Raw genomic sequence first — 71,333 nt, 5'->3', positions numbered from 1 at the left:
ATAAAAAATAATATATTTTCATATATGACCCAAATAAGATATTTGTCTCACAAAATACGACCCATAAGACCATCTCACACAAATTTTTGTCTTCCAACTTTTCTCTTTTTTACCTTTGATTGCTTTTTATTTATGGAATACTGCTTTTGTAAAATTGACGTACGTTTCTTGTCATTTGGTTACTTAAGAAATAGTCAGTTCAGTTTCCAAAATTATAATATAAAATTTATTAATTTTTATAATTATGATATAATTAATTAAAAAAATATAATTTGGGCTTATAGTAAATTGGGCCCAGTTATAGGCCTCGAAATTTGAGCCAATTAAAACTATTCTCTTAAGCCCATCAAGTTTTCTTCCTTCCCTGGTGGAGGGAGTATAGGTCAAGCTTCGCAGCTGCCGGGAAACTAGAATGGAGACGGAGACAGAGAAGGAGAAGGAGAAGGAGAAGGAGACTGCGGAGAAGGTGCTTTTTCAAGTAGAGGAACTGCCGAAGACTATCGTGCGCCGTTTGGTGAAGAATAAACTATCACAGCTCTCCGCAGATTCCGAAATCTCAGTGCTTCGTGATTCTCTTCAAGCGTTCTCCGAAAGCGCTCGTATTTTTATACACTACCTCTCTGCTACGTAAGAGCTCGAGCGCTACAGATGATGATTAAATTTTTTGGGGGAAATATTTGTGATGTTAGCTAGGGCTTAATGTGGAAGATGTGTGTCTTCTTGTTTGGAATTTTAGAAGATGGTGTTTATTTGTAGATTTTTTTATTTGGATTTTTTTTGGTGATCACGAATGAGGTGTTAATCATCTAAGTATTGTGTTTTCGGAATTTTTGGGTCAAATTTTCTGTTTCAATTTCGGAGGATTTTTTTGATTTCGTGTCTTGAATAATTTCTGATTTTAATGATGCCCTTTTTTGATTATGCATTATTTCTTGATATATGAAGCGCCAATGACATATGTAAGGAATCAAAGAGACAAATAATTAGTGCGGAAGATGTTTTCAAGGCACTAGAAGAGATAGAGTTCACTGAATTCATTGCCCCTCTCCGAGCTTCTCTTGAAGGTTAGCACTTCATCATTCAACTTGTTTTTGCATGTTCTCATATTCGAAATGCATGTTCATGCTACTTGCGTGCTAGTCAATGAAGTTTGAGCAAAGCTGAGAACATTATCACCTTTGATCAGCTTCATTTGTTGAATTACTTCATTATCTGATTGAACTCCGTGTCTCTCGGGCCTATACATGCTTTAAGCCTTACTTTGTGAGGTAAGGGACTATGTGCTGCCGTGGGTTTCAAAAGACTCGACTTCGCACATCAGAAAGATTGATATTTATATTTATAGTCTAGTGGCATAGGAGCCACCCAGTCATGGATATTATAGTGCCTGGTGAGTTAGAACAGTGTTTGATGGAAGACATTTTGTGTTTTTGATACTCAAGATTTCTTCAAAATAAGATGGCAGCAACAGGTGGTTACCGCATTTCATTCACGTGTGCTTCTGAAACAGTGCTTCTTTTTATTTATTGTGTGGCTTCTTTAGATGCAATTTTTACCATTTAGTGCTGGTTAGTGACATTCATATAGTTCCCGTTCCTTCCCCACGGATGTTCCAGTTACCCACTATGTCTTCTGCAACTGACTGATTTCATCTTTGTATCTTCTTTTATAGCATAATACATCCTTCTTCTTAGAAAATGTTTGTTTGCTGATTCAGTAGAACTGGAGTAAAACAGACCATCAGTAGAAAATAAGGAAAGGATGATCAAGGGATCAACTGTAGTAAGATGGCACCAAATGCATCATATAATTCTTGAATTTCTATTTTAAAAAACTAAGAGCATTGATGAGTTTCTCTTACTTTTCTGTTTACCATCTGATAAGCTGATAAGTGACAATCATCTTGGTACTGTCATTATGTTGTGACAGAGTTCCGCCAAAAAAACAGTGGACGAAAATCCGCATCATCAAAGGCAAAGGATACTAACAAGAAGGCAAAAAAGAATGAGCAATCTGCGCAGAACGGAGATGGAAGCAAACAACAGGAAGACCACAACAATGACGATGAGAATAATTCAGATTGACCCAGTATGCTGCGAATTCTGATCACTTTCTATACTATGTTTCAGAAAGTATGTAGTCTTGGATTACTTATTCTCCGCCCAGTTGATGACTTTGTTGGATAGTATAATATCGTGTGCCATTCCTGTTAGCGATAGGCTGCTAACTGCTGATATTGTGTGGCATTGCTTATTATTGTGTTATTTACAAGACAAATAAATAGAGTTTTTCATATTCCTAAACAATTTTCATGATATAGAACAAAAAGTTGTGTATGAAGATAATGGCAGCACCTTTGTTTGTAAAATTTTGTAATGAAACCTGGTAAGTTGCTTTGGTTTGTTTAATTACGTAGAATCTATAGCAATGGATGGGTTAATCCATTGTACAATACTCCTATTTTAAAATTAATATTTGAATTGTTGGACAAATATATTCAACCAGCAAAAAATGCTGTTTTGCGTACGATAAAGTAATGTTAATCGAAACGTAAAACAAAATAAATTGTAAATTCCGATAAGTCGAGCCTATGCTCCTCCAACTTGATATTCTAACTGTCCCAGGCAGAATGATCTAATAAAACAATCTACAGCTATTCAACAAAATGATCTGAATCTTTTATCTATAATATCCAAATGCAAGTAAATATGGAACTTTCGTTTCAGATACTCTCGTCCATTTCTGAATCCAACCACTATTCCCACAAAATTCTGAGAGAAACATCGACTACAAATGATGTAAAGAAAGCAATGGGAACGAAGAGAGCTTCAATCAAAGAAACCACCTGAAAACCAAGAAAATATTGTCGTCAAATGTGGTAAACGGAACGTGCAATTAATAAACGAAACAACAGCAGTTGCCTTACATTTTTCGTAGAAGATGAATAATCCATTCTTGGGAGATAACCTTGAAACCCAAAATTATACACAGGATTTCCATCGGGATAATACAGTCCATAGTTCCTCTCAGATGCTGGACCAGGCTTCAAATCCTCGTTGAAGAGCGCAAAGAAGTAAACATCTACTGGTTCTGATGGATTAGCTGGTGTTCCCTGATTTTGTTCCATTCGTTCAAGCAAGTTACCATTGTACAATCTAGCATTTTCTGGTGTCGCGCCAGACTCGTTTGGATCACCTTTAGATGGCCAACCTGTCTCTGAGACTTTAACTTGTATATTTGTATAGCCAGCTGCATTGATTGCTGCATAAACAGCGTCAATTTGAGCGTACAACATGTTATCATAGCGCAAATTTGTGCCAGGATCTGTCGTCCCAGGATTAGACTCGAAAAGCACATAGTCAAGTGAAACTTCGCTAGGATTATCTTTATAAGCGAAGAAAGGATAAGCATTTATAAAAAACGGTGACCCAGTCTGTGAATGGAAATTGAGGATACTATGTATATATTCGACGAGATCTTGACGAAATGAACCAGCTGAAGGTGGGTAAGAAGTCTCCAAAACCCCAAAAGAATGAGCCGTTGTCACGTATATTTCCTCCTCTAATCCAAGATTCGCAAGAGCGTTGTTCACAGTCTGCATTGCAGGCAGAAGATATGACATTAACTGTGTATCATTGCCGGTAAGAACTTCGTTTCCCACATTGATGCACTTGATCTTGGTTTGTGAAATGTATGGTTGCAAATTCTGTTGAATCCAAGTTTGAGCCTGCATTGGATCGGACACCATTTGCAGATACTCGTTTCCTAGTCCGATGACAAATTCAACATTGGAGTTCGCAAACGTTGATAGTACATTTGGAGCAGAATCATATAGTTTCACTCGGGTTACATTCAAATATTTGATTAGATAAGCAACATGTGATGGGGATGGCAGATTGTTGGCTATTTGGCCATAGTTGATTCCTACTCCGAGGCAGTGGCTTCCAAGAAATGAATCTGAACATAGAAAGAAGAGATTCAAGCACAGAGTTTAAGCAAACAAGATTTACAGAACCTATCAATAACACTAAAAAAGCAATATCTTTAATCTTGAATTCAAAGTTCAAATATCCAAGAGTTTGTATTAAACTGTAGTAAACCTGAGCTTCCACAGAAAACTTGCACCGTTATCAGTAGCTATAAATTATCGCATATCCGCATGATATCAGTTCAATGTAATGTACAGAATCTTATGTCTCATAATCCGATCAATTCCTTATCAAGCCCGCATCCTACATATCATTGTGTTGGCTCAGAACGTTGGATATTCAGAAATATCGTTTTCTTTTTTCATCGTTAAAGTAGAACATCGCATGAATTATTCGAAACTAACAAAGAGATACCATTCAAGGGAAGCATAAACGATTCAAATACACGAAACAAAAATTCATCAGTGCTCAAAAAATTTGTGAAAATGTCCAACCCACTTATTTTTCTTCAATATATATCATGCACAGAAGCAACAAGTGAATGTCCGGATTACACACAAAAGAACGAACATCGAATAATGATAAAGGCTTTTCTTTTTCTTGAAAGCTGAGATGAAAAGAACCTGAAAAGATTAGGAGACGAAGGAGAACCCAGAAAAGAGTGGCGGTGGACATTGCAATCTGCTAACTCCGCCAAAATCTCAGCCTGTACGCTCTTATCGTATGCATACGCGTTAAGTACAAAACAAATTGTGAAAATTACTATAAGGGACGTGGGGAGCGAGTGATCAACCCAAAAAAAATCAAGAAATCTATGGAAGACTTGGAAGAAAAGAATTTACAACTCAGCACTCATTTGGGTCGGTTTCGCTGCCATTGTTTTGTAGTGTGTGTATATATATATTATAACTATTTTGCATCTGTACGTAATGGCTTGGTTTCTCTGTATTTACGTTGGAATTTGGAAACTAACCAAATGAATGAACCTTAGCCGGAACGAAGAAATAATACACTTAGCTGGAAATATTAGCCAACTTCTATTTCTGCTGCAGCCCCCCCTCAGGATAATAATAATAATAATAATAATACACGTAAGTATGATTTGTTGTCTGAAAATTATTATTATAATAAATTATAGTATTATATGTATATATTGTTATAAGTGGAGAGAAGAGGTAAATATCGAACTCGAATTTGAATTTGAAGTATCTTCGTTATATTTGAGACACAACATGTCATTATTACATATATATTATATATTTGAAATCAAATCGTCTACGCTATTTTGTTGTGATTTGTGAATCCTCGTCATTGTTGGAATCGAGTTTATGACCATATTTTTGTGTAAAATAATTAATTAATGTTTTTTTAAAAAAAATTAAATTTATTTCTTAAAAATTATTATTAAAGAAAAAAGCGGTAAAATAGAGCATCGAGTCATAGGTTGCTGAGTCTAAAGCACGAATTCTCACGTGGCATTATTTGGTGTAAAAGTCGGCGTACACATCATGTTACGTTTTTTGGGGTATTGCTGTTGTCCGAAACAATGACGTGTTTCTTTAATTAATAAAAAATTTAAAAAATATGTAAATAGTGAGCAAATTTGGACAGACTGACTACTTAGCTTGAAAGAAATCGTGGTACAAAGACATCTAAAAGTATTTCTTCTTTATCTCAAATTTTTTTATAATCAATTTCTTTGTATTTGGTTCAATCAATACTACAATTAGCCAACTCATTAATCCTGTGGTTTCACTTTCTTTTCCTTCTTAGTTCATTTCCTTTCTTCTTGGCCGGTACTCTTGCTCTTCCTGAATCGAAGAAAAGCCAATAAGAAGGTTTCCATTTTTTCGAAAGAACAATTTGAAGACCTGTTGATTCTAACAACTGATTGCAGAGTTGATCATTCGGACATTTCAATTCATAAATAAGGATCTCGGACATATGAATGAGGTCCTCAAACTCACATAGAAAAAAAAAAAAGAACAGAAAAAAAGAAAAGACACTTGGACAAAAAAAGAAGTGGCTTAGAAAGCACGTACATTAGACGAGAGACATGAGACGACCACCTCAAGGGGGACTCAAAAAAATTTGTTTAGATGATCGAATTTCAACATTATAGTTTATTATCGATGATTAAATTTGGTAGTGAGAATTCATGTGGGTATGTAGTGTTCTAGATAATGACAAATAACTATTTTTTACATTTTTTGTTCTTGTTTAATGAGACAATCAATTGTTATTTTTAGATTGGAAAACCTGATATATATATATATATATATGGTTTTGATATCCTGCACACCTACCGTGCATACCTATGTGAGTACCGATGAGGTGTCACTCACCCATTGGATGCATAATTTTTCTATATTTCATCACATCCATTGGATGAGTGACACCTCATCGGTGCTCATATAGGTGTGTACGGTAGGTGTGCAGGATATCAAAACCGTATATATATATATATATATATATATATATATATATATATATATATATATTGTTCAAACGATTCAATAATTGGTTATTTTTACTATCAATTTATCTAATTTTTTAATGAAATGAATGTTAATATCTTATAACCTAAACAACTTATCAAAATATTAATTTATTTTCAAAATTTTCCCAATTTTTCAATTAATACAATTTATCTTCCCGATTCACTGATTGATTTTGTATATATATATAAGCAAGCCTTTTTACTTGTTTGGCAACTCCCAGTGTGCAGTTTGGCTGTCTACAACGATGTGTAGGTGTTTCTTTTCGATCGGTTTAGTTATCAGCTTTTCATTAATTGTGGAAAGCTTTGGAAAAATGATCAAGAGATTATTTGTATATGATTATGTCCACCTCATTATGGTTTAGTAGGGTTTTTCTTGATGGATCGATTCTAATGTTGGACATGTCTTGTGTCACATGATTGCTTTACTTTTCTTAATAGCAATGAAACCAGCAATTGTTAGCTTTTAATGTACACTATAAATTTTCGAGCTAACGTAGTAACCGGCAAACCACAGTAGCCGAGTAAATTTTATTGGACAAACCGTGTACGACATACATAACCGAGAAACTGTTGATGCGAAATCAAACTTCTGACAATCTATCAATTGCTCACCTACAACACTAATTCGGACACGATCTCAGGGCCACATGATTGCTACACTTAATGATAAAACAAACATCTCTAGTTTTTATTTAAATGTTTGTGGATACCTTGTTTATCCAACCTAACCTGGATCCGACCCGGACTGTTCAATACCCGAGCCATTTACAAAAATGATGGGTTTAGACATAATATATTTGAGCCAAAGTAAAAGTCCAAAACCTTACACGGAAGCCGAACTGGTCACAGCTTTGGAGGAGCCCCTCAAAAAATGAAGGACCGACTAGCTAAGCTCATAGCATTGACCGTCAAGCCAAGCCGAAATAGATATTATGGTAAAAACAGATATAGTCTCATCAAAATAAAACACTTGAACAAATCTAGTGCGATAAGGATAAAGCCTAAGTATATTGGGACACATTCAAAATTCATAATTTGTCATAGATAATATCATATTAGTACAAATCTTGTCATAAATCTAAAGTTATTTTCATACAATGTATCTCACTCATCTTAACTCTATAAATACTATTTATCTCTCATGACTTTACATATTCACTTATTTTTATCTTTAGTACTATTTTTATCACACACTTAAGTTATGTCCAAGTACTGACTTAGCAATGGAGGGGTTACACCAAAAACATCTATGACGCTCTCTAACTTTTTTTCGTTCGTGGAGATCCATACTATTGTTTGCTCGACCCACATCCACACTAAAGTTATGCTCAGTCCATCTCGTATCATCAAGGAGTATTTGGCTCACCAAACTAAATCCAAGGTACATTTTATTGATAATGGTCAAAGGAAAAAGAAGATGCGCAGGATGCGGAGGAGGCCGTGGATAAAATCGAGAGAACCAGAATCAGGTAGACTCTAATCAATAGAATAATCAACCCCCACTGTCTCCTCCAGGTTTCAATATCTCATAATTCACCCAACGGTGGAACAAATGTTGGCTCAAAGGGAAGGGAAAAATCTACGCCTACCACCTCCAATGAATTAAAATGTGTTAAAAGTACCTCTCTCGATTTGAGAATGCTTCTTTGATACATCAATGTGATCCCATAAAATTCTGGGTCTTACTCTACATCCTAGCAAGGGCGGCACAACAATGGTTCAATTTGATTAATCTAGGAACATCTGGACATTCCAAGATTTTAGCAGGATCCTCTTGCACATATTCGCAAGCAACAAGAAGTTACCACTAACCACGCCGAGCCTCTTTGGTATGTGTGAGAACCCGAATTTCTAGCATTACAGCAGCTATGCAAAACTTCAGCATAAGTTAATATTCCAGCAGCTAGCAATATTCAGTAGCAAGGGAAAATTCCAGCAGAAGCTAACAATTCTAGTATCATCTGATATTCAGAAGTTGATATTTTCCAGCAGATAGAATTCCAGCAGGTATAATCCAGCAGCAGAAGAACGAGATTTCAGCAGACAGTTACTAATCCAACTTATGACTTGTAACTGAAGCATTTAAAATGAAATCAAGGCTGTTAAATGCAGATTATGGCCATTAATAGGGAGCCTAACAATCAGATTTCGGCTTATAAATAACAGCCTCAAGTCCCTGAATTGGTGTTACACAAATCTTGAGATTATTGCTGAAATTTTCGAGCTAAGAGAGTGTCTTGTTCGAGCTGTAAAATCTAGTAACGAGAGCAAACCAGATTTCCAGCAGACTTCAACCGAAACTCTAGCAAATTACGGTAAGTGGGCTTATATATAAATATCTTGAAATACGTTTGATAATTCTGTTTTAAAGTTCAGTTCTGCATGTTTGATTTCTGCTATATGATTTTGAAGCACTGAAACTCCCTAGTGAACTAATGGTAGGAATATATATATTCTGAACATTTCTGAATTCTGATTCTGATTTTGGCCTCACCCCTTAGAGGAGATAACATATAGGGGACTGATATTAGTTTAGCCATGAAATTCACTAACGTGCTCAGTGCTTTCTAATTCTGATTTCTGTTCTGAAACCTGTAAATTCTGAATTCTGATTTCTGTTATGGAAATACGAGTTTTCTGTATATTATTGTATTATTGTTTCTGTTGAACACGATTTCGAAAACTGAGAGTTACTCCCGCCCCTGCTCACTGAGTGACAATCATATCACTCTCCCACCAAACCCATCTCAGATAAGAACGCAGAAGAAATACTAGAAGAAGAAGAAGAGCAGATCCAGTTCTGGGGCTGGTGAAGAAGATTATTGTTCTTAGTTTATGCTTATGTTAATTTCGCTGTATCTGTTAGGACACTGTTATGTCTGGTTTTACATTTCCGCTATAAAACATCAATATTCGAGTTGTAACAGACAATTGATTTAATTCGTATTATGAATAAAAGAATGGTTTCTGAATTCTGTACTCTGAGGCTGGTTTTTTTCGAATGAATATTTGAGAGCAACACCGATGTCAACCAACCCCCGTCCCGGGGCGTGATAGTATGAGACAACAAAATCTAGAAAGCCCGCAAGCTTATATTCACAAATTTAATGCAAAGGTGGTGGAAGTTCCCTTCGCAACCCCTAGTTTATTAATAAACACTTTTATTCAAGACTTAAAGTTTAGGGATCATAAGGAGGAGCATAGAAAACTCATGTGGAAGAGCACATACCAGAAACCCGAGCACAACGAGAGGCTCGGCCAGAGAGTAATATGGTTCATTCGGCCTGAGCCAATCCCATGGAGTTATTTGGACAGTTTACCACATATTCCCTACTGAAGTTTAACAAATTCCGAGCAATGGAAATTTGAGAGAAAAGACATCTCATTCAAAGAACATGAAAAAGCGATAAAAGACCTCGAAGATTGTATTCTGATAGGTATTGTGACTTTAATAGAGATTATGTTCATAATTGAAGGTCATCTTGTCTCGATCAAAGGACAATAACATGCCTCCTAAACGAGCTCGAGAAGAAATAAATCAAGGCAGTTGTAGAATAAGGACGCCTGAGCCATGGAGAAAAGGACTTCTAGGTCCTGGACCCAAAAAACTTGGGACTGCCCCTTGGGATCATCCATTACAAAATTGGTTATTAACATTGTCTCTGGAGGACCTACTGATGAAGAATCCAACAAAGAAAGGAAATCAAGCAGTCCGAGGATGAAAAATGCAGAATTCAATGATAGAAAGATATGAATCAAGCCGAAAATATCATTTGGACCTGAAGATATGTGGGGATTGTCTGACCCACAAAATGATGCATTGGTTATCCAAGCCGTGATAGCCAATTACGAAGTAGCTAAGATATTTGTTAATTATAGGAGCTCAATCAATGTACTATTCAAATAGGTTATGGACTCAATCAATGTACTATTTGATACCAATTGTAACGCCCCAAATTTGATGACTGTCCCCATCGTACCAAGACGAGTCTTTTCCGTGTGCTTATGTTCTCACTCACACGCACCCTAGGAAACTTCACAGTGGGCCACCCATCTCAAAATCGCCCCAAGTCAAGCACGCTTATCCTTGCAGTTCTTATGTAATGAGCTACCGAAAAGAAGATACACCTTCTTAATATGAGTAGTACTTATCATATCTTTTAAATCATCATCAACTGCACAGTCCCATACCTAGACAGTTTTGGAATCCCTCTCCTTCCAGTGTGATATCGGTTCATTCATGTTCCCTTCGCCTAGAAGCCTGCCAGGAACAATTCATTGTCTTTGCAACCTTATGGTACCGGCGATCACCCCCCGCCCTATTCGTCCCCGGGCCTCACATTCCCACCAGCTTCCGCTTGGTTCGTCCCAAACCACACCGTAATAGGAGAGTTCGGATCTGATACCAATTGTAATGCCCCAAATTCGATTACTGTCCCCATCGTACCAAGACGAGTCTTTTCAGTGTGCTTATGTCCTCACTCACACGCACCCTAGGAAACTTCACAGTAGGTCACTCATCTCAAATTTGCCGCAAGTCAAGCACGCTTATCCTTGGAGTTCTTATGTGATGAGCTATCGAAAAGAAGATACACCTTCTTAATATGAGTAGTACTTATCAAATCTTTTAAATCATCATCGACTGCACAGTCCCATACCTAGACAGTTTTGGAATCCCTCTCCTTCCAGTGTGATATCGGTTCATTCATGTATTCATGTTCCCTTTGCCTAGAAGCCCGCCAGGAACAGTTCATTGTCTTTGCAACCTTACCGGCGATCACCCCCCGCCCTATTCGGCCCCGGGCCTCACATGCCTATCAGCTTCCGCTTGGTTCGTCCCCAAACCACACCGTACTAAGAGAGATCGGATCTGATACCAACTGTAACGCCCCAAATTCGATGACTGTCCCCATCGTACCAAGAAGAGTATTTTCAGTGCACCCTAGGAAACTTCACAGTGGGTCACCCATCTCAAAATTGCCCAAGTATGCACGCTTATCCTTGGAGTTCTTATGTGATGAACTATCGAAAAGAAGATACACCTTCTTAATATGAGTAGTACTTATCAAATCTTTTAAATCATCATCAACTGCACAGTCTCATACCTAGACAGTTTTGGAATCTCTCTCCTTCCAGTGTGATATCGGTTCATTCATGTATTCATGTTCCCTTCGCCTAGAAGCCCGCCAGGAACAGTTCATTGTCTTTGCAACCTTACCGGCGATCACCCCCCGCCCTATTCAGCCCCGGGCCTCACATGCCCACCAGCTTCCGCTTGGTTCGTCCCCAAACCACACCGTACTAAGAGAGATCGGATCTGATACCAACTGTAACGCCCCAAATTCGATGACTGTCCCCATCGTACCAAGAAGAGTCTTTTCAGTGCACCCTAGGAAACTTCACAGTGGGTCACCCATCTCAAAATTGCCCAAGTATGCACGCTTATCCTTGGAGTTCTTATGTGATGAGCTATCGAAAAGAAGATACACCTTCTTCATATGAGTAGTACTTATCAAATCTTTTAAATCATCATCAACTGCACAGTCCCATACCTAGACAGTTTTGGAATCCCTCTCCTTCCAGTGTGATATCGGTTCATTCATGTATTCATGTTCCTTTCGCCTAGAAGCCTGCCAGGAACAGTTCATTGTCTTTGCAACCTTATGGTACCGGCGATCATCCCCCGCCCTATTCGGTCCCGGGCCTCACATGCACATCAGCTTCCGCTTGGTTCGTCCCCAAACCATATCGTACTAGGAGAGGTCGGCTCTGATACCAACTGTACCGCCCCAGATTGGACGACTGTCCTCATCGTACCAAGACGAGTCTTTTCAGTGTGCTTATGTCCTTACTCACAAGCACCCTAAGAAACTTCCCAGTTGGTCACCCATCTCAAAATTGCCCCAAGTCAAACACGCTTATCCTTGGAGTTCTTATGTGATGAGCTATCGAAAAGAAGATGCACCTTCTTGATATGAGTAGTACCTATCAAATCTTTTAAGTCATCCTCAACTGCACAGTCTCATATCTGGACAGTTTTGGAATCTCTCTCTTTCCAGTGTGATATCAATTCATTCATGTTCCATTCGCCTAGAAGCCTGTTAAGAGTGGCCATTGGCCTCACATTAATGTTGGGGTATATGTTGATGGCATCTTGGTTGAGGCTAATTCATGATATGAGATTATCAACGATCTAGAAGAAACTTTCTCTACTCTTTTTAATTACAGAATGAATTTGACTCAATCAAATGAACCTTTGGATAGACGGGTAAATTATTGGGGCACATGATTGCTCGAAATGGCATTGATGCCAAACCGGAGAAATTTCAGGCTTCATCCACTATGGTATCTCCCTGAAATATACCTGAAGTGTAGATTTGACAGGAGTTATTGCAGCTTTGTCAAGATTTATAGCTTGGTCAGCCGACCAAAGTCTCTCATTCTTCAATATTCTTCAGAAAGCCTCAAATTTCAAATATAATGCAGAAAATGAGCAAGATTTTTAAGAATTAAAATCCTATCTAGACAGATTGTTCGTCCTCAATAAGCTTACTTAGGGTGAAGAGTTATTTGTCTACATAACAGTCACTGTCCGACCCACCGGCTCGATCTTAGTCAGAAGAAAGGGCTCAGTTCATCAACCTATTTATTTTGTCAGTCATGCCCTGAAGGTAGCCGCCAAGCTTAACTACACCATAGAAGAAAAGTTGGCTCTAGCTTTTGGTAATCACAACTTGAAATTTAAATTCACATTTCTTGTCTCATCTCATCAGGGTACTTACTAATATCACTTTGGGAAGAATTGTCTCCCATCTGGATGTTTCCGAGAGATTCGTCAAATCGGTGACCTAGATCAGCAAGTATGATATTAAATTTGAACCCCGAGCTGCAATTAAATCCCATAAATTGGCTGATTTCTTGGCAGAAACAATTCATATAGATGAAGAAGAGCAATTCAAGATTTTTATGGACAACTCTTCTTGCCAGACTGGGAGTTGGTATCTACATGATCTCACGCTTGAAAAAGAAAAAAGATAAGCCATAAAAAAAATTGGATTTTCAAGCATCTAATAATGAATCATAATATAAGACCCTTCTGTTAGGGCTAAAGTCTGCATAGAGTATGAGAGTTTCTCGAGCCATTGTCTACTCGGACTCCTAGATAATGATTCAACAAAGAAATGGAAATTTTAAGTAAAAAATGAAAATATGATCAGGTACGCCGAAGCCCTCAACCTAGCTCGGGATGTCTTCACCAAGCTCATTATACAATATATCTCCCGGACAAAAAATGAAAAATCAGATCATTTAGCAAAAAAATCCAGCTCCATGGTCCGAACTCTCAGCATGGACTTTACCGAGAAAGAATTAGTGTGGATCGGGATGTGCTAAAGGGAAAGAACCACCCACATTTTGATATGCAAGTCGACGACGATGAGCCAAAAACACCCGGTCGTTGTCCTGTCGTAACCCCCACCACTTCTCTAATCTATTTCCTCCCTCCTACACCTTCGTATATTACACAACACCAGCCATTTTATATGAAAGAGTTTGTGACTGAAATAAATGAAGGAGATTGAAGTATGACATCTATCAGTGTTTGAATTATGGAGTTCTTCCAATTAATCAGAAAAGAAAGTGGGAAACCAAGAGAAAAGCTATGCGTTTTGTCCTCTTGAATAAAGTACTATAAAAAATGTAATTCCCTGTCCACTCTTAAAATGTTTAGGAGGTGAATAAGTTGACTATATTTTCCTCAGGTTTTTGTGGCAATCAATTGGGCTCTGCTGCTCTGGCTCATAAAGTAGTACTAGCCGAATCTTACATGGAGGCCAAACTGATTTCAGCTGAGAGGAGTCTCCCAAGAAGTGAAAGACCGACCAGCCAAGCTAGTCGAGCGAATCCCAAATAAATATTATGATAAAATAGATAAATATTATGACCTTAACAAATTTATTGCGATAAGGATAAAACCCAAATATATCCAAATATATTGGGGTACATTAAAAATTCATAATTTCACATATAGGATCATATTAGTACAAATTTTGTCATAGATATCGTATTTTAAGGACTTGTCTTGCTAGATAGAACTCTTTTTCTATAAGATATCTAAGCTCCTCTCAATTCTATAAATATCAAATATATTTCGTGACTTCACACGTTCACTTATTATTAAAACTAGCATTAATTTTATTATACACTTAATTTTGTCTTAAGCATTCGATAGACTACAACATAAACATCTCCGTCACCTTCTAAAATACTTTTCTCAGAAAAATATAATTCTATTTCATTTTTATTTATATTTTAACCCATTTCTGAATTTTACTCGTGCTCCATCTAATGTATAAAATTTGTTCATAAAATGGATGCAATTTCAAAAGAAAAAACTGAAGTTTCAACACATATAATAACTCCACATTCACTGTTTTTTTTTTTATTCGACAGCGACGCCACAAAATCTGACAAGAAATGCCGAACATCTCAATACAAATCATTCTCCTTGTGACTGTGAATGACACAATCTGCAGTCGGGTATGAAATGCAAGTAAGCACGTAGCCCTCCTCCATCTGTTTCTCGTCTAGAAACGAGCCATCCGACTGATCAACCTTCCCCGACACCATCTTCCCAGCACATGTGGAGCATGAACCAGCCCTGCACGAATATGGAAGCTCGAGCCCCGCACATTCGGCCGAGTCGAGGAGGTAGGAGTCATCAGGCGCGTCAAATTCTGACTCCGTGCCATCTGGGTCAATTAATTTCACCTTGTACACCGCCATGGATGCTCTAAAGTTGCACTGGGATTTCAGGCCGAAGGATTTGGTGACGCTTCTTAACGATCCTAAAGAGTGCGGGCTTCTCACGAAGGGACACGTGCTTTTGCTTTGTGATGGAGCACTTTTGAGTGTGCAGTTGGTTGGAAGCCTTGCAGTTGCCATGTTATCCTGAAAATGAAGACCTGTGAGACGAGCAGCAAATCCAAAAACGCGGTCTTTGAATTGCATAGAGACAAAGATTTATCAATGAATACTAATCAATCAAATTTCTTGATTTTTTTTGCTCCAAAAGCCACATGAATTAACATTTTAACCATAAGTTCCAATAGAAGAACAGAGTAAAAATTTCCAACTCTCTCTCCTAATGTGGAATCCACCCCCAATAATATGTAAATAGGAGAAAGGGACAACAACATCAGGGGAGAATCAGGGAAGACAAATGGACAAAGACCACAAAAAATGGTTTTTCTGTAATGCATTCAAAAAATCAGATTAGCACCGTCGTCTGAACTTGCAAGCAAGAGTCACGAGCGCCAAGATCAAGATATCAATCTTTTTCAACATAAACATTGGCTTCAGAAAACAAGAATTCGAAAATTATGGATTATAGTAGCTATATCTTTGTTCCAAAAACCAAGACAAGAAATTTAAGACGCCACCTCTTTAGGAACAAGAAAAGATCAACAAAAGACAGATCTAGATCATAACATTTCGAAACTCAACCAACCACAAATTTTAGCTCCTGTTCAAGAGTTAAATATGACAATCGATCACCAACGCCACATAACACAGTCGAAACATATCGATATCAAGTATCCAATTAAATAGTTCCCCAAGAAGACCCTTATTAAAACCATCCCTACAAATAAATATAATAGAAACCAAACAAGAAACGGAGCCCATAAAAGAAATCAAATAACCCGCAAGAAAAGTAGCAAATCACACCCAGCATTCCACCAAATTCTACAAGCAAAAACAACCGTGACCCGTTTTCGAAGGGGAAAAAATAGCCATATACGAAACCAAATCTTTGCAGAACTTCAAGATCCGATCTTGTTCCGCGGTACCTTATAAATTCTTCCTCCGCTTGAACAGTTGACGGAGATTGCGATGAACACAAGAAGGGATTTAACTAAGAATTAATTAGCTGCTGAATACCTGAATTTATAGTAAGGGAGATGTCTTTCGGGGTAGATTAAGAGGCGTAGGTGCGTTGGCTGTTTGAGTTTACGAGTTGCTAAGCTAGTGCGTACCGCCAATGAAATGAAAAGGTACCTCCTCGGGAGCTGAATCCCGTACCTGCCCCGACCCCGGTTTACCATTTGGGTTCACCTAATATTAATAATGCATCGTTTTTATTCCTTACGATGCATAAGCAAAATATTTAAAAACAAATTAAAATAAATATATAGTTTTTAATTTTTATAATAATTTTTTAAACCAGATATTATATGATTAATTGAATTCGGATAAGATTTAGATATAGTTTTATACGGATAAATTTACGATAATAATTGTTTTGAATAATATATGTTTAAAAAATATGTTCATAAAGTTTCTTTAAAACATTAATAGGTTAATTCATCTTTTATTTTTTTAAAAATCAAATATATTTAACTATGTTTTAAAAACTCAGACACATATTAATATTTTACGAGAAGGGAATAAATTTGTATTTTACATGTTATCATATGCACTTAAAATGCTTGAATTCGGCGTCCAACCAACGTTGTTGCAGATTCACTGACATCTTTTACTATTTCTTATCGGACTTCTTTTGTTTGGAAGTTCCAGAGATTTTCCTTATTAGTTTATAAATCTTGTAACCATGAATATTTCTTAATATTCATAATATTACAAGTTTTGCGACTAAAAAAATAATGAATTCGAATCAATGGATTTGAGATTGTATGAGTTGTTGTTTATTAAGAAGCAAAAACTTGTGTGAGACGGTCTCACGGGTCAAATTTTGTGAGACGGATCTTTATTTAGGTAATCTATGAAATGATATTGCTTTTTATGCTAAGAGTACTACTTTTTATGGTGAACATGGGTAAGGTTGACTCGTCTCACAGATTGAGATCCGTGAGACGGTCTCACATGAGACCTACTCTTATTAATATAGGAGGTTACACGTGTATTATTATTTTATCAGAATTTTTAAGCAATTTTAACTTGAGCGAGTCTCACAGATCATAATATGTGATATGGGTCAACAATACTCATATTTACAATAAAAAGTAATACTCTTAGCATAAAAAATAATATTTTTTATTAGTGACCCAAATAAGAGATCCGTCTCACAAATAATACCCGTGAGACCGTCTCACATAAATTTTTTCCTTTTAACTTTTAAGACGAAGTTGGATACAATTTTCACATAACTTTGTTATAAAAAGATAGATCATAGGGTGTCAACCAAAATTTAATAAAATTTTGAAATAAGAGAATCAGTTAATTTATCTATTATTATGTCGAGAGTGAGTCTCATGTGAGACCGTCTCACGGATCATAATCTGTGAGACGGGTCAACAATACCCATATTCACAATCACGGGTCAACAATACCCATATTCACAATAAAAAATAGTACTTTTAGCATAAAAAGTAATACTCTTTTATGGATGACCCAAATAAGAGACCCGTCTCACAAATAATATCCGTGAAACCGTCTCACATAAGTTTTTGCCTTATGTCAACATACTAGCTCGAGTGTACGCCTTCACCTTTCCAAGAAGTTGACACCCGACCCAATTAATCATTACTATTCGAGAATTTCAAACCAATTTTTTTTTTTAAAATAACTAAGATTTTACTCGTGTGGCGGAGTATAAAAATTAGTAAATATAAATATTTAAATAATTATTTAAAATTATTGATATAATAAACATATTTAATTGTTATATAAATATTTTTATATCATTTGAGATCAAATTCGAATAAAGATAACAAGCGTGTCGTCAAATTGATTTATTTACTATTGCATTTAATGTATTGATGGAGAAAAATTTTTAATAATAAAAATAATAAGAAAATATATTAAAAATCATATATTATTTGTCTATTTGAATTAAAAATAATAAATAAATATTAAAAAAAACATTTATTAGATACAAATCTTAATTTAATTTTAATTATTTTTTGAATATATTAAAAGACATTTGAACTAATGTTCTAATTAAATAATAATATCAAAATTTGCGATGACATTCTTCACTAAAAAGTTGAAAAGTATAATATTATATAAAAAGTTTTATAGTTTAACTAATATTTTATAAAGTATGGAGAACTAAATATAAAAAAGTAACACACAACCCTAAATGAAAGTAAATGAAATAATACAAAAATTCTTAAGAGATCGTATTATAAGTCAATTTATGACACAGATGTTATATCGGACCCAGCCGATGACATGAATTTCATAACGTTTTTATCGATACCATATGGAAATTGTCAGTATACCGAAATTTCGGTATGACATGAATTTCATACTGTTCTTACCAAAAAAATTCAGTATACCGAAATTCTGGTACGATTTCGGTATAATATCGTCTTTACTGAAACTAAAAAAAATGGATTTATTCACACTGAAATATTGAATTTTTTTGAAATTCAAATCGAAATACCAAAATTTTTTGAATGTGATACCGATACCGAAATTGGTATTATATTATAATTTTCAAAATATATGAATTTTTTCGATATTTTGATATATACCGAAATTTTTTGAATGTCATGCCGATACTGATACTGAAAAGTTCAGTATGATATCATATCATATCGAAATTTACGGTGTAACGTTAAATTCGATATATATGGTAAGTGTAGTATATTGGAATGTTCAATATTTTTTCTCACGGAGACTTACTTAAACTAATTTAAGTAAATTAGTAATTTTTTTTCACCTTGACTACTTTTTTGTAAATATATTCACAAAAAATTTAATTAGACTATTATTATTTATGTTCTAACATTTTTTTAAATATCGTAAAACATTAGTATAAAATAATAATGTTGTTAATATTTTTTTCTGCAAATTAATATTATAACGAATTTTGAGATAATTTCTTTCTTTTCAAATAATTATTTTTTTATGATACATATTTTTTTAATTTAATGAATGACAAAAAGAATTGTAAATACTTGTATAATTCATAATTATTGTGTGTGTCATTGTAGATTTAAGTTTCTCGAATAAATTTATCATCAGTAAAATAATAAATATTGTATTCTAATCTTTTAATGTAAATTATTATTTTCATCACATATGTAAATATATCAATATTTTTATTTAATACTAATCAATATATTTAAATAAATATATAAGAAATAATGAGGAATATTATAATTTTTTAAAAATAAATAAATTAATGATATTGAAAAATTGGAACATTCTTAAATATAACATTAAATCACATTTATTTCTTTTTTTTTTTTTTAGCTTAAAAGTTTTTGGAGAAACATACTATACAACAACTTTACTTTACATACATACAAACTTACGGGTGAGTCTATGCTGCTCCAGGAGCATTACTCCCCATTCCCTAAAATTGACATGTGTTTTTTTTTTTTTAATTTTAAAAATATCATAATAAATTTTAAAAATTATAAGAAATTTACATTTACTAGAAAAAAAAATTCTAACTCATCATTAATTTTATGAGTTATAACCATCCAAAAAAATAGCCATAGTTTCTTTCAAATTTTATAATTTATTTATTAAAATTCAGATTTTTAAAATCAGATATTTTAAAATTAATAGTAATAATATATGTGTATTAGTTAATACTACACAAAAATGCAAATTTATTTAATTTCATTTTATTTAATTTTTTTGAGCCAAAATATATGTAAGTTTTTGTGTTTATATATGTTTTACTTTCATTTTTAAAACAAAATTTAATTTATTTAAAACATTTTTATTTTGAACAAAAACTAATTTTTGAGTCCATTAGAAAATAATTAATTATGTGGGGTCCAAAATTACTCTAACTGTAATGCCCGAGAAATTAATTATCGTAATCTGAGATAATTATTGATTATGAATGGATATAATTATAGACGGGCTATTACGAGACCAGATTGGCCAAATCATATGAAAGGTGCAATTTTTGGACAGAACCATTGGCGCCCGAGCGGTAGAAAATGACCGCCCGAGCGCCAAAGTTCAATAAAAACACGTCTTGGACAGAAGATGTGGCGCCCGGACGGTAGTTTGTGACCGTCCGAGCGCCAAGGTGCATTACGAAAATGCTTGGGCAGAGAGTGCCGCGCTCGAGCGGTATTTTCTTACCGCCCGAGCGCCGACCGAAAGTCATGATAACAAGCCACGTTGCTTTAACCGAACAACTTAATATATATAAGGCGTTAATCCTTCAGATTTCAGTTAAAAACGAAGGAAGGAAATCGAGAAAAGTTTCTGTATATGTGTTGAAAATCCTTACGCCTTTTGTGAGAAATCCGTCCGTCCGAATTGTAATCTAACTTCAGTACTGCAATCCTATCAGCGTAGGCTACAACTTGACGTAAGTTTTGCTACGTTTTGACATGCTTTGAAATTATGCTATTGTCAGAATTGAATAGGATTCATATATGATGTTCTTGATATGTTAGACATCGTAGAATCGAAGTCAGATTAAGAAACGAACTGATTATGGAATTGTTATGAATTTTTAGGGTATATTGATTTATACCAGACAGATTTGAATTGTGATTGGATTACGGATTGTATGGGATATGGGTTATGGATTGTAACTATGATCTGGTGATGTGGTATTGACGGAGATACTGAGTTTGTACCGTTATGCCGTTGATTTTGAATTAAATCAAGATTGATCAGATTGTTATTGATTTGAAAGGTATATTGACATGAGATTATTGATATTGTCATTGCCAGACAGACTGTGAATTCAGGACTTCGACTGAGTCAGAAACCGACGAAAGAAAGGTATCAGTCAATGTGGTATTAGGAGATCGACTTGAGTCGGTTTAGACTTGAGTTTCCCTAAATCACATAATTTACTTTATTGCATTGATATTTGCATTGATTGGACTGATATACTTGTCTTCTTGATTTATAGATAGCGGGTATCAGATGAGTAATCTTGAGACAGAAGTGCCTGATAGTGGTGGGATCGCCACGGGCACATTGCACGATGTCACAGGATAGTGTAGACATCTTGGGACGGAAGTGCCTGACAGTGGCGGGATCACCACGGGCACATTGCACGATGTCTCAAGATAGGATATTAGGGATAGAGCTACAGTCCATGACGGTTAGGTCAGGACACCAGATGTTTGGTTATATCGAGTAAATATGATTGGAATTCTTCTATTACGGAATTCGATATAGGAACACCATATTTGGTTATATCGAGTAATAGGAACATAGTTCCTTCTATTACGGAATTATATATAGGGATACCACATTTGGAAACCGGGATCCCTAGACTAGGATTGAGTCTAGTCTGAATGATAGAGTTATGAGCATTGTCGACATCCTATGATTGTTTATGTTTCAGATTTTGATACATATATCTGTTACCTGAATACATGCTTTATATTTGTTTATATGATTGCATGTTTCATTGATTTATACTGGGATTTATTCTCACCGGAGTTATCCGGCTGTTGTCTTGTCTGTATGTGTACATGACAACAGGTGGGACATGATCAGGGTCCAGAAGATGAGGAGAGATCGTGATTAGAGTGGAGGCTCCGGACTTGGATTATGATGTAAAATAGCGTTGGAACACTGGACATTAGTTGTTAAACCTTAGTTTATTTTGAATGCATGCAGTACAGGACTTGTATTGTATTTTATACTGATATGTATATGAGTTTGATTTCACTACGTTCCGCATTTTTAAAAAAAAATTAGACCCTGTTTTTAATTGATTAATTAGTCCCAATTATGGTTAAGAACTTGATTAGCGTCCGGATCCCCACACTAACTCCATCCAAAAAAAAATATCACTCCTAAAATATTCTTATTACTTTTAAACTTATCCTCTTATTTTAAAGGAGTAAAAATTAATATTAATTTTTAAATTTATTTAAAACAATTCATGATTTTATTTTATTTCTTTTAAATATATTTTTTTAGTAATAATTGTTTTCAATTTAGTTTAAATAATTAAAAATAAAAATATACGAAGAATTTCTTGGAATATTTAAATTCTAGCATTTAGATTTTGAAAATTTTAAATTAATATATATAATTATATTAATGGTCAAAAAATGATTAAAAAAATATGATTAGAAGTAAAAGTGAATAATAAATTTAGATTTTTTTAAAAAACAAAATTAAAAGATGAGGAAAAAATGAGAAATAAATATAAAAAATAAAGAAAAATATAACAAAAATAAGACATGTGTCCCAATTTTAGGGAGAGGGGAGGAATGCTCCAGGAGGAGCATAGACTCACCCCAAACTTACAAATATATACATACATACAAATATATATTCTCAAACTTAGACCAGTCCACGGAAACTAACTCATTAATCAGAAACTGGGGAAGCTAAAATCCAAACACGACCCAAATCCCAGCGGATGCCATACAGATGCTCGGTCGCTTTCTATAGTTGTCATAACGATTTGAGTAGGTACAACCTACGTGTATATATAAAAGTGAAATGAGTCGATCCAATTTATATCTACAATAAAAAGTTTTTTTGATATAAATAATATTTTAATGAGCAGAACTTAATATTTGTCTCATTGAATCGATCATCGGAAGATGTTATACAAATTACTATAAAAAAAATTTAAAAAGATAAGAAAAATATTCTAAGTCAGATATATGACATTTCTTCATCACAACACGTAAATCCCAGTGAAAGAACCAAATTGAATCACCCTTTATTGATTGACTAAGAGTTATGTGATGATACCCAGAGACGGATCTACGCTAGGGCTATACTGGACTGTAGCCCAGCCCATTTTTTTTTATTTAGCGACGGTTTTAGCGACGGTTTTTGAATAACCGTCGCTACTTTTGCGACAGTTTTAGTAAACCTGTCGCCGATGTGGATCGGCGACAGTTTTATCAAAAACCGTCGCAAATATTAGCGACGGTTATTCATAAAACCGTCGCTAAATTATTAAAAAATAAAAAAAAGGTGGATCGGCGGTTTTAATTAGCGACGGTTTATTCAATAGAACATCATTACCATTTTGATGTTTTTAATGCAGCAATAGAATTCATTTTGATGGAGTTAAATACTCGGTTCAATGAGTCATCGGTGAAACTTCTTTCTCTTAGTATAGCTTTAGATCCTAAAAATTCATTTGACTCATTTAACAGTGATGATATTTGCAAGCTTGCGAAGAAGTTTTATCCTGGAGAATTCACAGATCAAGAAATTGTTGTTTTGAAGTATGAATTGATACATTTATAAACTCGATGTGATGCAGAATTTAAAGGTTTCTACACTTGTTGAGTTGTGTCAGCAATTGACCGAGAGTGGACGGTCAAGTGTTTATGTTATGTTGACTAGATTGATTCATCTTGTTTTGACATTATCTGTGTCTACTGCCACTATTGAACGGGCTTTTTCAGCAATGAAGCATGTGAAGACGGCACTTCGCAATAAAATGGAGGATGACTTTCTTGCCGATTGTTTGACACTCTATATTGAACGAGATTTAGCTAAACATATTGATGTAAATTCTATTATTGATGAATTTTATGTTTTAAAATCTCGTAAGGCACAACGTCGTTGAACGATATAATGTACTTTTTTTTTAATAATATATAACTTATCATATTGAGTTCAAGCCCACCCCAACTCTTATTCCTGGATCCGTCCCTGATGATATCAACAATAACATCAACGTTCCGATGAAAAATCAATTCGAGAAATAGCTGATCAAACAAGGCAACAATGAAACAAAACAAAATTAATAAGCTATTAAAACTGTATGTTCTCTTCAATTTATCGTGCTAATATACATGAGTCAATGAATTTTGATATAAGGACAACTTACCCAGGCAGATGACTCGTGACCAAGTTAAACGCCGACTAGTCAGCAAATAAGCGTTGACCGTATTAAAAAAGTCAACTCTTGTACGGCCAACACTTTACTTTGTCAAAAAAAAAAAAAAACTAAAAATTCAAGAAAAGGGTTCATGTTGGTTCATATTAAATACAAATAAACAGTTAATCTGTATATATATTTTTCCCTCAAAAGTGATTTCTTTTGTGAAAATGATTTATTTTGGACTGTAAAAGTTTTGTGATGTTACTTATATAATGATTTATCGACCCAAAAGAAGATTATTTAATACAATTACATATACATCTATAGAAATAAATACATGATCGTTATTCAATTTTACATGTGAATAATAAATAAGATCAAATGAAATTTTTTTAGTTCACATGTTTTTGTTATCAGTAATTGAATACTAGTTAATATTTTTTTGGAAGGTCCTTTATTTATTTATTTATTTTTGTTAAGTTATAATTATGAATACGCCTACTATTATTACTATCAACATCTAACTCTATTTTTACATTAAAAAAATGTCTTAAACGTATACAGCAGCACCAAATTGAAGTGTTGGTGTGTGTCAGATCGCCTACTTGGAATGATGCAATTTACGTGGGGCCATCCCAAGTTTTCCTTGTCTAATGTTTGCGGATGTTCTTGAATCTTGATAGGCCATTACACGATTTCTCCTAGGGTTCCAAGTGTATGGCGGAATGACTTCACATTCTGCCGAGTTGCAGATTATTGGAACTGCATGGATACTGCACTTAATAATTACCCGAGAACATTTCTCGAAGAGATAAGCGAAAAACAAAAAAATACACATACTTTATTACATTGGCTTGCCGATTAGTCGTGTCAAACGTTGCAGAAGCAGCAGCACACATGGAGGACTGTGAGAGAGACAACAGAGCCTCGGTTTTACTACAAAACACAGCACGTGTCTGGGTTACTCATTCACCTCCACGCGTTTGATTACTCTGTGATATAGTGTGTGAGCCGGAGTTCTTTGCACCTTTGGTAAAAGTATTGAGTTTTTGGGTCAAACTTTGTTCTGCATTTTAGGAAGAAACCCGATCAGAACGTGCTCTCAAAAATGAAGGTTTGTTTATCAGATGGAGTTGTCTTGTCTTTCAGTTCAGTTATGTTTGTACTACGTCTGTTTCTTTTTTCCCCTGAAAGACTTGTGAATTTCAGTGGGTATAATTTATGTGGGTATTGGGTATGTTGTACTTATATTTGCCACAAAATATTAGATTTCGAAGTAAAATTTACCAATAAAACTCTGTATGTGTGGCGAAGCCAAGACAGAATGCAAAAATCTTCATGCATGTGTGTGTAGTACATAAAGTTTATGAATGTAAACAAAAAAGTAGTTTTATATATTTTATGTATTTTTTTTTTGGAAGAGCCGTCGTGTTGTTTATATGTTCTTGGTTCGTCTGTATGTATTTTAAGGTTCATGATAAAAGATCACATTCAGTTGACGAGGACAAAATGGTAAAAAGGAAGCATAAAGCAGAGGGAAAGGCACCCGAACCGGATCAGTCGCCCAAGAAGGCTAAAACAGAGAATGAGAGCAACCAAGATAATGGGAAATCTACCGAAGGCATTAAAGAAGAATTCAAGAATTTCTGCAAAGCCACAAGCGAGCATCTCTCGATCAAGCAGATGCGTGAGATTCTTGAGTCAAACGGACAAGACCCGGGTGGTTCTGATGATGCTGTTGTTCCAAGATGGTAAATAAAAAAGTAGTCCTATGTAGAAAATTTTCAAGTTTTAGTTTTGCTCCGTGTGACCAATCGTGAATTTCTTGATTTAAATGGCAGCCAAGACATCTTGTTTTACGGTCCATTAGACAATTGTCCAATCTGTGATGGCTCGTTGGAGGTCTGTGGCTCGAGTTACTCTTGCAGAGGATCGTATAGTGAATGGTCTTCATGCCCCTACTCCACAAGGGATCCTCCAAGAAGAGAAAATCCGATCGAGTTTCCAGATTCTGTTAAAGATTCTGCTGTTGCAGATGTAGTTTATGCGATGTTTTTGCCGTTTCTTTCTGAAATTATGAACTGGGATTTTGACCATCTTCTGAAAATTCTTTTTTTTTAAATGATTTAGTTACTGAGAAGACACCGAGATTTGAAAACTCGGCCTCAGAGGGAGCTTCCCACCGATAAACCTTTCAAGGGGATGATGATTTCTCTTTCGGGTCGTTTAACTCGAACGCATGTAACTATTTCGATTTCTTCTGTTACTTGTAGTTCGAATCTGTCTTTAAGAAATATGGATTTTTATGCGGTCTAGTTTTTTCATACAGCAATATTGGAAGTCAAAGATAGAGAAACATGGTGGGAAAGTTGTAAACTCCATCGCTGGTGAGTGCGTTGGGGAAAAATCGATAGAATTGTTGTTGGAATATGCATGAACTAATGTGGAAATACGTTTGATTGTAGGTGCTACTTGTGTAGTTGTGACTCCGAGTGAGAGGGATCGAGGCGGATCAAGCAAGTTGGCCGATGCAATGCAAGTACCTTTTGATTTTGAATAATAATGCACTAGAAGAGTCCCTTATTATACAGGGTGTTGCATCCCATGTCTTAGGTTCAGGTGTTGATAAATCATTATTGCATGATCATATTGCTTACGATTCCGTAGGCCCCTTAACTTCGGGGTTCGGTTTGTATATTGGTCTCAGTTTGAAACAGAAACGACCAGCTATACTAAAAAATCTTCACGCACAATTTGAAAGCAGTCCGAAATAACATAGTTCTCTTGCTGGTTAGAACTTTAGAACTTACAAACCCCTAGAATCTTCTATGTTACTTCGAAAAGCCTTACTTCGATTCTTTCCAAATTAAAATGGAGCATTGGATTTGTAAGTGGATGTGGACCTAATTGGGGAATTTTCAGAGAGAGAGGCATACCAGTGGTAAGGGAAGCTTGGTTAAGTGACAGCATAGAGAAAAAAGAAGCGCAGCCTCTCGATGCCTATGTTGTTGTGGGCGGTAAAGGTATTCCTTTGGATAAGCAGGATGCAAGTGATGATGCTTTTGAAACCATCACAGCTGAGGTATGGTATATATATGCATGTGTGTGTGTGTGTGTGTCTGTCATGCCCCCTGTTCGGCAGTCACTAATTTCGAAATCGGTTCTTTTAATATATTCTTGGTTGATAAATCTCAGCTTAAGGTATATGGAAAGAGAGGTGTACACAAGGACACAAAGTTGCAGGATGAAGGTGGACAAATACTAGAGGAGGATGGAATTTTGTACAATTGCACATTTGCAGCTTCTGACCGTGCTCGAGGAGTGAACGAGTATATCTCTTAGTTCTCTTGTCTTTGAGTTTTAATTATTGGCTTGGTTACTGACGGGTTAATTTCATTCCAACAGATGTTGCATTTTGCAACTGATTGTTGTGCCCGAAAATCGTCTTCACATGTACTATAAGAGGGGAAAGATAGGTGATAATTCGAACATGGAAGAGAGATTAGACGAGTGGGAAAATGTTGGCGATGCCATTAAGGAGTTCTCTAAACGTTTTAGAGAGTTGACTGGAAATGAATTTGAACCATGGGAGATGGAGAAGAAAATCCAGAAGAAGAAGCACAAACTCTTTCCTATTGACATTGTGCATTTCTTATCTCGTAAACTATTTAGAGCATTCGACCCTGTATACAGAATTACAATCAATTTTATTATTTCTCGTAGGATGATGGGGTCGAAGTTAGACACGGTGGTTTAGGCCTTAGACAACTCGGGGTTGCGGCTGCACATAGCAAGCTCGAACCCAAGGTGGCGCATATCATGAAAATCCTGTGTGGCCAGGAGATTTATCGGTGGGTAGGCCATGGTTTTGTTTAAATTTACTTGATTTTTTCGACATTACGGGTAGGCAAAATGCTATGTTTTGGTTGTAGGTATGCTTTGATGGAAATAGGGATAGATGTTCCGGATATACCTTTTGGTATGTTGACGGATCGCCATTTAAAAGGATGTAAGTTATTTCCGCTGTCTTGTTCTATATATGTAGTGTAACATTCACAGTTTCTCATATATATGAGAATAATGCAGGTGAAGATGCTCTTTTGGAATTTGTGGAGAAACTGAAGCGGCAGAAAGAAATAGGGATGAAGGGGGAAGCAATGTGGTCCGATTTTAGCCAAAGGATGTTTACTCTTATGCCTTCAACAAGACCGTTTATTTTCCGAGATTCTAATGATCTTGCTGATCATGTGAGTGTTCTACAAACTCTGAAATGTTGGAGAACACTGTATCCAAGTACTCTGAAATGTTTTTAGAGGAGGAGTGGAGGTTTGGTTTCCGATTTTATTCAAAACAGAATTAACCGAGCTGAAACATCTCTGAAGTAAATTGTTATGTTCGAAATTTGGTTTATCCAGCATGTTCCTTGAATAACGAATTGATATTCATAAAATATTGGACCTGGTAATTCAGTTTGTATGAGTTATTTTGGTTGAACTGAACGTAGGTTGTGATAGAATGCTAATTTTGAAAGAGACGTGCAGGTTGTGTCTGCATTCGAGACCGTAAGAGATATAAACGCAGCTTCACGGATCATAGGAGATATGTCCGGTTCGACCCTTGATGACCCTCTATTTGAAGTATATAAGAAATTGAGATGTTCCATATCTCCTGTAGAGAAAGAAGCCCATGATTACAAGATGATAGCAAAATATCTGGAGAAAACTTATGAACCTGTCAAAGTCGGAGAAATTGTATTGACTGATTAATCTTCTCTCGTTTGATGTTTGCATATCTTAAGACAGAGCATTCGAATTTTTTGCAAATTTTAACAGTCTTTTCTGCCTGCCCTTTAGAGTTATGGAATATCGATTGAGAATGTTTTTTCCGTGGAATTGAGTGCTTGCCCTTCTCTGGAGGAAATGAAGAAACTACCTAACAAAGTCCTCCTGTGGTGTGGTATGACTGGATCCGAGACTCCTTTCATGCATGTCCTTTTTCGGATTCTCCGGAGTTTATAAGCATTGAATATTAGGTACTCGAAGTTCGAATATGCTGCGTCATCTTCAGAAAGGATTGTTGCTCGCTCCATGCTCTCTACCGGTCCCTGGATACATGGCAAGATCGTTTATTTACCAATTATGCTTACCCCTTGTGTTACATGCTTTTTTATGTTATCGGTGAGCATTTCGTAAAATTTTATCTACAGTTTGGGAAGGCTATAGTTTGTTCAGATGCTGCATCAGAAGCAGCCCGGTATGGTTTCACCGCCGTAGATCGGCCAGAAGGATTCCTGATCTTGGCCATTGCATCGATGGGTGAAAATTTAACAGAATTGATCACCACGCCAGAGGTATTCATAGCTCGTACTTTTTTCATTTGTTGTCGTACTTGCAACTTCTTACCTGTTCCATTTCGGTGTTTCAGGATTCAGCATCCCTTGAAGAGAAGAAACATGGAGTCATAGGTCGTGGCCGGAAGAAAACCGATGAATCGGAGCATTTCGTATGGAAAGACGACATAAAAGTGCCATGTGGTCGACTGATCCCATCGGAGCACAATAATAGTCCTCTCGAGTACAATGAATATGCAATCTACGATCCCCAACAGGTTAGAGATACACAGATCATCATACCCTTCAATTTTCTCTCTTGGATCGGAAGATATCTCAATCCTTTGGTTCTTGTTCCATTTGACAGGTCACCGTAAGGTTTCTGGTGGCTGTAAAGTTTGAAGAGAAAGATGTAGTGTACGATGTAGAAGAGTAAGTAGGTTATATGAAAGAATAGTATATAATTTTGGTCGGGGCAGGAGTAGAAGTTTGGGTAGATTTTGATGAAGAATATGTATGATTGGCTCATGTTTTTGTTTGTGGAGTGGTCAATCATGCAAAAAAAATATTTTGTGCGCGTGTCAATATTTACTGTTCTTATTAGTATTTAACTGATGCAAAAAAAATATTTTGTGCGCGTGTCAATATTTACTGTTCTTATTAGTATTTAACTGGTTCGAATGCACGATATGATATTATTAAAAATTGATAAAAAAATAGATGACATTTAAATTGAAATAATAACATATTTAGTGAAATTATATTTTCGTTAATCTTAAAAAAAAACTTTTAAATATAATGTATGTCGATTAATTTGGTTGGTTAATAATCACTATCATATATCAAAATTTAAAATTGTCTTAGATATGACAATGATATGATATTTATCGTGTGTGTATTGTTGTTGATCATCAACTTTAATATACTTGATACATTTTTAATTTTTGGTAAAAATTTGTGTGAGACGATATCATAACTTTTATTTTGTGAGACGGATTTCTTATTTGGATCATCTATAAAAAGACATTATTTCTTTAAGGTAAGAGAATTATTTTTTATTGTGAATATCGGTAGAATTGATTTGTCTCACAGATAAAAATTCGTGAGACCGTCTCATAAAAGACTTACTCTTAATTCTGTAAATTTTGAGAAGTTAATATTATTATTTTTTTAACTGTGTGATAAAAAAATATTTTAAAATCAAATTTAATAAAATTAATTTAAAAATTCTATAATTTCATCTAAGTTTATATTTACAAACAATTTTATGATATGACATGTGTTTGACATATTTGAATGATAACAATAATTGTTTCAGTAATGCTCGTATGGGCTTAGCTCAGTTGGTCAGCAGCAGTAAATTTTGGAGCAATGACCGGGATCGAGTTTCGCAAGTGGCAGTGTGGGAGTTAAATTCTCTTCAATGAGGAGAAGTTCCTTGTGCGCGACGTAGCATAAGGTCTAGCTGCTGCTGGTTGGCTGAGTCATCATGATTTACCTCCTCTCACATTCCTGTCGGGCCGGGGGTGAGGGGCGCCTAAGGTGAGCGATTTCACCTTTTGGAGCAATAATTGTTTCAGCAATATGTTTATCTAAATGAGTTGTGATTTTATTTACAAAATCTCTTCATATTATACAAAAAATGAAATATATTATTATAAATAAATTATGTATAAATCAGAAAAGTTATTTTTATAACATTTATTATGTGTATTCCAAAACAATGCCAATAAATTTTATAATGTGTTTCTCCTAATAAAATGCATACTTTCTTTAGAATTTTTTTAATCATTTCCATTACGAGACATTTTATACTATCATGTATCTGTCAACTTTGTAATATAGAAGAAAATTATCACATTAGTAAATACGTAATAATTAAAATTTTGTACAAATAGAAGAATAATATTTTTTTACTCCTCGATCATGAAAGTCAGATTTCAAACTTAATGTCTCGTTGTTTTCATATGTAGGTAGCTCATAACAACGAACAAATCTAAATTTAAACGAACATTACATCTTAGAAGGATTCAACTCAAATATGGTGCTGAAATGATGATCATATCAGAATTCAATTTTGGAGTAGATAAATTTAGTAAGATAAATCGAATAAAATTGGTTTTTAATATAATATGCAATATTGCATTATTTATAATTTAAAATTCAAATAAGATATCTCATGGGACAAAAATTATACATTGGATGATTTTGGCAGAATTATATCATACATTAACGCTTTCAAAATATGAAAATCTCCAATTGCATGCATTGGGTGTCAACATTTATCATTATTAAAGGTAATTTAATGTCCATTTGAAACTCTTTTGAATCTATCTCTTTTAATTTTCTTGGGCTCTCTTATTTGAATGTTTAAGAAGACAATCAAGATATACAATATACATATGATTTTGGAAGAAAACAATACATTAATTTTTTCAAAGTAAGGTAATCTTGAAATAATATGCATTTGGGATAAAAAATTTATGATTATTAATTGGTAATTTAATGTCCATTGGAAAACCTTGTTGTAGTGATAACTTTTAATACTCAACCAATTTTATTTTTAGAAAATTAAATTAATTAATTAAATATTTTATTTCTTACTTGGTAATTATTTGTATTTTAAATTTATTTATATAGTTTTTAATAAAAATTAAATATATCATAGTAACACAAAATCATATCATGTTGGGTGCAATAATTGTCCTTGCTTGGTAGAGCGATCGAACTATGGTGCTTGTGTTGTTGTGCGATTTAAAAGATTTGAGTTGCACCATTACCACTAGTTATAGCTATTGGTAAAACGGTAAGCACTCGGTCCTACATATCACAAATTAAATTGATTGATATAATCAATACAAAAATTTTAATGTAGTTTATGTTTTCAATAGAGATTAGTTTCAATTTAAATAAAAAAAATAAAAAAATATAATATATAAATTATATTTAAATTAATATAAAAATAAATTAAATTCAAATTTGAACTAAATGAATTAATATAATTAATGCAAATATTAATTAAAATTATCATTTATTGTAGTACACATATTTCAATGATATATCTTTGGAAATCTTGTTGTAGGGATAACTTTTAACACTCAACCAATTTTATTTTTAGAAAAATTAAATATTGTATTTCTTTTTCAGTGAGTAATTTTAGCAGGAAATTATTTAAAATAGAAAATTTTATTTTTGAATGATTTACCTCATGAGGGATATTGAACATTGCAATCATTTATATTTTAAATTTATTTATACAGTTTTTAATTAAACTGATTGATATAATCAATGCAAAATTTTTAATATATATATATATATATATATATATATATATATATATATATATATATATATATATATATATATATATATATATAAAACTTGTTACCCTGCACCCTTGGGCGACAGCACAGCTGGCGCCGCCAGCTGTGCTGTCGCTTTTTTTTTTTTATAAAATCATACCAACCCTTTCAAAAAAATATTACAAAAATCTTATTTATGCCATTCCTTTAATTTTTTTTTTTACTTATCAAACAATTATTTATTTTCCTTTTTCATTTTTCCTGATTAACGGTGGCTGTCCTATAAATCTTGATGTATTTTTGATTTTTTTTATTTTTTATTTATAAAATTGAATTGACATTCAATTGTGGCCTGATTACACGTATCTTATCTATTTTCCGTTGTTAAAATTTGGTCGCATTCTGGGAATTTAATTAATTAATGACTCAAGCAGATTATCTTATTTTTCACGAGCTAGCCAGCATATCATTAAATTAATTTTTCGAATTTTGCATCAATTTAATCAGGAAAAATGAAAATGAAAAATAAATAACTGTTTGATAAGTAAAAAAAAATTAAAGGAATTGTAGGAATAACACTACAAAAAAATTTACAAATAACGACGGAATTTTCTGTCGCTATTCTGTCCCTGAAAGTATTTAGCGACATAATAGCGACGGAATATCGATCGTCAAAGAATTTCGCGTCGCAGACTTGTATAACGACGGAAAGTGAAATTCTGTCGTTATTTACGACGGAATATTTATGTTTGTCGTTAAATAATAACGACGGAAATTTAAATTTGGTCGCAATATTTTAGTGACCGAAAAATATTTCGTCGCTAAATTTGCGACAGAAATTATATATCTGTCACTAAATCAGCGACCGAAATTGTAAAGGCGTCGGTAAAGTTAGCGACAGAGTTAAGTTTCTGTCGTTGATATTTGCGACAGAAATCATAAGTCCGTCATTAAATCTAGCGACGGATATATGTTTTGGTCGTCGATATTTGCGACAGAAATTATAAATCTGTCTCTAAAATTAGTGACAAAATGTTAATTTTCGTCACTAAGATTAGTGACGGATTTATAATTTCTGTCGTTAAATGTTGAATTGGACAGCCCTCTGGTCCCGGTTTTTATTAATTCTCTTTTATCCAACACACATTCTAATTCAACAAATCCAATACAGTATCAATTTTCCAACCAACAATATACATAATAAAATCACATCAAATTAAATTAAACACCTTCACTCCACATATTAACATTCAAAACATATTAATCCATCCATATCCAAAAATATCAATACATCCCCCTGCTTACTTACAAAATCAGTAGCCACATTTCCAAAAAGAGTAGCTACATTTCCAAATGTTCAATGACCAAAATATGGAGACACAGTGGCTTCAATACTTACAAAAAAGCCTATTAACCATGACATATCTAAGGGGACTATGGTTGTGTGCTATCATCATCAAAAGATGTGGCTTGGGGGTCAATAAGTGCATGCTCCATCAAGTAACGAACCTGCTGCCTCAAGCTAGTCAATTCCCTTGTAAGTTCCTCTACTTTAGAAGTCGCAGCGGCAGCTTCAGCTTTAGCGGCAGCCACATCCATAGAGTTAGCACGTGTGTGTGTTGCACGTCCCGACATAGCTTCAGGATACAACACCTCAGCCTGCGAGCCAACACCATACAATTTTCTCTTTTTAACCCCACCAACAGCCAATATATAGAGTTCATTTTGAACCTCTGGGGTTGGATTATGTGGTGACTCAAAATCAGCATCAAGTTGTGTTGCTTCAAGAAACTGAGCATTCATCTCGGCCTAGGATAACAAAGAGAAATTAATTGATTTACAACAATTGCATCAGTCATAGATAAAAATGCATAATTCAAAAATCATTCTTATATATAAAACTCACATCAAGAGCCTTTGACCTAGCATCAACCCATGTACCATCTTTTTTCTGATGCATCATTTTGAATAACTCATAAGCACTTGCATCACGCCCCAACTCCTCACGCTTCAAAACCAACGATGCTTAGAAATTTATATATATGTATTATTCATTGACATATTATAACAGAAATTTAAACTTATCATTTTAATAGAATGTTGAATGAAACATCGAGAACCTCCAATGTGTTTAACCACCCCTGTTCCTGGTCCTTCAGGCTCTGTATTCCTATTATTTTTAGCTTTTTCTGACTTATTCTGCCACTGAGAGGAACTCCAGATTTCCTTCCACTTGTTCCAAATTTGGATATTAACCCCAAGTGGGAGTTTAGGCTTTGCACGCCAACTGCAAAGTGTTTTCCTATACAGATCGGCTGCAAGTGTTTTCCATGTAGCCCTAATATGAGCGTCATGATCAGGACGCCAACGATACGATTTTTGCATTTCAAAGCAACTAAATAAATATTTGAACAAAACATAAAATTTTTAATTATTGATTTCAAAGCAACATATAATATTTAATCATTAATCTTACCACGAACTCGCCCCAGTAGTATGCCTTTGTCGCAACATCCACATATCGCCATGTGTGACCCCCCATGCACTGTTTCTCAGCAAATTTATCAGTGATAAAGGCTGAGACTGCATGACTGTCTGGTAAGAATCTACACCACATAGATCATATAAAGATAAAATTGAATAATACTCAAAAACTTTCAATGTTAACATAAACAAAGCAGTGTGACTTACTTGCCACCTGAGGCCACAATCAAGATCCTAGAATCATGGGAACCTTCTGAAGCCATCTGAGTAATTTTTTTAAGATGAACAAACTCAAATACATGTATACATACAATCATCATGCATGATATAAAAATTAAAATACATTAGAACCAAATATAAATATTAACATCCACACACAAATTTCTCGAGTATATGTGAACGAAACATTCATAATCATAGCTACATAAAACTTATCAACTTAAACATCATCATTGGAGTAGGCATCATCATTTTCACTATCATCACCTCCAGATGATATAAAAATTTCCAATTCATTTTCATCAAACTCATCTAATTCATCTATCTCCTCATACAAGATTTCAACATCTGTTAGCACATGAGATGTGGTTATATCCTCAACATCGATGATATGATGTCCAATTTCCTCATTCTGGAAAGCTTCATTATCTACGGACGATACAACATTGGGAATAGGTGCTTGAATAGATGATCTTGGTTGCATCTTACACACTGCCAACCATTCATCAGTTGACCTTTTCACATTTGGGTAAGTGACATAAACGACTTGAGCAGCTTGGACTGCAAAAATGAAAGGTTCATAGATGTGAAGTCTTTTGTTCTTGTTAACATCAAATAGTTGGTATTTTGGATGATGTCTTGTTCCTGTTTTTGGTGTTGGGTCGAACCATGCACATTTGAACAAAACAATACGCTTGATAGGCAACCCTGGATATTCCACTTCGATTATCTCTTCTATGTTACCGTAGTAATTGATCTCATTGTTTGTGTTGCCCGAACCTTTTACAGTAACTCCAGAATTACTGGTAGATCTTGTTGCACCGTGACGTACAGTGTGGAATCTGAAACCACTGACAAAATATCCACTATATGATTTAATTTTACGTAATGGACCAAATGCAATATTTTCTAGACATTTGTCTGGTAGATTTGCTCCCGGTTGTTGTACCTATGCATTTAAAAAGTTAGAAGCCAAAAATATTTTCAAATGGAACACTTAATATTTTACAATTGAAATGAAGAAAGATATATGTATTACGTATTGTTCAAACCATAAGGCAAATTCCGTTTGTAGCCTTGAATCCAGCTCACGTGAGTTAATGGATTGATTATTCAACTGTAACTCAGACTCAAAAATGCTGCAATTAATCAAACATTTGTCAACATATGTAATGGTTATAAACCTCAACAAAAAAATATCAATGAACTTAATTTTCACCTGACATATGGTTTCACCTCTTCACAATTGAGCAGTATGTATGTTCGTGCTGCATGGTACTCTGTGTCATCCAATCGTCTGAACCTAGAAGCACCCATTGGTCGACCATTGAAATTAAATATAGAAACATTGGAAACATCTCCAGCTTGTGAATTATCCCCTTCATCATTACGTGATTGTTTCCTCAAACGGGTCTTCACACTTGCGCTAAAGTAATGATTACAAAAATATGATGCCTCTTCAACTAAATATGCATTAGAAATTGATCCTTCCACTCTTGCTTTGTTACGAACATTGTTTTTCAGTCTTCGCAGAAATCGCTCAAAAGGATACATCCATCGATATTGAACAGGGCCAGCAATTCTAGCTTCATAAGCTAAGTGCACAGGAAGATGCTCCATACAATCAAAAAAACTTGGAGGGAATATTCTTTCTAGTTTGCAAAGTATCACAGGAATATCATTCTCCATACGAACCATGTCAGAATATCTTATGCTTCTTGCTGTAATGTCTTTGAAGAAAAAACTTAACTCTGTTAGAGCTTGCCACACATTATTTGGAAGTAATTCCTTGAAAGCAATTGGGATTAATCTTTGCATGAACACATGACAATCGTGACTTTTCATTCCAAACATCTTCAATTTAGCCATATCAACACATCTTGACATCTTAGATGCATATCCATCCGAGAACTTTAAATTTCTCAACCAGTTACACAATACTACTTTGCTATGCTTATCCAATGAATAACAAGCTTTAGGATATATGTTAGATATGTCATCTCGATGTAATTCTGGCCTGTTGCAAAATTCTTTTAGATCTTCTCTCGATTTTGCATTATCTTTTGTTCGGCCGGGAACATTAAGAATGGTATTAAATATGTTCTCAAAAACATTTTTCTCGATGTGCATAACATCTAGATTGTGTCTAATCAGATTTGTTCTCCAATACGGCAATTCTCAAAAGATACTGCGTTTTCTCCAACCGCATTTACATCGTCTTACAATTTCTGAGTTCACTTCAGTAGCCTCTGGTTCGATCACACTACGAAACCCATAACTTTCAAGTTCTTCAATAATTTCATCCCCGGATTTTATATGTGGAGGAGGCTTTTTCACTTGGTGATTTTTCTTGAACCATTTAATATTTCGTCTGAAATTATGATCCATTGGTAAAAACTTACGATGGTTATCGAACCATGATGTTTTACCACCATTCGGCAATGTGAAAGCATCAGAGTTTTCCATACAGTAAGGACATGCTAGTTTACCGGCGGTACTCCATCCAGATAACATTGCATATGCAGGAAAATCACTAATTGTCCATAGCAAAGAGGCACGCATAGTAAAATTTGTTTTCTCGTGAACATCATATGTCTTTGCCCCAACTGACCAAAGTTCGTTCAATTCAGCGATAAGAGGTTGCAAGAACACATCTAACTTGTTCTTAGGATTACTAGGTCCGGGAGCTATAACTGTCAAGAACATGTATTCATCTTTCATGCACATCCATGGAGGCAAATTGTAAGGTGTTAGTATAACTGGCCATGATGAATATTGTTGTCCTGACTGACCGAATGGTTGAAAACCATCAGCGGAAAGTCCCAGTCTGACATTTCGAACCTCGAGTGCAAAATCTGGATGAGTTGTGTCAAAATGCTTCCATGCAGGTGAATCAGAGGGGTGACACATTGCATCTCCATCTTGTACATGCTCATTATGCCAACGCATGTGCTTCGCTGTTTCTACAGATGCATACAACCTTTGCAAACGTGAGGTTAGAGGAAAATAATACATTCTATTCCAAGGAACTTTTTTTTTCTTAACCGTTCGACGTAAACTAGGTTTGTAACGTGGATGCCCGCAAAACCTACATTCTTGTAAATCAATGTCATCTCTCCAGTAAATCATACAGTTGTTGCTACAACAGTCAATCTTTTCAACCGGCAAACCTAATCCTTTTATTAATTTTTTTGTGTCATAAAAACTATTGGTCATGCAATTTTCTGTCGGTAGCAATTCGGAAATAAGCTGACACAGATCATCGTAACATCTTTCTGAAATGTGATGTTTAGCCTTCATGTTCAACAATCTAGCAACGACTGACAACTGTGAATGACCATTCGGATTACCTTCCCAAATCTCGGTCTCGGATGCCGTAAGCATCTCATATAGGTTTTTGGCAGTCTCATTTGGACTTTGGGGCTCATCTTCTATGTTAATAGAGTTATAAATATCGTGAACCATATTATGCATGTGATCAACATGTTCGACTTGTGCTGATGATGACGGACCAATCCAATGTTCAACTTCTGGAGTTATATAGATTTCACCGTGATGGTGCCAATGATAATAGCCTGGTACAAAGCCATACCTACAGAGATGCAATTTGACTACCTCTTCGTCATGGTAAGCTCTGTTTCTACATCTTCGGTGATTACAAGGACAACGCATTGTTTCACCACACATGATTTCAGGATGCATCTTAGCAAAATTCACGAATTCTTCAACACCATTAAAGAAGTCATTAGTTATGAACCCATTTTCCAACCTACGGTACATCCAAGATCTTGTATCGTTCATGGTTTAATTAAAATACCTAACACAATCAGATGTTAATTACTATATTTACATAATATATACATTTGTAAATAAGTTCCCGCGAGAAACATAAAACAAAAGACATATTCAAGTTTCTACCTCTCACCAGTATTTCATTTAATGCTACATTTTAGTTAACCACGAGTCCATAATGCTTTATATCTGTACCTGAAGCAACGTGTCCTACTGTTGTACATTTTAAGCGATCCATGCTGTGTATCACAATGTGTCCCTTCATACGTCGACATGCAGAGGCAGGACCCTTCTGCACACGCTAGATGAATCACCGTACAGTTTGTAACATTAATCATGTTTATGACCGAAGTAATTTGATAAGGATACTTTTATTGTGCTGATGTACTACTGGTTTAAGGTTCTTAAGGATGATGGAAAACCTTGTTTAAGCTAATTTTTTTTAAAGATAATGAGGTTAATTTTGATGAATAAGCAGCAGTATTTATGTTAAAAGGAAATCAAGATATCTTTAAATATGTCGTCAAAGAATTTTTATTTATAATAATAAATAACAAGTTTATTATTGGATTTAGATGCTCATAACCAAAAAAAAAAAATCGTTGAAGATGATTTATAAAAAGATTGTGAACACTGATTTTTTGTGAAATTTTGAAATCACTCAGGCATTCTAGTTTCTATAAAAACCAGCACACGTTTGAAAATTTTATCAGATTCAGAAAGCTACATGTGTCATCATTCTGAATCCACATGTGTCATCATTTGTTTGCATAATGATGTGATCTAGATGAAATGGATGAGTCGAGCACTCGAGCCGGGTGCACTACCAAATCGAATCAATAATGGTGTTCAGGAAAATGAGCAAAGTAGATGGCTTCGATCGTGAACTACAAACAATGATAGGAACTCGTGAATGACCGTCGAAGGGATGTCCGGTGTGGCCACTCTGATACTTAAGTTAGCAGGGTTGAAAAATGAGGAACACAAGCAATATATGTGAGAATATATGTGTATGCTTGAGAGTTTAAAGATTTAGAATCCTTTAAATGAGATGCATACCTGCTATTTATAGGAAGAAAAATCAAGGATTACCTCTATTTGCGCGTACGCCTACCAGCCTTTGATGTTGACTTCTTGTCAAGCCACCCTATCTCTGATAGCTTCTCTGATACGCCAAACCCCTGTAGTTCTAACAAATAAGATATCACTCGAGTGCGGCACTGTTATCGAGGTAGCCCTGGTGATAAACTTCTCGGGAGATGGCTCGAGAGCCCGGGCATTTGGTTGTCCGGGGAGAATGTCTCGGGCATTCACCTGCCCGGCTTCTGAAGAATCCATCCTGCAGATTAACCCAAATTTGGGCTATCCATTTAGCATCTCGGGTCATAGATGACCCAAGCTCTTATGGGGGCATCATCAAATGTCTCGGGTTATCCATGACCCCGGTCACAATTCATACCCACAACCTGGGTTGTCCCAAGGGTATCATCACTCCCTCATTAAATAGTCGGACTAGAGTCATACTCGTTTTCCCGATTAGTCTTGTGTGCCCAGTCATGGATTTTAATAGAAAAATTATCAATTCCAGACTATAAAAGTATCGGGGCTTCAAATATCCCAAATATGAGATGAGGTGTCGGGGACTTAAGTCTCCCAGGCTAGAGATAAAATGTCGGGGCCTCATGTCTCCCGGACTTACGGGATGACTAGGGTACAGAGACCTGGGCCTAATAAATGGTCGAGGTGCAGAGCCTTGGGCCGGGGAGCATGTCCCGGGACCTGGGAATAGTCGAGGTGCGGAGCCCCGAGTCCGAGTCAGAGTGTAGTGCCTTGAGCTTATCAATAACCAAGGTGCGGAGCCTTGGGCCGGAGAGCATGTCCCGGAACTTGGGAATGGTCGAGGTGCGGAGCCCCAAGACAGGGTGTATTGCCCTAAGCTTATCAATAACCAAGGTGCGGAGCCTTGGGCCGGGGAGCATGTCCCGGGACTTGGGAATGATTGAGGTGCGGAGCCCTGAGCCAGGGTGTAGTTAGGGGTGAGCATTCGGTTAATTCGGTTACCGACCGAACCGAATTAGCCATAACCGAACCAAACCGAAATATTTAGCCATAACTGAACCGACCGAATTAATTTTCATAACCAATGAAAACCGAACCGAATTAAAATCGGTTAATTCGGTCGGTAACCGAAATAATCGATTAGTTTAAAAAAAATTATGATTTAACTTTAATTATATATGTAATTTTTTTGAACACCACACTTTACACAAATGCATAAAAACATAAAATCACACACATCACAAATGTATAAGTTTTATTTGAACAAAATTAATACATATTATATCGATTTTAAAAATAAAAATTAAAATATTTATAAAAATTGATAAATAAAAAAATTTATTAAATAATAATATTTATTATATCAATTAATTCGGTTAACCGATTTCAAAATTTTGAAAATCGTAACCGAACCGAATTAACCGATATAACCGAATTTTTTTAATTTGAAAACTGAATTTCTGAAATAACCGAACTGAATTTTTGAATTGGCTCGATTCGATCGGTTAATTCGGTTTTACCGAAATCTTGCTCACCCCTAAGTGTAGTGCCCTGGGCTTATCATATGGTGTCGGGGCCTCATGTCTCCCGGGCTTAAAATAAGATGCGGGAGCCTCATATCTTCCGGACTTAAAATAAGGTGTTGAGGCTTCATGTCACCCGAGCTAGGGATAAAATGCCGGGGCCTCATGTCACCCCGACTTAAAGGATTTCTGCTTCTCCTACTATAATAGTTTTATTAAAAACTAAATCACTAAACTTGAAATACTGAATCCGAATTCATTTACGGTAGAGTGAAACTTCTTAGTTGAACAAAATTAAGTGACTAATATAGCTGTATGCTACTGAGTGCATAGCAAATGCTCTTCCACGCCAATCTGGAATAGCTGCTGAGCTTCGAATCCATATGAAAACCCACATATAAGATCTGAGTGCCGAGCTGGTCAGACTTTTATGTTTGCCAAGCAGAGTTGGGCTTACTAAGGTGCCGAGCAAGGTCAGACTTACTTTTGAATGGAAATCATATCTACGCTTTGAGCTCAAGTTTTCACATACGGCGCCAAAGATGCGATCCAGATGAAATGGATGAGCCAGGTCATGTGCTCCATCAGATCGAATCAATAATGTTGTTCAGGAAAATGAGCAAAGTTGATAGTTTCGATCGTGACCTGCAAACAATGAAAGGAACTCGTGAATGGGCGCCGGAGGGGTGTCCGGCGTGGCCACTCCGATGCTTAAGTCAGCATGTTGAAAAATGAGGAACACAAGCAATATATATGAGAACATATGTGTATGCTTGAGAGTTCGAAAATTCAGATGCCTTTACATGAGATTCATAACTGCTATTTATAGAAGGAAAATCAAAGATTACCTCGATTTGCGCGTACGCCTACCACTCATAGCATTTGATGTTGACTTCATGTCAAGCCACCCTACCTCTGATAGCTTCTCTGATACGCTAAACCCCTGTAGTTCTTACAGATAAGATAGCACTCGAGTGTGGCACTGTTATCGAGGTATCCCGGGTGATAAGCTTCTCGGGAGATGGCTCGAGAGCCCGGACATCTGGTTGTCCGCGGAGAATATGTCTCGGGCATTCACCTGCCCAACTTCTAAAGAATCCATCTTGCAGATTAACCCAAATTTGTACTATCCATTTAGCATCCTGGGTCATCCATGACCCAGGCTCTTATGGGACATCATCAAATGTCTCGGGTTATCCATGACCTGGGCACAATTCACACCCACGACCCGGGCTGTCCCAAGGGTATCATCACATACACTTTCATTGTATTTTAATCACTGAAAAGTATGAAGTGCGTGTAATATGTGAAAAGTATCTATCTCATAATCAATATTCATCATGTGTTGAATTGTAATACTAAGAGCTTAATTTACAAAAGTAAGTCTTACTGAGGTGGATTTGTACAAGTGCGTACTGCTCAAGATCTTTTAATGGTACATTCTAAAAGCAGAAGAAGAGGAGACGTAGAAAACTTTTGTCTTTCAAAGTTCCATAAATAAACTGTGTTATTTATCTCCTACTGTTTTTTAGTTTTATCAAAGTTTTATCAAGTATTGTAAACTGTTTTAATATTTTTAATTAGTCTGCTGCACTTTAAAGATCAACTAGTATTTAACCCGTGCGATGCACGAGATGCTATTATTAAAAATTTGTGAAAAATGAATATACATTTAAATTGAAAAAATAATATAATTATAAAAATTATTTTTTCGTTAATTTTAAAAAACTTTCTTAAATACAACGTATGTCGATTAATTTTTTTGGCTCATAATCACTATCATATATCAAAATTTTAGATTGTGTTAGCTTATGACAATGACATGATGTTTATCGTGTTTAGTGTATTGATGTCGATCACCAACCTTAATACATATTTAATTCTTTAATTTTCGAGAAGCTATATATTATAATTTTTTAACATGCGAGAAAAATATTTTTAAATCAAATTCAATAAAATTAATGAGAAATATTTTTTTTTAAAATTCAATAATTTCATCTAAATCCACATTCACAAACATTTTTGTGACATGATACGTGTTTGTCACATTTGAATGATAACAATAATTATTTCATCAATCTCTTTATCCAAATGGGTTGTGATTTTATTTACAAAATCTCTTCATAATATCCACAACAGCCTATTATTCCTAAAAAAATGAAATATACACTTATAAATAAATTATATATAAACCAGAGTTATTTTATTAACATTTACTACGTGTATATTCCAAAAAAATGCCAATAAATTTATAATATGTCTCCTCATAAGATGCGTACTTTCTTTAGAATTGGTTTAATCATTTCCATTACGGGATATCTTATACTATCATGTATCCGTGAATTTTGTAATATAGAAGAAAATCACATTAGCAAATACGTAATAATTAAAATTTTGTACAAATAGAAGAATAATATTTTTTACTCTCGATCAAGAAAGTCATATTTCAAATTTAATGTCTCGTTGTTTTCATATGTAGGTACGTAGTTCATAACAACAAACAAATCTAAATTCAAACGAACATTACATCTTGGAAGGATTCAACTCAGATATGGTACTGAAAAGATTAGTAATTTCAAAATTCAATTTTAGAATAGATAAACTTTGTAACATAAATAGAATAAAGTTGGTTTTTAAAATAATATGCAATTTTGCATTATTTATAATTTAAAATTCAAATAAGACATCACAAGGGACAAAAATTATACATTAGATGCTTTTGAAAGAATTATATCATACATTAACTCTTTGAAATTATGAAAATCTTGAATTGCAGCATTGAGTGTCAACATTTCTGATTATTGAGGGTAATATACATGTTTATTGAGAGTAATTTAATGTCCATTTGAAGCTCTTTTAGTTTTCTTGGGCTCTCTTATTTGTGTTTTTAAGAAGACAATTCAAGATATATAATATACATATGGTTTTGGAAGAAAAACTACAATACATTAATTCTTTCAAATCAAGGTAATCTCGAAATAATATGCGTTTGAGATAATTTTTTTTATGATTATTAAATGGAAATTTAATGTCCATTGACAACCTTGTTGTAGTGATAACTTTTAATACTCAACCAATTTTATTTTTAGAAAAATTAAATTAACTAATTAATTATTATATTTCTTTTTTAGAAAGTAATTTGGATAGGAAATTAATTAAAATAGCAAAATGTATTTTTGAATGATTTACTTCATGAGTGATACTGAACATTACAATCGTTTGTAGTTTAAATTTATTTATACAAATTTCAGTTAAATTGATTGATATAATCAATTCAAAAAACTTAATATAGTTTATGTTTTCAATAGAGCTTAGTTTCACTTTGAATAAAAAAATAAAAAACATATAATACATAAATTACATTTGAATTAATATAAAAATTAATTAAATTCAAAATTGAATTAAATGAATTGATATAATCAATGCAAGCAATAATTGAAATGATCATTTATTGCAGCACACATATGTCAACATTCATGATATATATTTCTTTTTTAAAAATGACATTTTGACTTATTTTTGCAAAAACTCTGCATATAGTAACACAAAATTATATTACAATAATTTTGCAAAAACTCTGCATATCGTAACACAAAATCATATTACAAATTAAATTGATTGATATAACCAATGCAAAAATTTTAATGTAGTTCATGTTTTTAATAGAGATTATTTTCAATTTAAATAAAAAAAAACATATAATACATAAATTATAATTGAATTAATATAAAAATAAAATAAATTCAAATTTGAAATAAATGAATTGATTTAATCAATGCTTGCAATAATTAGAGTTATCATTTATTGCAGTACACATATTTCAATATTCATGATATATCTTTCTTTTTTTAGAAATGATATTTTGGCGGAAAATTACTATTTTTAGCAAAAACTCTGCTTTTTTTTATATATATATATATATATAGATATAGATATTAACTTTTGACTCCTAAAAATGTTTGAAGCACGTATTCCAGAAGCAAAAAAAAAAGAAAAATTTGGAAATATTTATTCAACTTCTCGTTCTAAACACTACATCGATCCTAACATAATTGCATAGGGAGGGAGGTCCAATTTATCGCCAGTTGTAACAGTCCCATTCCTTTTCTTCTCGATCAAAAATGATATGCGGACTTGGATTATTTTACGGGGGAGTTGGGGTTCAGTACCCATTTGATTAAAAACTTTCCTTCAACTCCCTCCTATCTATCAATTACCTAAATTACCCCTCAATCCTTATATTTAAATAATTTGATTTTCTTTTTAAATAATGGCCCATCATGCTTCCGTAAAATAAAATAACATCTTATACCTTTTTGACCGGAGTACCACCGGGTTATATCCACCGTATTTTACGAACTGCTCCTCACAGTCCAACCACACGATCGCAACCGATGGTTACTGACGCAGATTCCTTCAGTAGCACTTGGCACAACTCTAATTCGTTTTCTACCTTAGAGTGTACAATATAAAATAAAATTTTGAAAATAATGCATGAGAGGGGCTAGAGCAAAGATCTCTTTTATTCAAACACAAATATTTATTTATTACATAGTAACCTCCTGTAGAGGAGGAGAAACTTGTTTAGCTACTAATAGTAGCTGAACTTACAACACTCATAAACTTGGAAGAAAATATTACAAATGGTTTGGAAGAAAAATGAAGAGGTTGATCGATGCCTTCATCTTCCTTCTGCTTCTTTATTTATAGAAGGCTTCTTCGGATTTGAAACTTGGACTTCAAATCTTGATAAGCCTTTACAGCTTGCTTGTGGACCATCTGGTGGTTGAGTGGTCCTCTCTTGTCTTTTCTAGATTATTAATCTAGAAACAGCCATTTCTTGATTCTTTATCTCTCGGCATATATAATTTATATGCACCTGGATTATATCAGCTTGGATTTCCCTTCCTGTTTCTTTGAGCCGTTTTAGATATGCTTTAAAATTTTTCAGCTCTTGTCTTGTTGCCTTAATCCTTCTTCTGGAAACTCTGAGATATGAAAAATACATTTTGTTTCCAGTTTTTGGTTTAAGTTTGGTGTGAATCACTGGTTCCCTACGATCCTTATTTATAGATAAATTTTGGGACCAGTTATTTTACTTTTCTTTCATTGGATTCTTTTTAATTTTGGTATCCAATATTTTCTTGTCTTTTTTCCACCCATTATTGGTGGTCCTTGTTTTCTTTCCACCGATTATTGGTGGTCCTGTCCTTCCACTCACATGATTCTTCACATGGTGGTCCTTCTTTTGGTTAGTGGGTGAGTCACATGTCCACTATCAATTTTGTCGAGGAATCTTAGGCTTTTTGTTTCCTCGAGGAAAATGTGAATGTGGTCCTTCCCCACTTGTCCTTGCTTCGGTAAAATGTTTCCGATCAGATCTTGGTTTGAAACTTTTATCGAACTCTAGTTCTTTCTGAATTTGGCATTCAGGGCAGATGTTCTCCGACCATCTTCCTATGTGTGCCATATTACAGAACTTTCGGCGAGTCTCTTCGCTTGCCGGTAGCTTGCTGTTCCACAAGAGATTTCTTTTCTTTTCAAATAGATCTTCTGCGAAACTTGTTGTTTTTCCTGTCATGGTATTCAACAGGAATGATCCGTTCACTGAATGATTGTAAAATTTGAACGGAAACTTGACTTTGTCCATCTCAGTAAGACAGACCCATAGACCCCAAGCTCTTCTGGTAGAAATGTCATCTTCAGTAATTGAAGCAACCAGGGGTGTTTCTTCTATTGGAGGATCCTTGATATATTTTGGACATTTGTATCCGGCCTCCTTAGCGTGATAAAATGAAAGGCTTCGTGAGAACCTTTCCCTGCTGGTTCTGGTGCTGTACTAAAAAAATATAGCTCCAAAACATCTCCTCTGGACAAATAATCATTATTCGCCCAAGTTTCGTGAACAGCTTCCTGGATCCATTTTGGTAGACCTGATATTTCTGGAAAGCTGGGTGATGTAGTATAAACTGAGGCAAGAGCCCCGAATTCATACCATGTCTTGACCTCCTTTGGATATGAATTTTGTTTCATCCATACCCTTGGATACTTTCCTGAAACATCAACCCTGTTGGTAGCTGGGTTAATGCAAATTCTTGTTTTCAATTTCTCCCAATTTTGTTGATAAACCTGAAATGGAGAAATTACACCTTCATTAATACCAACCTTAGTTTTGCCTTTGTCAATACGAGGCCTAAGGTTGATCTCTCCCTCTTCAATCCCCGAGGTGAAGGGTTGACTTGAGGACTCAAGATAAGGATCAGGAGTCTCAATCTTTGTTTCAGCCGACTCATCTCGTGATGATCCCGACTTAACACTTGTGCAAGGGGTATTTGAATCCCCCGCTACAGGTATAGAGTCCTGTACTCGAAAACTCTCCATTTGGGAAACCAGTGGTTTCTCAATGCCTTGGAGGATAGGCCTTTGCATTACAGACCATAACTGAGTATATGCCTGTAAACACCCTGTAATTCGATCAGAGACAATTCTCTTATCAGCTTGTTGTAGCCTTCCCGCAACTTCTGCGTTAACAGCTAACTTGTTAAACTCGGTTTGAAGCATTTCAAGGTGTTCCCTCAAATGCCTCTGCATCTTGATAATAGCATCAATGTCAATGCTGTCCATCTCTTGTTAAAAAATCTGCAAGAATATTTTCATGAGATTTTATTATCATAATATCAAAAATATAATTTTGACATAAAGCTTGCCATCGTAATAATCTAGCCTTCTCCGGTTTAGACTCAATTCTATTCCTTAAAAAAGATTTAACTTGAGTGTTATCAACTTTCAAAGTGAATTTCTTTGCAAGTAAAAATAACGGCCATTTTTCAAAAGCCCTCTTTACTGCATAAAATTCCTTTTCGTTGATATGCCATCTTATGGCTTCTGCATCTGAGAATAACCCACTACAATATCTGCATGGTTGTTCTCCATCTGGGGTGAACTTAGTAAGAACTGCTGCCCACCAATGATCACTGGCATCAGTATATAATACCAGATCATCTTCATCTTGAGGAATAGCCATCTTTGGAAGATTTTTGCAAACTTCCTTTAAATGGATTAGTCCTTCTGTGTGTTCGTCTGTCCATATAAATCTAGCCTCTTTCTTCAACAATGAACTGAACACCTTCCTGTGTTTTGCTAGGTTTTTGATAAACATCCCAGCAAAATTAGCAACTCCTAAGAAACTTTGAAGTTGTTTCTTGTCTTTGAGATTTTCTGGAAAATTCTGCATCTTTTCCACTATGTGTTCTTGCAGAATTATCCCTGACTCATCGATTTCAATTCCGAGGAATTCAATCTTTCTTGTAGCAATGACTGCTTTCTTTTCGGATAAAACCAGTCCTTCTTTCTTGCAAACATTAGAGAAAATCTCCAAATGTTTAACATGTTCGTTCATATCTTTAGATGCTATTAAAACATCGTCGATGTAAACAAACATAAACTTAAAATAATCTTTAAAAAGATTATCCATCTTTCTTTGAAATATCTGGGGTGAATTAGCCAATCCCATTGGTAATACTTCCCAAATATAATGTCCTTGAGGTGTGGAGAAAGCTGTGAATTTCTTGCTTCCTTCCTCCATCCGAATCTGATAAAATCCGGACTTACAATCAAATTTAGAGAATATCTTTGCATTGCGTATGCAACTGATCAGATGTTCTCTACTTGGTATAAAATACCCATCAAACTCCAGAATTTTATTAATTTCTTGATAATTAATAACCAATCTGGGTTTACCTCGTTTTATCTCACCATGATTTCTTACCAGAAAACCTGGACTGCTATATGGTGACATATCTGCTTTGATCAAACCAAGGTCCAAATGTTCCTTGATTATAATCTGCATATCCCTTTGATCAATGATGTTCATTGGGATGGGTTTACAACGGACAAATTCATACTCTTTGCCTTCCTTGATCTTAAGGCAAGCCCTGAGTTGATTTCTGTCCCACCATGCCAAGGGATCTTCGTTATAATTTTCTTTGATCCTCTTCTTGACATCCTCTACTGATACCTTGGATTCAAACTCTACTTCATTTGCCTGTAGAGTTATCTTAAGGCATTCTACATCTTCTGATTGGAGTTCTTTATCAGCTCTCAACTGGAGCATTGTTTCTCCAAACCGTCTAGAATCCTTCATTTTTGGGTTTAGAAGTTGTCCTGAATCACCACGCTTGCTGCGAAACTGGATCGACAATTTTCTGTAAAATGCCTCCCTAAGTCTCTGGACTATGATTTTGTGAGCACATGGTGTTGTGAACACTAATCTTCTAGTCTCATTTTCTTGTGTATAGGACTTGAATATTTGTAGGAAATTATTTCCTAACAATATGTCAGCTCCTGTATCATGAAAATAAATTGGTGGTGTCTTTACCTAGTACCAAGGTGTTTGACCAGCACCGCCAATCATGATTTCAGTCATCTTAATCCCTTTACATAAGATTAAGATTCTTCTGGAAAAATCTCTTCCAGCAATTTTGGGTAGTTCTTCTTCCAAATTATTTGGAAAAACTCCTCGTTTTGCTGTACAGATTCCAGCACCTGAATCAATATAAGCAGCAAAATATTCTGCCTTATATTGTTCATATAACATTCCTATCGGAATGTATATGGAGAATGGACTTGTGGTCATTGGATTTTCCATATTTTATCCTCTGCCATAAACTCCATTCCATACTCTAGACGTTTCCAAGGTTTGTGTTCCTCTAGAACTCTAGTCCAAGAATCAGTCGATCTGATTCTTTTCCCGGAATTCCTTGAATATGGACTTCCAATTCTCCGATATTAATCAGTCCTTGGTAAGTTCCCATCGTAGGTTGTTCCAAATAGTATATTGAATTACAAGGAAATTGATTCCTTTGCTTTGTAATATCAAATACTATTTCAACCTCCTTCCACCCTTCTGGGCATCTAAATTTTCCTATTGTAGAAAAACTTTTCAGCTCCTGTTGGGTTTCTATGACAGGCTTTTTATCCCATCTATAACTTGTAATTCTATCTCCTTGAAAAGATAGTCTTTTTTATTCTAATCTAAGACTTTGATTCTTCTGTAGAATCGGTTTGTCTTGGATCTGAATATCTGTTTCCTGTATTAAAGGGAACTCAACTCTTTCTGGATAAATTGCCTGCGCAACTTTTCCAAATATCTCAGGGATTTCAATAAACTCGTTTCTAATAAACAATTCAGAATGATGTGTATTAGATAGAGCATATGAAATTTGATAGGTAATAGAATATGGTCTATTACCTTCTTTCATCGGCCTTTTTTCCTTGAAGTTCTGATGCAATGTCAAGGCTCGGCTGAAATCTCGATCTGCCAGGTTGTAGGCTATTCTTGGATAGATGACTCCTACAATCTTTCCTGCACAGAGGTTTCCCGAGATTGTTCCCAGTACTGAATCTTGTAGATTCCCCATTCTTTTATCGCATATAGCAATATCGATTGGTGAATCTATCCCTTCTTTGAAAGTAGCCTTTATCATAATTTGGATTGCTCCGATATGAATCCAGGACATAGTCTTTGCTACTTCTATCTTGAGTTTTTGTAATTCCTCCTTTATTTCTTCGGAAGGAATTAACTGCATCTCCATTCTATTTCCTGTAAGTTCCATCGGGATTGCCATTTCCCTTTTAGAAATTTTATAGATTAGATGATGCTTTCTGTTTCTTAGGCCAAGACTTCCTAAGAACTTTTCTACCTGTCCTGCAGAGAAACCTTGATATCTCTGTAGGCTCGGATTTTCTCTCATGATTCTTTGAACCATGTTATGAGATATTGTTGTCTGGCTGAAAAATCCAGACAGATCTTCATGTGTTTCGTGTCGAAACACCTCGTCTTCAGTCAGATTCCGATTCTGTTCCATCAGATTCTTCTTGACTTAAGACTTCTTCTTCTTCATATATACTTTCATCTGAGGCGATATCCTCAAATCGGTATACTTGAATAAGATCTTGGTAATAAACTGCTTCTTCAATATCCGGGGTAGGATCAAAGCGTTTAATACCTCTTTTTTCATTTTCTGGACAGTTGGTCGAGATATGACCTCTTGCTCCACATGTCCAGCAATTGCAATTCTTGAAACTTTCATTGGCTCGAGTATGAGATCTTCTGAAAGTTTTCTTGGTAGGTGTTCTTCCTGTGCTTCGAGATGAACTCGATGCTTGGGATGATATACTACTTCTTGATGGTCCACTTCTTTGTCCAGATTTATAAGATCTGGCTTTCTGTCTAGACCATATTGTTCTTGGTTTCCAAGAACTCTTGCCACTTCTAGCATAAGGATGAGATCTAAAATTTTTTCTCTTATGCTTCTGTGGTTTACTTCCAATGATTGTTGGAAGATCATTTTCCTTACAACACAAAGGAGTTCTTTTGTTGATACCCCTTAATCGTTTGTAATTCTTTTGTAATGCTTCCATGTGACACCATTCTGCCAATTTTCCTTTGAGGAAAGAGGCTCTTCTTGCCAATGTATCTGGATTACCAGGTACGTATTCCCTTATGAGCATTTCTCTCCAAGGACTTGGCATTTTTGCGAAGAAAAGCTGCATAGCTATATCTTCTTCGACTCCTGAATTCCATCTATATTTGGTGAATAACATAATGTATTCATCTACCAAACATATATCATGTAATTCAAGACTATACAGAGCTTGAGTATATTTTTTCTTCTTCTCTGTATCTTGACTGTTGAAATAGTCTACCCCTATAAAGTGTGCTTTGAATAGGGTAGCCATCTTTCCAGCGATCTCACTAAGAGATTCCCCAACTAGGACTGACTCTTTCATGTCTGCTGAAGTCATGTCCCAAGCAATTTTTACTGATCCCATAAGACTCATTTCCAAAAGTTTAATGAATCCTTCTTTGTTGAGATCAAGTGTTCCTGCTGCAATCCTCATAGCAGATGTCCAATCGTCTATGAGATCTTCTCTGTTTTTGAAGTCCAATACATCAAGGTTAAGCATAACCCCGTAAGGATGTATAGGATCTAAAACAGTTTTCCCATAGGGTGTTTGGTGCAAAAGAATTTGAGTTCTCCTTGCCCTTGTTCCCGCTGGGTGTGATCCTCCTCCAGTCTGGAAATCAGTCTGAGATTCTCTCATATTTACATTATGAGATCCCATACTTTCCCTTGGTGGTTCCTGAGAAGATGACCAGGTTATTGCAGGTGGTGTTTCACCTACTGTTGTGTTCATCTTAAGATCTACTACTTTGATATTTGCGAAAGATTCCGCAAGCTCTTGTAGATCCTCCAGACCAATCCTTTCTAAAGTTGTCATCAGATCAATTTCTTTTCTGAGACAGACTTGATTAGATTGATCATCTTTTCTTCTTCAGTTAAAGGTTTTGACACCACTCTGGCCTTCCCTTGTTGATGTAACAAAGGTTCGGTACCAAAGGATGGTGGTAACCAACCTCCTGAAGTACGTCTACTAGAACTTGGTTGTTGTTCTAGTCTCTGAATTCTTGTTTGAATATCCTTTAAGATTACAAGAATTTCTTCTTGTTTCTCTAGGATTTTCTCAACTCTTTGAGGTACATAATATAGCAAAGTGCCATAACTTTGTACCGTTTTCTGGATCTCTCTAAGATCTGACGATAGCTTAGAGGAATCAGGTACTATCTCCAGAAACTTATTGTTCTGAATCATAACTTTACTTGATATTTTACCTGAGGGTGCAGTAGCTTCCCTTTCTGGTTCTGATATCTAACAATAAATAGATGACCTTGTTTATATTCCAAAATATTGGAATATTCCTTGTAAATTATTTTCCTTGAACCGAAGTTCGGATTCATAATTTTTCAAAATTCTCCTTCTCATACAATTAATTACTTAGTAATAATAAAATTTGTGTTTGAAATAAATCAACCTTAAGCTCTGATACCATTTTTCGAAAGCGCGGGATCATTTTAAATAAAATAGGGAATAAGGGTAATATGGGTATTAGGATAAGCATTTTCTCTCTCCAGAGAGTTGAAACTAAAATGGGTTTGATTGGGGACTGATCTCCAATTCTCCCTTATTTTACTGGGCATTTGGAAATGTACAGGTGGACCTGACTCTTATGTTGATAAAGAATTTTTCTGGAGTCTACGCTCGCTCTTTAATTTTTCGCGGATTTGATTGAGATTTAAATATGCTGGAAATATTTTTATATTTACTTCTTTTCTAGGAGGTTGGAAATATGTGGAAATGTTGATATTTGAATATTTTATGTTTCAAATGTTGGCAACAAAAAATATCTATTTACAATTATTTATTTTATTCGATAAGTTCACTTGATTGTTATTGTAGGGATTATTTAATAAAAATTAAATAATTATCGATAGTACTTACAAAATAACACTCCAAAATACATATAATAATTTAAACTATTCGTAATATAGAACAATGTTTGGATATTGTATTTTTAGGTTGATTTTTATTTTATTTTATTTTATTTTATTTAATTAATATCTACGTAATTCATGCTAAATGTATCATTAGGGCTAATCCTCTACGTATCATTAGCTAAATGTAATTGCAACTAAGTTGATATAATAAAAAAAATTATCTTTTCTCCAATACATGTAAGAATTATATTTTCTTATCTTAATATAGATAAAATTTAACAAAGCAGAAATTTGTGTGAGACGGTCTCACGGCTCGTATTTTGTGAGACAAATATTTTATTTGGGTAATTCATGAAAAAATATTACTCTTTATGCTAAAAATATTACTTTTTATTGTGGATATCGATAAAATTGACCTGTCTCACGGATAAAAAGATTGTCTAACAAGAGATTACTCATTTAACAAAAGGTCAAAGAAAGATATAAAAGAGAAATGATAATATAGGATAATTGGGTGGAAATTGGAATTGGTAGGCCAAAAAGAAATTCCATGCATTGTGGCCTAAAAGCGCACCTTGTAAGATACACGATTTCCAGGCGACAGTCGCTTACTTTCGTTGCCTTCGTCTCTCCACAAATTCAACTGGTCGATTCAACCCCAAAGATCACCGGTCTCCGCCTCCCTCTGATCCATCTCCCTCATCCTAGAAATAGCAATTCCTCAGAAATTCAAAGAGTTATCGTAAATATTCCTGATCGGATAAAATGTATAGCAATTTCAAAGAACAAGCAATCGAGTACGTACGGCGAGCAGTAGCAGAAGACAAAGCTGGCAACTACGCAAAGGCTTTCCCTTTGTATATGAACGCGTTGGAGTATTTCAGAACCCATCTCAAGTATGAGAAGAACCCTAACATTAAGGAAGCTATAACTCAGAAATTCACTGAATACTTGCGGCGAGCTGAGGAGATCCGAGCCATGCTCGATGAGGGGGGGCCGGGGCCAGCATCAAACTCGGATTCTGGTGTTTCTGGTCGGCCTAAGACCAAGCCTAAGGATGGAAATGATGGGGAGGACGGGCCTAAGGAGAAGCTGCGGTCCGGGTTGAATTCGGCAATCATCAGGGAAAAGCCTAATGTTAAATGGAATGATGTTGCTGGGTTGGAAAGCGCCAAGAAAGCGCTTAAGGAGGCTGTTATCCTTCCTGTGAATTTCCCGCAGTTTTTTACTGGTAGATTCCCTTATTGCTTTGGTTTATATTTTTATTTTTTTATAATTCTCTTTTGATTGCCAGTTTTTCTTTGACCTGAGAAATTTTTGAAGTTTCGAACAAATATTAGAGCGGCAAGTGTAGATATTTCAAAAGGTTGTCATCTTATTGGAAAATAATAGCTTATGTTTTTTAATGATTTACTGTATTGTGTGCTTTCAGGCAAGAGACGCCCATGGAAGGCTTTTCTTTTATACGGTCCACCTGGAACAGGAAAGTCCTACTTAGCCAAGGCTGTTGCCACTGAAGTTGATTCAACCTTTTTCAGGTTATTTATCCAGCTTGTGTTTGACTTTGTTTTATGTTGACTTAGTTCCCGTCGTTCTGCCTGGTATCACTTATCATATTTCTTATTACCTTATCTTAAGCACAAGCGAATTTGATATATATATTTCGGCAGTGCTAATTTTAGTATGTTCCTACATCAAGTTCTAGGAGATATAAATTTCGATTTGGATTGTGGAAAAATCATGGAAATTCATACATATAGACTATAGTTGATCATGCAAGTTTGCAGATGTATGCAACTATTGACATTACATTTAAATTTTTTGTTGCCAAGCATACGATCTATCTACTATAATGAATTTAGGCAAATATTTGTAATTGTATTGTTTTTCTTGAAATTTCGGGAAATTTCAGAATATCCTTGAAATTTCAGGAAATTTTGCAGAAAAAGTTGCAAGTGGGATCGAAAGAGGATCGATTATGGGTGTCCGGAATGCACAACGGAAGTTTTAAAAATCATTTATAATAGCAAAACCCAAGCCCATCACTTAGTGTGTAGCAAATACAAATAAAAAACACAAAACATACGTAGTGTGTTTTTAGAAATTTACCTATCAATCACAAAGATTGATGATGACTCCAACTAAGTTGTTAACAACTTAGCTCTTGAATGGTAGACAAATCTACAAGCTTCCCTTAAGCACTCCTTGCTCAAAATCAAGCCCACCACCAACAAGCTAGAACCATCTTACGCTTGCACTAGAAAATGTAAGGCATTTTCGTTGAGAAATTTTGCTATCAATTCATCAAAACGAAGAAGAAAATTTTTAAGAAAAATTGATGGAGAATTTCGGCCAAGTGAAGGGAGGAGAGAAGAAGGGAAGTATATTCTTGGTTCTTGAAAAAGTGGATATGTATTCCAAAGTCATGCTTGCCTTCAATTCAAAAGTTGACTTCTAACCTTTCACCTCCCTAGCATGTTATTTGGGTTTGTAACATGTACAAAGCTCATTGACTATTTTAATATCTCAAACACATTTGAGATAAATAAAATCTTACTTGAATTTACTCAAACCCACTAGTTGAATAATTATTTTTAATTGGACTCTACAAGACTCAATGTTAATTAATTAATTCAACACTTGAATTAATTCAATTATTTGGACTCTACTAGGTCCACTAGTGTTTAATTAACACTTGAATTAATTTAATTTAGTCCATAACAATGTTTATGAAAATCATAATTTCCAAATACATTATTTATTTGTGTCAACTTTTAATTTAGGAACACTTCCACAAATTTAAAGTTATATTCCCCATAATACTCTTATAGAAGTTGTACTTCTATTTTTCTTTGCGCTTATAAACTCCTTTATAAGCCGTTCAACACATTGAACTAGTTTTCTTCTCAACGGGATCTATAAAGCTAGTACTTGTGTGGCCCTCAATAGTTCATTGATACAACTAGCAGTGAGTTCATATATCAATGTGATTCGGGACTAAACACGTCCTTATATGAGCATACCCCAGTTGCTCCATTTTTACTTATCAACTCCTTGATAATAAGAACGTCAGAACTCAAGTGTGATAGTACCCAACCAATCATGTTAAACGCCTAGCAGCATCGATACATGATTCCCTAGGTATCAAATGATAGTGTCTGCAAGAACCATTCCATTATGGTTATCGTACAGTATGGTCCCTTCATCTCATATATCCCGACCGATTCGACAACTATTGGTATATTGAGAGTTGTCAAAGAATCGATACTATGTGTCATGTCGTAGTTGCTTCGATGATGTAATCTAAGATATCTCTTTCTTAATTACCACCAATACTCTGATCAGGGATTTCAAACTACATACACACGAGATCACATAGGATATCCATACCCGAAAGTAAGCGGTGAATCCCCGACTACAATGCATCGACTCCTATATGTTTCGACAAAACACCCAACCTTGCCACCTGATGACCCCATATGAGTCAGTAAACAAGCCAAAGTGCAATGCTAGCATATAGAGTCTCAATGTTGTCCCGGGTCATAAGGACTAATGGTGTACAACCATAAACTAGGACGTTTCCACTCGATACGTGAGAACCACTTGGAAAGTTCTTTATAGAGAGTTGTTCAGTGCACTCTACAAGGAGCACCTATCTGCATCCTCGGACATCACAATGTCCCTTACCAATGAAACATGGTACTCACATCGAAGATACTAGTATCAAACTTGAGCGGCCTTTGTCCTTCTTAACGTCGGCTGAATTGACTAGGAACTGTTTAGAATATACAGTATTCCAAATATGAGTTTCATGATACTCATCATATGAGCATCTTATATTCTTTCTACTATTTGTATATTCAAGGACTTTATCTATGCAACTAGCATGTGTATACAAATAAAGATGTGCCAAAACAATAATTTCAAATATTATTAGAATAAAGATTGTTTATACATAGAGTTTCAATGTGAATCCTCGGCCAACAGTTTGCTCGACGGACACCTACTCTAACAGGGATTTTATTTGGCAGCCTAGAAACCAGAAATTTCTGGATTTAGGAGGAAATTTAGAACTATTTAGAATTGTTAAATTTTCTTTTAATGTTATGTTGTTGAATACTTCATCTAGTATCTAATCCTTGGAGTATATAGAGAGAATCATATTAACATGATTGAGCTAAAGGCTTTGGCTGTGTAGACTTCCCAGGGTGTTTTTTTGGTGATTTTGTCAACGGGGGGTAAACATTGAAACTCTATGTATAAACAATCTTTATACATAGAGTATTTGCATTTGTCAAAGAGGTTTCAGACTGCGGGCAAGTTTCCTTAGCTTGAGCATTTGCATTGTCACACATCAGGGCTCTGCTTTCATTCATTTTACAGATGATTCCATTGTTAAACATACAAAGTTTCTCATTTTTATTTGTGTATTTTGTGTAGTTGGGAACGTTTTTCTTGATACATATTTTCTTTTGCTATTTTTCGTTCCTCGTGTTTAATGCTGAAGTGCTCAGGCCATAAAGTTAGCAAGTGCTTACTGCTGTTATTTTTCAGCATTTCTTCATCAGACTTGGTTTCCAAGTGGATGGGTGAGAGTGAGAAGCTGGTATCTAATCTATTCCAAATGGCTCGTGAAAGTTCTCCATCAATCATATTCATTGATGAAATAGATTCCCTGGCCGGCCAGCGTGGAGAAGGAAATGAGAGTGAGGCTTCCAGGCGAATAAAAACAGAATTGCTAGTCCAGATGCAGGTAACTATTAATAGTTTGAAGAAGTATTCCTGGATTGTCCACGAAAAGCTTCTAAGTTGGATCTTTAGAATGGGTATTCTCCATAACAAGCCAATTTGGTGTGTGATACAGCGATAATTCACCTGATGTGACTAATACACGCCTGAGTTTAGTTTATAATGCTTTAATGGTCCTTTAAAACTGTTCTTCTGTATCATTTGGTTTTGAATATCATCCATGAGTTCTTTCTGTCCCATGCTTTCTTTTGGTGACGTGCGTTGCAAAAATTTTACTCATCTAAGCAACTAATAATATATCTACTTTGGATACTTATCTCTATTTCTTTGTTATTCTATTAGAAGTGGCACTACATAAATTTTTTTAAAAAAAATGAAGTGGCACTATGTAGCTTACCTTTTCTCTTCCTTTTTACCATGAATTAATAGGGAGTAGGTCACAATGATGATAAAGTTCTTGTTCTTGCTGCTACAAACACACCTTATGCGCTTGATCAGGTAATATATGTTCCAAAAATGCAAGGTGTGGGGCATGACAAATTTTTTTGCTGAACTTGTATGATGTTTCTATAGGCTATCAGGCGACGGTTTGATAAGCGCATTTACATCCCTCTGCCAGATCTTATTGCGAGACAACACATGTTCAAAGTATGGAACTTTCCTTTTTATTTTCTGAGAAGAAATGAAATAAAAATCCCTGATCACTTTCACTCACGCATGGCCTTTTGCTTGTGCAGGTGCATTTAGGAGATACTCCTCATAACTTGATTGAAAGTGATTTTGAAGACTTAGCTAGTAAAACCAAAGGGTTTTCTGGTTCAGATGTTTCTGTTTGTGTGAGTTTGTTCGTTGGGTTATTCACTTATCAGTGTTACCAGCTACAAGTTATATGAGGTATTAATGCCTTTTTAATCGTCTCTACAGGTCAAGGATGTGTTGTTTGAGCCTGTGCGTAAAACACAAGATGCCGTGTTTTTTAGGGAGGCTTCTGATGGCATGTGGATGCCATGTGGCCCTAAACAACGAGGTGCTGTGCAGATAACAATGCAGCAGCTTGCTGCTCAAGGACTTGCAGCCAAGGTATGATTTGGTAAATTTTAGTTTTTAACCTTGTAAAATGTTACAGGAATACTGTTTGCTACATTTCGTGGTTGTAGATATACATGAATTTTCGAGTCCAAAAACAAAAATAGAAATGAACAATAAAACCAAACGAATTAGAACTTGGTTGTCAATTCATTCATGAACAGTAAGAAAATATCATTTGTCTCTAAGTGGAGTTTCTTCTAAACATAAAGATAATGGTGCTAAAAGTTGATAGACAAGTGAAACCTGTGACTTGCTCATATGGCTTATCACTTGATTTGTTGATGAAATGGTTGATGTTGATTTTATGAGGAACCGTCAATAATTAGCATGACACCAAGTTTTGATGTTCCATCGGATCCTTGTCTAATAGAATAAGCATAATAGTAGTTCTCCGCATGTTTGCGTAAAATTTCATAACATGCTATTGAGTTGTTGCACGATTTCAAGTCATGTGGGATCAATGGCTGAAAATTTTAATATTTTTAACGTTTATGATGCATAATCCAATTAAGTTGCATCACATCCAACAATAATTTTTAGTAAGTTTAACTTTGCCTCTGTTTCATGCTTATGTAGATAATCCCACCTCCCATATCAAGAGCAGATTTTGAGAAGGTGCTGTCAAGACAAAGACCAACGGTCAGCAAAACTGACTTGGATGTGCACGAGCGATTCACCCGGGAATTCGGTGAAGAGGGTTGAGGAAACCGAGATGCATTTATTGCAGCAACTATGCGGTCGCTTTCTTTTTTCATATGATGCTGTCTCTAAAGGGTTCAATGTAAGCGACTTGATCTTTCAAGCAGTAAGGTGACTCGACTCTTTACCCGTTCCTCGCATATTGAACTGGGGAATTAGCTTACACTTCTCAAATTGACTGTATTGGCAACAAATATTATGTCTCTATCGCTGTTTTACATATTGATATTGAGAGTTGAACGAGATAATATATATATATATATATATATATATATATATATATATATATATACAAAAAATTAACTGTTACCTAGCTTTGTTGCGCCAGTCGTATGTTTCTAGCGCCTAGCGGGTTTAAAGTGCGTGCCTGTTCTTTTTATTTTTATGATGTGGGAACTCGAAGTATCTACCATTCGATCCGAATGAACGCAATAATCTGTCGGTCACGTAGTCAAGCAAATTTCACTGAGTAAACTTTGTGAGATAAGCTTGCTAAAAAAGTAATGATGTGTGTGTGGCATTATGTTTTTTATAAGGTTTTAGTTTGATTGAGATTGAATGAGAAAAATGTTTGTTGATGAGATAAATTTGATTGGAAGAAATTAAACTACAAGCGAATAAAAATTTTGAACGGAAAATGGAAAGATTAGTGTTGTAAAAAAGCAAAAAACGAAATCCTAAATTTAAATATAAAGGTAAAAAAATGTTTTACATAGTACGAATATTTAGGGACTTAATCCACTGGTCAAATACTTGATGACAAAAACTTGTGTGAGACGGTTTCACGGGTCATATTTATGAGACGGGTCTTTTATTTGGGTTATCCATGAAAAAATATTACTTTTTATGCTAAGAGTATTACTTTTTATTGTGAATATAGGTAGGGTTGACCCGTCTCACAGATTAAGATCCGTGAGACGGTCTCACATGAGACACACTCATACTTGATAATTCAACTGAATTATATTAATTATGTTTTTTGGGGCAAAAAAATAAAACATTAAATAATCGTACATCCTTATTGCATAAGACTCAAATTCTATAAGACAATATTAGGAAGATATATTTGAAATCAACATATTTCAATTATAGGCATATTGTTTAAAAATAAAAATATAACAAATTTTAAATTTTATATCTTATTTATTTATATATTAATAATATGAAATATAATGAATTTCAAATGATATTATTATTGAGTGAAGTTAAGGGTGTGTATTCAATCTAAACTTTTAATGACTTTTATGGAATTTTAAAATCTAGAGGTATTCAATCTAAACTTTTAATGACTCTATATATGTTTAGTGGTATTCAACATGGATTTTGGTAGAGTTTTAAAAAGTCATGTGGTATTCAAACTTGACTTTTTAAAACTTACAAAAGTCAAGAGGTATCCAAAAATCCATAGATTTTCAAAGATTTTTATTTTATTATTCATGTACAAACCTTGAAGCCTTATGTACAGTTGCAGAAAATCTAAAATATTCTTCCACATATACCAAAGATTTTGATGGACTTTCCTTTTTGAAAAATACGCTATCTCTCTTCTATCTCAAGTCATCTCTAGGGTTCTTCTCTCTCTCAAAAAAAATTCTTCTATTCAAAGGTATGATTGGTCAATCTTGAATTTATTATATTGCCAATATTTATGTGTAAAAATAGATGAATTGTTGTTTTTTTCTTGAATCATTATGATTATTGTATTTCATAAATTGTTCATTTTAATAAAATTTTATTATGAACTTATAAAAATATTGTTCATTAATATGTTGAATTGACATAAAGAATTGAAATTTTGATTTCAATAAATTGGATAGTTCATTTTTCGTTTTTCATAAATTAAATTTATTTAACCTTTAAATAAGTAAAATTTATTTACATTTTCATGAAATAAAAAAAATTTAAAATTTAATAGGTTATACATGTCCAATAATTATTTAAAAGAAATTAATAAAAAAATAAATCATAATTATAAAAGTCTACAAAAATCTTGAAAAAAAGTCTATGAAATATGTTTTACAATTCCATGAGATTCTATAAAAGTCAATCAAAATCCATCAACTCCACAAAAGTCCATCTTTTAAAAAAGTCATTAAAAGTCATTAAAAGTTTAGATTGAATACACCCCCCTAAAACTTATCATAATTAACATGAAATATTATATGAATATGTAAGAGATAAATTTAAAATTTTTAAGTTTACACTGTTTACTCATCTGAATAACAAAAATATATTTAGAATTTATCGATCCATACACAACTTAGATAATTAAAGAAAGTCGTCCCATTATCCGTATGCTTTTGTCATGGTAGACATGTGTTCCTTAGCGGGCTCAAGTGGAGTATTAACATTTGTAGGCCCACATGACTGGCCCAAATAACAAACCCAAGGGTAAGTCCGGAAATAAAGGTAAAATAAGGTCCTCCCAAACCCTACTAATAAATATGTGATTTCCATCGGTTCTGCGGCTAGTTCGTCAAGAATATCTCGTAGAACCCAGAGCAGCAGCTGCATTTGCAAATATTGAAAGTTACCTGGTAGCTGTGATCTCCTCTGATTCAGCCATTATTATTGATTCCTATTATTCATTTGTATTTGTAGGTTTTGTGAATTAATTTTTGGATTTTTTTTAACTTGAATAGAGATGAAGGTTATAGCAGCTTACTTGTTGGCGGTATTGAGTGGCAACACCTGCCCCTCCACCGATGACTTGAAAGATATTCTCGGTTCAGGTTATTTTTCTTTTCATTTTTAGATTTGTTTGTTGTTTTGTACTTTTGTTATACTTGTGTTAATTAGTTTCATATTCTTCGTCTCATTTGTTAGTATCTAATCCGATTAGAACTCTTATATATATGCACTTTATGTTTTAGACGTCTATTTCTGGGTATAAGTGATCTGACTTGGGTTGTATGGCTAGCTTATGTTTGTTGTTAATTCAATTTTTTTGGGCCTTTTGGATCATTTTGTATCTTGTAATCTGAAAAAAATTTGTTAATTTGGTCAAGTTATGTAGGGATTCTGTTGTATTTGGTTTTTGAACTTTGAATGAATGTACTCTGGAAAAAATCAGTTCATTTTTGTGAGTTGGTTGAAGGAAATGAATTTGATGTAGGTTCAGTTGGTATGATCCTCAGTAACAACGTTCAATTTAATGTCCAATTCATGTATCTGAACTTGTACATTTGCCAAGGAATAATGACATTACATTGCATGTCCTCTATGTCCACTCCGGTGGCATGCTTCTTGGTTAGTGAGGTTTTTCTGACGATTGTTGTATAATATAATGGTGAATTGGGTATTTGATTGATCTAGCCCATTACAGTAGGTTCACAGCTTGTCCTAATAATCAACCTTCTTTTGGTTCAGTTGGAGCAGAGGCTGATGATGACAGAATTAAGTTGCTTCTGTCTCAAGTTAAGGGAAAAGATATCTCCGAGTTGATTGCTGCAGGGAGGGAAAAGTTAGCTTCTGTGCCTGCCGGTGGTGGCGGAGTCGCTGTTGCTGCACCAACTAGTGGTGCAGGTGGTGGTGGTGCACCTGCTGCGGCTGCTGAGCCCAAGAAAGAAGAGAAAGTGGAAGAGAAGGAAGAGTCTGATGATGTAAGTTTCAATGTGGCCTTGTGATGTTTTGTTATGGGACTCAGTTTTAAGTAGGAAAAATAAACTAATGCTCACGAACACTGAGCTAATCGACCAATCGTCATGCTAAAAGACAACTTTATGGACTATCTTATTTTAATTTTGAATGATCTTTACTTTTGCAATCTGAATTGTCTCTTTGTTTTATTTACAGGATATGGGCTTTAGTCTATTCGACTAAAAGACCTTCCAAAGCAGACTGGTACAAACACCATGCCTTTTGTCCATGTGGTAGGAAATTTTCGAGTTGTGGTTTTGGCATTAGATTAGTGAGCAACGTGTGGCAGACAGTAAAGATATAATCTTTTGTGAATCAAGCTCATTTCTTGATATGGATTCATGATTCATCGGTATGTTATGTGTTCTAATCATTTAATATTGGTTTGCTTATTTTGCTTCAAAGCCATATTAATAAAGGAAATGTAATACTGCCTAGATGGAGTTGTATGGTTAGATGCCACTTGGTTTGATTTGTGAGATGAGATGAGTAAATGATATATAATAGATGATAAAAAATCGAAAGATATGGAAAAATAAGATATGATAAAGTAGTTGGTGTTTGGGATGACTTTAACAAGAATTGTTAGATTTGTAAAGATATGGATAAATAGGATGATATGATAAAGTAGTTGTGTTTTAGATTTGTATATCGGATTGTAAAGTCTAAGTTACCTCTATCGTTTATATACAAAATTAGGTTTGGCATTTAAAGAGGGCGTCTTCCTTACATCTCCACCCCCCTTTTTCTTTCTTACAACTCCAGCACCTTCTTCTTTTACATGCATAGATTCACCAAGATGCTGGCAGACAAGTGATACTACGATTACCCATTTTCAAATCTCCATCGACTTCCTGTTGCTGTAATCATCTCTTTCGGGTTCTCATTTACTTACATGGTGATTCCAAAACTACCTTTGGTTTTACAGTTTGGTTCAAGATTCTTGACTTTCTTCGTGCGATTTAGATTTAGACAGAATTAACACCGAAGAATGAACATTTGGACTATTCTACAAAACAAATCCGTGAATTGGATTTTAGTATTTGTAGATAATATGGAACCTGAAATTATGGCAATACGAAATAATGTTAAATATCAATACAAAATTTCTATTTATTGAGAATTTAATTTCTCAAAATTAAATATCTAATTAAATGATATTGTAATATACTTTGTGGAAAAATCAAGATTGGAAATCAACATTGCATATTGCATTACATGGAAGAAAATACTAATAATTTTAGTTTTCGAAATCAAATCTTGTGCTTAAGAAAATAGTCACAATCATAAAGAGCCAATCAATGAAATCTCATCAAATGAATATGACATGAATCAACATCCTTCAAGTATAAATAGGGACATAAGACCAAGAGAAAAAAAATAGAAGTGGAGAAGAATTCAAGGCATAAATTCTCTCTAACTCAAGCTCATCAAATTCAAGAAGATCAGTGAAGTTTAAGACGTAATTCAAAGCTTTCATCGCAGATTTTTTCAAATCCACCAAATTAAAGATCAATGAAGTTCAAGGTGTGATTCACAACATTCTTCGCGTCCTTCTCAAATTTTGAAGTTTAATATGATATCAAGATGTTAGCCCATCGGATTAACGTTTTTGAAATATCAAATCAACTCACAAGAAGATCAAAAACTCAAGAAGTCCAAATTCCACAAAAAATTGTTATCGAACAAGATAATCAATGGATCATTTAGATATTGCAACATCACATATTTATTTGAACCATAAAATCCAATTTGTATTCGCATTTATTTTTCTTTTTTCACAAAAGAAATAAATAAATTTGTGTTTCAAATTTCTGACATGCTTAGCGGGATTGACTATCCATACCTTTCATCTTTTCTCTTCACCAAAAGTTTTAAGACACTGTCTACTGATGGAAAGATATCGAGCATGAAGGTTTATGCTACGAATATCTTTCACTCATTCCTTGGTTAACATTAAGTTACTCATTCACCTCACATATAGAACCCGTGATGGTAACAAATGTCACAAATTTAGAAGATCAAATGGAGAATTGATAAAAGCCATTGAAGGACTCGTGAGACATTTCAAAGATAAGCTTGACGGATGCTCTAAGTCATCTCTTGCCTACGACAAATCATATTCTCAAAGGATTGATAACTTGAGAATGTCAAACGGCTACCAACCTCCAAAGTTTCAGCAATTCGATGAAAAAGAAAACCCGAATCAACATGTGGCTCATTTCACCGATATATGCAAAAATGTTGGGATGTATGGAGATCACCTGGTCAAGAAATTTGTCAGTTCACTAAAAGGAAACGCATTCGATTGTTACAGTGATTTGGAGACATTCTCGATTGATAGTTGGAGTCATCTAGAACAAGACTTTCTCAATTGTTTCTACATTACCCAACAAGTAGGTTAAGGTCAATGTAAAGAACAGTGTCATTGACTATATTAATCTTAGAATAAATTAGAGTCTTAACTGCAAAGACTGATTGCCAGAATCTTCTGTCATTGAGATGTCCATCTGTGGCTTGCATTGAGGGCTCGATATATACTTCAAAGAATCCAACCAACAACGTTTGAATAATTGGTTGCCCGGGCCCATGAGATGGAGTCGAGCATGGCTGCAAGAGGAGCGAAAAGGCGTCCAGCTCAAGAACACCATAGAACCAAAGAAAGAGAGCTCCGAGAAAGAGGACGAGTCTTTCACCAAGAACCCCACCAAAGAATCCATGATAATTAATGCAACACCAGTCAAGGTCAAGGAAAATACAAGTGATAAGAGCAACATAAAGAAAGAAATCAATCAAGAAGAAGAGTGAAGAAGTTTGACCTTAAAAGAGATCAAGAGAAACAGTATATTTCTCTTGATTCCGATGTTTCTGGAATATTTGATGATTAAATTAAAGATAATTTGATTGAATTTCCAGAAATGAAGCAACTTGAAGAAGTTGAACTAGTAGATGACCCGAAATAATACAAATAGCATCGATTGATTGGACATCTTATTCATGATTGCTTTATATTAAAAATCAAGTCTTGTAGTTGGTCGCCAATGGAAAATTAAACTCGAAGAAGATAATGTAACTTAAAACCAAGTCGCTATCCCATGGAATGATGATGAAATACATGACCATAACGATTTGTCATGTTACATAGCAAATTCATGAGATAGTCCCTTCAACAAAGTTTGTCATTCTGAAATTAAAGTTCATGCGGTGACCTTAGCATTTACTGATGAAAGTTTACCACTTGGTTCTAAATTTTGCGATTGATCTTTATTCATCATGGGCTATGGTCGTGAGAAAAAGGTGAATAGGGTATTGATTGATAGAGGCTTATGTCTTTTCTCACTGTTGGTATGCAACCAAAGTCCTATACTAACAAGTGGTATCAGAGCCATGGTCTAGATCGAACCGTGTGGGTAGAATCCTCGATACCTAAACAAAGGAGGTGAGGGCGCCCGGTAAAAATCCTTGATTAAACTCTCGAGGTGGTTAATGCTCCCAATATTCATGTAAGGCGTGCGCTGCGCAGTGAAGTGGAGTAACATCGATTGGAGGACGAATAAGGCTTGAGGGGAGGCTCAGACCATGAGAAAAATAATGGAACTTCATTTGAGAGGAGGATTGTTGGTATGCAACCAAAGTCCCACATTGGAAGATCTAGAGAAAGATCATGGGTTAATAAAGATAGATTGATATCTCCATTGGTATGAAACTTTTTGGGTGGTTCCAAAAGCAAAACCATGAGGATTAAAAACCCAAAGTGAACAATATAATAGTAGTGTGGAGATATCTGGATTCCATTGATCCTAACACTCACAATGAAATAATTGAACATTATCATAGAAGAACTTGCAAACAGTTGTACGATGATCCAAGGATTCAATCAAGGAGGGGAAAGGGTCCATGGGACCATAAGATTACAATTACTAATGGAATACATGATCGCGAGTGCATTAATTCATGTTATAGTTGCCAAAACATCATACAACATGTTTCTTTGTCGACCATGGCTTCATGAAAACGGAGGGTTCTTTCAAAATAGAACCCGTTTTTCAAATATTGTCGAGACGGCGTCGTAAATAAAATTCTTGAAGATGAGAGGTCATTTACCGATGTCGAATCACATTTTATTGATGCCTAATTTTACCTTGAAAATGAAAAGGTAACAAGAATCAATAAGACTTAACTCATCAGGAATCCGAAAGAAAGAATGATGAAGTTAAGGAAATTAACGTCAAAGAAACTTTGGAAATTCATAAATTTCAATCAAAAAATGAATTATATTACATCTCCAAGAAGCTATCCTTTAAAAGAAATAATACTCCCCTAACAAACCTTGATGAGAAACGGCCATCAATCGAAGGATTTGTCGGTCCAACTCAATGAGACAAGGTAGAACATGGAGAGTACTCAGAACTATAGAGAACTTCTTGTTAAAGTTGGATTGTATCTGACGAAAGAAAACATAGAGGTACAACAAATATCTATCTTTCGTAGGTTACCAAATTGTTTACATTTTTGGATAAAAAGTATGAGTTATTATTGGCTGATAATGGTAAAAGATTGCGTGGATTATGCGTGAAGTTGTCAAGCTTGTCAGTACCATGCAAATTTCACTCACCGACTGCCTGAGCTGTTACACCCTACGGTAGCCTCTTGTCCGTTTGACACGTGGGGCCTAGTCGCCTAGATGTAGTCGGTCTTCTGATTAAGTATTCTGCGACAAATTACTTTTATAAATGGGCTCAAGGGTTACCTCTCAAAGAAGTGAATAAGGAAAACATAGCCGTTTTTATTCACACCCACATTATTTACTACTATGGTATTCCTCGGTATATGATCAAAATTAATGAAAAGCCCATTCACAACAATTTGATTGACAACCTCTGAGAAGTTCGGTTTCAAGCAGAAAAAGTCTTTCTTGTACTGTGTTTTTAATAATGGTCTGACTGAATCATTCAATAAGACATCATGCAATCAGTTGAAAAAGATAATTGCGAAATCAAAGAAAGATGGGCATGAATGAGTTGGAAAGGCTATACGGACCTACATAAATATTGACAAAACTCTTACTTAAGTGACTCTTTATGCATTAGTGTATTGGTGTGGAAGTTGTCGTTCCCTTGAACAACATATTCCATCACCGAGATAGTCGTACAAGAGGGGTTTGAAAGAAGACGAAAATGTATGTCTGCGCCTCAAGGAACTAGAAGCTCTCGATGAGAAGAGACTACAAGCACAACAAATACTTGAGTTCTATCAAGCTCGTTTCTCTATTCAATGTGTTGATAGTTAAAGAAAATAACAACGAGAAAGAAGATGATTCTCAGCTAAAACTAATCCATTTCATTTCATGCTTTGCTCGTATTTCATTTACAGTATTTATGAATGCTATCGTACCACTACAATGTGACATCTGTTAAAAAGGAATCTAATTTGTTACAACGATTTAACCAATTCCTTTGTTCTGGAACAATCCTTGGATCGTGTAATCTACTGGATCAGCTATACAACTATTGCATGAGCTTGCGTTCTTGGATGGGCTTGAGTTGATGGGCTTATCCATTGTTTTGGGCTTTGTTGTTGTAGATCCTTTATCTTGCCCCCTCAAACTCATCGGGGAGAAAAAGTCCATGCTGAGTTTGGATCGTAGACGGTGAAAGGTAGCAGCAGAGAGTGGTTTGGTTAAAATGTCTGCCGTTTGATCAATTGAGGGGACATGTCGGACTGACAGAGACTTTGATAAAACCTTTTCACGAACAAAGTGAAGATCAAGTTCAAGATGTTTTGTGCGAGTATGAAATACCGGGTTTGCACTTAATGCAATTGTACTGAGGTTATCACACCAGATCACTGGGGTAGTGGACAGTGGAACATGCAAGTCAGAAAACAGAGATTGGAGCCATAATAATTCAGAAGTGGCATTTGCAAGACTTTTGTATTCTGCCTCTGTACTTGAACGAGAAACAATAGATTGCTTCTTAGAGCTCCAAGAAATTGGAGAGGTGCCAAAGAACCAGCAATATCCTGATGTAGAGCGGCGATCATCAGGATCACTTGCCCAGTCGGCATCACAATATCCATGAAGAGTAAAATTAGAGGTAGCTTTGAGACAAATGCCGCAGTCGAGTGTGCCTGCAATGTAGCGTAATATTCTCTTAACAGCTTTCCAATGGGAAGTAAGAGGATGCTGCATGAATTGGCATACTTTATTGACACTAAAGGCAATGTCGGGTCTGGTGATTGTCAAATATTGAAGAGCACCAACTGTGCTACGATACAAAGTTGGATCTTCGAATACTTCCCCATCTTGTGAAGATAATTTGAGACTGGTAATCATTGGAGTTGGAAAAGGTTTGGCTTGAAGCATCTTTGTTTTTGAGAGCAAATCCCGAGCATACTTAGTCTGTGTAAGCAACAGAGAATTACTGGCGGATTTGTGGACTTCAATCCCCAGAAAGTAAGATAGTTCCCCAAGTTCTTTAAGCGCAAATTTATTCCTGAGCTGGTGAATAATACTCTGAATTTGAGCACTGTCACTCCCTGTAATGAGAATGTCATCGACATATATAAGGATATAGACAATAGAGTGAGCATCCTTTTTGATAAATAAGGAAGAATCAGCACGAGAATTGTGGAATCCCATAAGATTGAGCGTTGCATGTAATCTGTCAAACCACGCTCTTGGAGCTTGTTTGAGCCCGTAGAGAGCTTTGTTAAGCTTGCAAACAAGAGGTGAAGAAGCAGTGTTAACCTCAAACCCCGGCGGTTGACTCATATAAACCACTTCATTGAGAGTGCCATGAAGAAAGGCATTGTTTACATCGATTTGAGTGATATGCCAGCCATGAGAAACTGCAATGGTAAGAACCAATCTGATGGTTGTTGGTTTGACCACAGGGCTGAAAGTTTCTGTGTAATC

At 35.0% G+C, this 71,333-nt stretch overlaps 8 protein-coding genes across 10 annotated transcripts; 4 read left to right on the top strand and 4 right to left on the bottom strand.

Moving 5' to 3' along the window:
* The first annotated feature begins 342 nt into the window (after window positions 1-342).
* On the top strand, window positions 343-2,306 carry LOC140823183 (DNA polymerase II subunit B4). Its single transcript, XM_073184373.1, has 3 exons — window positions 343-627; window positions 946-1,064; window positions 1,930-2,306. Exons 1-3 carry the CDS (start codon window positions 413-415, stop codon window positions 2,082-2,084), a joined length of 489 nt encoding a protein of 162 aa, XP_073040474.1. The 5' UTR covers window positions 343-412; the 3' UTR covers window positions 2,085-2,306.
* LOC140823182 (glucan endo-1,3-beta-glucosidase 14-like) lies at window positions 2,174-4,909 on the bottom strand. The gene is made up of 3 exons (XM_073184372.1): window positions 4,553-4,909; window positions 2,927-3,957; window positions 2,174-2,845 (listed from the first exon to the last, which is right to left on the bottom strand). The coding sequence occupies exons 1-3, from the start codon at window positions 4,602-4,604 to the stop codon at window positions 2,756-2,758; spliced, it is 1,173 nt and encodes a 390-aa protein (XP_073040473.1). The 5' UTR covers window positions 4,605-4,909; the 3' UTR covers window positions 2,174-2,755.
* Window positions 4,910-14,819: 9,910 nt separating this feature from the next.
* LOC140823181 (ferredoxin, root R-B1-like) lies at window positions 14,820-16,527 on the bottom strand. 3 transcript variants are annotated; one of them, XM_073184369.1, is made up of 2 exons: window positions 16,281-16,527; window positions 14,820-15,381 (listed from the first exon to the last, which is right to left on the bottom strand). In XM_073184369.1, the coding sequence occupies exon 2, from the start codon at window positions 15,373-15,375 to the stop codon at window positions 14,920-14,922; it is 456 nt and encodes a 151-aa protein (XP_073040470.1). In that variant the 5' UTR covers window positions 15,376-15,381; window positions 16,281-16,527; the 3' UTR covers window positions 14,820-14,919. The 3 variants fall into 3 exon arrangements, with proteins under 3 accessions (XP_073040470.1, XP_073040471.1, XP_073040472.1); XM_073184370.1 differs by having other exon boundaries at window positions 16,372-16,527; XM_073184371.1 differs by having other exon boundaries at window positions 16,232-16,315.
* Window positions 16,528-24,934: 8,407 nt separating this feature from the next.
* On the top strand, window positions 24,935-30,068 carry LOC140824708 (protein ADP-ribosyltransferase PARP3). The gene is made up of 18 exons (XM_073186252.1): window positions 24,935-25,310; window positions 25,667-25,947; window positions 26,038-26,233; window positions 26,327-26,437; window positions 26,526-26,583; window positions 26,662-26,735; window positions 27,123-27,278; window positions 27,392-27,525; window positions 27,602-27,839; window positions 27,920-28,047; window positions 28,129-28,205; window positions 28,283-28,443; window positions 28,738-28,947; window positions 29,050-29,152; window positions 29,229-29,311; window positions 29,403-29,546; window positions 29,621-29,803; window positions 29,893-30,068. Exons 1-18 carry the CDS (start codon window positions 25,305-25,307, stop codon window positions 29,959-29,961), a joined length of 2,412 nt encoding a protein of 803 aa, XP_073042353.1. The 5' UTR covers window positions 24,935-25,304; the 3' UTR covers window positions 29,962-30,068.
* Window positions 30,069-34,070: 4,002 nt separating this feature from the next.
* Window positions 34,071-37,665, bottom strand: LOC140823180 (uncharacterized). Its single transcript, XM_073184368.1, has 5 exons — window positions 36,750-37,665; window positions 36,570-36,669; window positions 35,519-36,479; window positions 34,734-35,433; window positions 34,071-34,636 (listed from the first exon to the last, which is right to left on the bottom strand). Exons 1-3 carry the CDS (start codon window positions 37,658-37,660, stop codon window positions 35,751-35,753), a joined length of 1,740 nt encoding a protein of 579 aa, XP_073040469.1. The 5' UTR covers window positions 37,661-37,665; the 3' UTR covers window positions 34,071-34,636; window positions 34,734-35,433; window positions 35,519-35,750.
* A 43-nt stretch (window positions 37,666-37,708) lies between these two features.
* On the bottom strand, window positions 37,709-39,331 carry LOC140824312 (uncharacterized). The gene has a single exon (XM_073185913.1). The coding sequence runs from the start codon at window positions 39,329-39,331 to the stop codon at window positions 37,709-37,711; it is 1,623 nt and encodes a 540-aa protein (XP_073042014.1).
* Window positions 39,332-54,818: 15,487 nt separating this feature from the next.
* Window positions 54,819-61,038, top strand: LOC140823179 (protein SUPPRESSOR OF K(+) TRANSPORT GROWTH DEFECT 1-like). The gene is made up of 8 exons (XM_073184366.1): window positions 54,819-55,472; window positions 55,674-55,779; window positions 58,796-58,994; window positions 59,420-59,488; window positions 59,564-59,638; window positions 59,728-59,826; window positions 59,915-60,070; window positions 60,656-61,038. Exons 1-8 carry the CDS (start codon window positions 55,007-55,009, stop codon window positions 60,779-60,781), a joined length of 1,296 nt encoding a protein of 431 aa, XP_073040467.1. The 5' UTR covers window positions 54,819-55,006; the 3' UTR covers window positions 60,782-61,038.
* Window positions 61,039-63,200: 2,162 nt separating this feature from the next.
* LOC140824706 (large ribosomal subunit protein P2z-like) lies at window positions 63,201-64,809 on the top strand. Its single transcript, XM_073186251.1, has 4 exons — window positions 63,201-63,315; window positions 63,421-63,510; window positions 64,148-64,380; window positions 64,574-64,809. Exons 2-4 carry the CDS (start codon window positions 63,423-63,425, stop codon window positions 64,598-64,600), a joined length of 348 nt encoding a protein of 115 aa, XP_073042352.1. The 5' UTR covers window positions 63,201-63,315; window positions 63,421-63,422; the 3' UTR covers window positions 64,601-64,809.
* The last annotated feature ends 6,524 nt before the right edge of the window (window positions 64,810-71,333 follow it).

The sequence above is a fragment of the Primulina eburnea genome, chromosome 2 (assembly GCF_022965805.1).
Source record: "Primulina eburnea isolate SZY01 chromosome 2, ASM2296580v1, whole genome shotgun sequence".
NCBI classification, from domain to species: Eukaryota; Viridiplantae; Streptophyta; class Magnoliopsida; order Lamiales; family Gesneriaceae; genus Primulina; species Primulina eburnea.
Note: the sequence above shows the minus strand (reverse complement) of the source record. Positions and strands in the feature narration are given on the sequence as shown.

Bases quoted from the DNA above. Each gene is read 5' to 3' on its own strand.
- LOC140823183 (XM_073184373.1), top strand. From the start codon at position 413: ATGGAGACGGAGACAGAGAAGGAGAAGGAGAAGGAGAAGGAGACTGCG. The intron at 628-945 runs GTAAGAGCTCGA...TGATATATGAAG, and splicing joins ATACACTACCTCTCTGCTAC to CGCCAATGACATATGTAAGG. The intron at 1,065-1,929 runs GTTAGCACTTCA...ATGTTGTGACAG, and splicing joins TCTCCGAGCTTCTCTTGAAG to AGTTCCGCCAAAAAAACAGT.
- LOC140823182 (XM_073184372.1), bottom strand. From the start codon at position 4,604: ATGTCCACCGCCACTCTTTTCTGGGTTCTCCTTCGTCTCCTAATCTTT. The intron at 3,958-4,552 runs GTTCTTTTCATC...TTCTATGTTCAG, and splicing joins TCGTCTCCTAATCTTTTCAG to ATTCATTTCTTGGAAGCCAC. The intron at 2,846-2,926 runs GTAAGGCAACTG...CTTGGTTTTCAG, and splicing joins ATTCATCTTCTACGAAAAAT to GTGGTTTCTTTGATTGAAGC.
- LOC140823181 (XM_073184369.1), bottom strand. From the start codon at position 15,375: ATGGCAACTGCAAGGCTTCCAACCAACTGCACACTCAAAAGTGCTCCA.
- LOC140824708 (XM_073186252.1), top strand. The intron at 28,444-28,737 runs GTGAGTGTTCTA...AGAGACGTGCAG, and splicing joins CTAATGATCTTGCTGATCAT to GTTGTGTCTGCATTCGAGAC. The intron at 29,312-29,402 runs GCAAGATCGTTT...TTTTATCTACAG, and splicing joins TACCGGTCCCTGGATACATG to TTTGGGAAGGCTATAGTTTG.
- LOC140823180 (XM_073184368.1), bottom strand. From the start codon at position 37,660: ATGCACATCGAGAAAAATGTTTTTGAGAACATATTTAATACCATTCTT. The intron at 36,670-36,749 runs GTGAAAATTAAG...GATTAATTGCAG, and splicing joins GAGGTGAAACCATATGTCAG to CATTTTTGAGTCTGAGTTAC. The intron at 36,480-36,569 runs GTAATACATATA...TTAAATGCATAG, and splicing joins CCTTATGGTTTGAACAATAC to GTACAACAACCGGGAGCAAA.
- LOC140824312 (XM_073185913.1), bottom strand. From the start codon at position 39,331: ATGAACGATACAAGATCTTGGATGTACCGTAGGTTGGAAAATGGGTTC.
- LOC140823179 (XM_073184366.1), top strand. From the start codon at position 55,007: ATGTATAGCAATTTCAAAGAACAAGCAATCGAGTACGTACGGCGAGCA. The intron at 55,780-58,795 runs GTTATTTATCCA...GTTATTTTTCAG, and splicing joins GTTGATTCAACCTTTTTCAG to CATTTCTTCATCAGACTTGG. The intron at 59,639-59,727 runs GTATGGAACTTT...TTGCTTGTGCAG, and splicing joins CGAGACAACACATGTTCAAA to GTGCATTTAGGAGATACTCC.
- LOC140824706 (XM_073186251.1), top strand. From the start codon at position 63,423: ATGAAGGTTATAGCAGCTTACTTGTTGGCGGTATTGAGTGGCAACACC. The intron at 63,511-64,147 runs GTTATTTTTCTT...CTTTTGGTTCAG, and splicing joins GAAAGATATTCTCGGTTCAG to TTGGAGCAGAGGCTGATGAT. The intron at 64,381-64,573 runs GTAAGTTTCAAT...TTTTATTTACAG, and splicing joins AGAAGGAAGAGTCTGATGAT to GATATGGGCTTTAGTCTATT.